Source organism: Populus alba, chromosome 17 (assembly GCF_005239225.2).
Source record: "Populus alba chromosome 17, ASM523922v2, whole genome shotgun sequence".
Taxonomy (NCBI): domain Eukaryota; kingdom Viridiplantae; phylum Streptophyta; class Magnoliopsida; order Malpighiales; family Salicaceae; genus Populus; species Populus alba.
This window is the reverse complement of record NC_133300.1, coordinates 10,177,738-10,249,826: the sequence shown is the minus strand read 5'-3', so window position 1 is coordinate 10,249,826 and position 72,089 is coordinate 10,177,738. Positions and strand designations below refer to the sequence as shown.

General features: G+C 31.6%; 5 protein-coding genes and 1 long non-coding RNA gene across 10 annotated transcripts; 3 read left to right on the top strand and 3 right to left on the bottom strand.

The window, feature by feature from the left end:
* Positions 1-117: 117 nt before the first annotated feature.
* Positions 118-3,475, bottom strand: LOC118058248 (proteasome subunit beta type-7-B). Its single transcript, XM_035070957.2, has 8 exons — positions 3,176-3,475; positions 2,379-2,520; positions 2,137-2,233; positions 1,978-2,047; positions 1,777-1,881; positions 1,412-1,510; positions 1,229-1,316; positions 118-418 (listed from the first exon to the last, which is right to left on the bottom strand). The coding sequence occupies exons 1-8, from the start codon at positions 3,317-3,319 to the stop codon at positions 339-341; spliced, it is 825 nt and encodes a 274-aa protein (XP_034926848.1). The 5' UTR covers positions 3,320-3,475; the 3' UTR covers positions 118-338.
* Positions 3,476-8,541: 5,066 nt separating this feature from the next.
* Positions 8,542-9,240, top strand: LOC140954762 (uncharacterized). The gene is made up of 2 exons (XR_012168268.1): positions 8,542-8,759; positions 8,945-9,240. It is a non-coding gene; the product is annotated as an uncharacterized lncRNA (long non-coding RNA).
* Positions 9,241-16,607: 7,367 nt separating this feature from the next.
* LOC118058243 (protein SIEVE ELEMENT OCCLUSION B-like) lies at positions 16,608-19,696 on the top strand. Its single transcript, XM_035070952.2, has 7 exons — positions 16,608-16,906; positions 17,070-17,171; positions 17,266-17,708; positions 17,791-17,900; positions 18,014-18,156; positions 18,250-18,741; positions 18,836-19,696. Exons 1-7 carry the CDS (start codon positions 16,676-16,678, stop codon positions 19,463-19,465), a joined length of 2,151 nt encoding a protein of 716 aa, XP_034926843.1. The 5' UTR covers positions 16,608-16,675; the 3' UTR covers positions 19,466-19,696.
* A 10,912-nt stretch (positions 19,697-30,608) lies between these two features.
* Positions 30,609-33,852, bottom strand: LOC118058276 (glycerol-3-phosphate dehydrogenase [NAD(+)]). Of its 3 annotated transcripts, none has more exons than XM_035070995.2 (12): positions 33,785-33,852; positions 33,508-33,743; positions 33,137-33,213; positions 32,973-33,045; positions 32,658-32,875; positions 32,462-32,569; positions 32,215-32,278; positions 32,099-32,136; positions 31,897-32,017; positions 31,765-31,819; positions 31,635-31,683; positions 30,609-31,159 (listed from the first exon to the last, which is right to left on the bottom strand). In XM_035070995.2, the coding sequence occupies exons 1-12, from the start codon at positions 33,835-33,837 to the stop codon at positions 30,977-30,979; spliced, it is 1,275 nt and encodes a 424-aa protein (XP_034926886.1). In that variant the 5' UTR covers positions 33,838-33,852; the 3' UTR covers positions 30,609-30,976. The 3 variants fall into 3 exon arrangements, with proteins under 3 accessions (XP_034926886.1, XP_034926885.1, XP_034926884.1); XM_035070994.2 differs by having other exon boundaries at positions 30,609-30,936; positions 31,004-31,159; positions 33,508-33,833; XM_035070993.2 differs by having other exon boundaries at positions 33,508-33,833.
* A 10,073-nt stretch (positions 33,853-43,925) lies between these two features.
* LOC118058284 (protein LOW PHOTOSYNTHETIC EFFICIENCY 1, chloroplastic) lies at positions 43,926-46,726 on the top strand. Its single transcript, XM_035071000.2, has one exon. The coding sequence runs from the start codon at positions 44,247-44,249 to the stop codon at positions 46,527-46,529; it is 2,283 nt and encodes a 760-aa protein (XP_034926891.1). The 5' UTR covers positions 43,926-44,246; the 3' UTR covers positions 46,530-46,726.
* Positions 46,727-52,822: 6,096 nt separating this feature from the next.
* LOC118058285 (uncharacterized) lies at positions 52,823-55,834 on the bottom strand. 3 transcript variants are annotated; one of them, XR_012168362.1, is made up of 2 exons: positions 54,442-55,834; positions 52,823-54,170 (listed from the first exon to the last, which is right to left on the bottom strand). XR_012168362.1 is itself a non-coding variant. In XM_073405671.1 (2 exons), exons 1-2 carry the CDS (start codon positions 54,706-54,708, stop codon positions 53,376-53,378), a joined length of 1,038 nt encoding a protein of 345 aa, XP_073261772.1. In that variant the 5' UTR covers positions 54,709-55,834; the 3' UTR covers positions 52,823-53,375. The 3 variants fall into 3 exon arrangements, 2 of the variants coding, with proteins under 2 accessions (XP_073261772.1, XP_073261773.1); XM_073405671.1 differs by having other exon boundaries at positions 54,466-55,834; XM_073405672.1 differs by having other exon boundaries at positions 52,823-54,155; positions 54,466-55,834.
* Positions 55,835-72,089: the final 16,255 nt, after the last annotated feature.

Here is a 72,089-nt window from a genome sequence, read left to right as displayed (position 1 = left end):
CTCCTGCGCTGCTTCCTTCCCTTCTCCGTGAAATCATCACACAGTCCAAGCGACTACAAGACAACCCTTCAGTCCTCCAGCAACTTCAAAGAATGAGAAGAGCGAAGGAGGTTGCAATTGCATCCAAAGAGTTAAAGCAATAATTAAAAAAAAAAATACGTAAATTACAAAACAGCAACTCTCCAGGAGTGTAGCATGAAGCCAAGCCCAGAAACATTTCAATATAAAGTCAATGAGGTTTCGAAACTGGACATTATCAAGAACATCCATCCCAGCGGCCACAAAGACCATACCGGAGTTGGAAAAATCTCTACTGTCCTCTTGATTGCTATGATCATTTACTCTTCTTCCATTGCATCACCTCCTTCAATCACTTCAACCCTCTCCCTCAGGGAAGTAATCTTTGTCATGAGAACCTCTGTAACAAGACAATAGCAAAATTAACCAACAAATTACAAACTTCCAAAACAATCAAACATTATTTGCTTGGGAAGACAAACAGGGGTAATTACAGGACTCAACTACACGTTTTTACTGACAAGACAATATTTGAAGTCTAGAACACTATTCTGAGGATTAGATAATTCACATTTTATTTTCTTTCAGTGGCAACCACAGAGTTTGATGCACTGTACTAAAGGCATGTCCAACCTCTAATACTTAGAAACATGCTAAGCTATGGTACTTTGTTTCAACTCTTTTGGAAAGTAAGAAATAGCAAGCACCGGGCAAGTCTTAAGTAACAGGGATTCTTCTTTTCCCTCTTTTTTGGGGATCTATAGTATTTTATTAGAAAAATAAAGCACTGACTGGTGGGTGAATCCTAGTACACCAGTTTGATAAAGGAGAACCATCACAAAGGAAGCAATAGAACATAAAATGGTAATCAACATGGTCAATATCTAAAAATTCAGGTATTGGTAATTGATGAACTCCAGAAAAGAAACATAGGACGAGAACATGAGACAATTGAAAAGCTACAGGTCTTGAATTTAACTTTCTTGATAGAGAGAAAGAGAGCAGATAAGATTTTGAGAAAATGAAAATAAGCTATGGCTCTAGTGTTTAACATTTCAGAGAGAATGGTCAAAGCATTTAAAGGCTATAGCTATTCCTCTATAAGCATAGGTTTTATTGCAAGTATGATGGTAGTCTTGAATAGTACACTGCCGGTCTGGTTAAAAATGGAGACATATTTACAAAAGGCAAGAGAATGCATAATACTAACCGGTCTTCTTTGGAAAAGAGTACCCTCGTTCAGTGACATAGGTACGAGGATTTGGCAACATGTGGTTCCTCAAGTATTCCTTGTGCCCCTGTGAGATCAAGAATTTCGATGGAGAACTTTCATCAATTTGAGCTCAAGACATCTTTCAACAAATAGTGATGGGGACTGATAGAAATAACATACCTTTGTTATAACACAAACATCAACATTGCTTCCACTTCCCAAGTCATTGAATATGCCAGAGCATATAGCCTCACTCACAAGCTTAATTCCTTCATCTCTCTACAAGGATAAATTAATGTTTGGACTCAATGGGAAGCAATGATGTAAAAGAATATATGGGATAGACTAATTTTTCCTTGTTCTTTGATCCTTTCTACAGTATTTTTAGTCTTAACAATCTCATGTTGTCAATCATAAACATATTCTGTGGAATTCAAACATTAAACTAACACTATTTATGGATGATTATGAAGAGTAATACTGTATTAAAAAATTTAGTTCTTCACACCCAGGCATCTAAACCTTCCATAGAAAATCTAACTTACACTAAGGCCTTCTTTGTACTTTGATTCAAAAACAGCCATTGCAGCAAGAGAACCAGAACCCATTGTAGCAAATGGCAAAGTGTCAGTTGACCCATGGGGATATATCTGTAAAATAAGCCATTGCATTGGCAGGATATCAAAGAATAGTCCAGGCCAAAAGAATAGTTCCAGCACAAATGCCTCTTAAGTAGTGGAACTCACAGTGTGTAAATGAGGCCCAGTGCAGTCAACCCCGCCAAGAACCAAAGCAGCCGAGACATGACCTTGGTAGCTAGAAAAAGCATTAAGCTGTCAGGAATATACACTCACTATAAAGAGATACATGGCAAATCACATAAGTTTGAAACAAGAGAACTCAACTTGAAAAGATGCTTCTTAAGAAGAGTCAGTGCTGTAACAACCCTCGACTCTCGACCAGTATGGTAACGATGTAATTGCAGCTGTGAGCTGACCATGTCTACACAAATGCAAGCAGCATTGCATTGCATTAGCTTTAGTAACATTAGAAAAGGAGAAAAGATGTAACCAGTTATGCATCCAGCACTTCTAGTACAAAGTTCTACATGGAACCAGAACTACACCTAATTTTTTTCTAAAAGTACCTGTTACTGCTTCTGTATCAGCAGCAGTTCCTGCTCCACAACAATATATGTTGGGTGCCATGTAGTGTATTTTTTCGCAATTCTTATCACAAACTATGGGTCCCTCTGTCGCTCTTGTATCTGCTCCAAGAATGACACCATCCTATATAGAAATTGTGAAATAAAGAAAAAGATTATATACATAAATCAATTGTGCAACAAATTTAAATTTCTATCTTTTGCTAAGGTTTCAACATCCACCCAAAGATGTCAAGTCTTTTCCCAAAACATGGACCATCCAACAAAGCAGTCCCAAAACTCAAGCAAAGGTGACCACAAACGATCCTAAACTTTAAGAGAATAGAAAGCAGCATGCTTTTTTGAACAAGTTACAAATTACACAACAGCTAGCCACGAACACATTGATACAGCAGAGAACTCGTTCAAGAATTTGCAAAAGATATGCTAATCAATATATAATCTATGTAAGAAAAATACGGGTGAATCTTCTTTAACAGCATTGCAACCCTTTTTATTCGAACATTAAATAAAATTATTAGCAAAAAATCAATTAATAACCAAATCAACAATCTCAATTGGCGAAAACAAACACAACATCACTAACCCTAAAACAAATTCCTTTAAAAAGAAAAAGGGGTCAGTCCCAGACTAACCTGAAAAAACCCCTAACTCAATAACTCAGCCAATCAAGTAGACTGAAGATTTTTTAAAAAAAAAAGAGGCGATAACCCAGAAAATAAAGTAGTGACTGGGTTGAGCTTCACAATTGTCTATAAAAAAATAATAAAAGATGTTACCTGAAAAACTAAACCCACAATGGTAGTTCCAGTTTTTCTAAAAGGAGGAAGCTTGAGACCCTTGTCTGATAACATAGCGTTTCTTTTGCAAAGATCGAAACTGAAACCACCTTTAGCAGGTAAATCTACACAAGATTCCGCCATTTTTTCGAGCTTGATCGGATCGGAGATTCTCACTGTCACGCTTAATTGGGTGTCGTCACTATTTATTGTATCCGAGAGAGAGAGAGAGGTTTTTTTTTTTGGAGTGATCTTTTTTCAGTTGGGTTTGGGTTTTCAATGAGTCATCGAATTCTAACCTAGGCTTCAAGAAACGTCTTTCTTTTTCTTTTTCTTTTTCTTTTTCTTTTTCTATTTCTTTTTTTCTTTTCTTTATCTGTATTTTTTTTTTTTAAGATCGTATGGGGTCGTAAGTGGATGTGAGGAAACGGGTTAGAGAGGGGAAAAAATGTTTTTTTAATTGAAAATGTTTTAAAAACAATTAGGTTTTTTATTTTATTTCTTATATTAGCACAATAAAATCATAAATTAAAATATATAAAAATATTAATTATATTTTTTATAGATAAAAACAGTTTGAGAATTAATTTTAAAGACAATGTAAGCCAATAAACAAACACTTAATTACTTAGAAATGTTAATAGATAAACAAGATTTGTTCATCGCCTACCCGGTTTCTAGTGAATTTTTCTTGGTGTAAGAAATATAGTGTTTTTTATTATTTAATAAAAAAAATCAAAAAATATTAATTAATAAAAAAAAATAAACTACATCACTATAAATTGGAGTAAAAAAAAATATTTATTTTTTTATTAATCATATTATTTATTGAAATGATGGCATTAGAAGAAAGCTATTAATTGGTTATTATTTTTATTTTAAGAAATTTATTTTTTCAAAACGTAAAGAGCATTTAAAATGTAATACTTTTATAATTTTACAAAAATATTATATTTTTTTATTAAAGTTTGTTAAAATTAAATTAATATATTTTTTTTAATTTATAAATTGTTTTTCAACTATTTAGATAATGCGAGCACATGTGAATGTATGTCATATTGAAGAGAAATTTTATTTTGTTCACGGAATACTTCATATGTCTATTTTAAAGAAAAAAATAAAGATAAGTAGGATAAAAAAAAATAGGAGATATTATTATTACTTTGATGAGTTATGAATTTTATTTTATTTGTTATCTTTATGTTTATTTTTTCTTTAAGGTGATTTCAAAAAATAACTAATAGAGTATTACTAGTTATTCCATAAACACCATAAAAGTTTTACATATTGACAAGTTATACTAAAAATGATACCCAAAGGGGTATTTCATAATCAAATAAAAAAAAACTCTTATATTTAATAATAGTAGCAAGATGAATTTCTTAAAAAAATCTTTCAATCTATAAAATTAGGGGTGTTCATGGATATAATGGGTTGAATTTTGATCCATTATCGTATTCAACCTAACTTTTTTATATTTAATATAATATAAACCCACATTCAATTCTTTTGACAAAATGATTTCATATTTAATGAAGGAAAAAATACAAAAAAAAAATTGTTAATCAATAATAAAAAAAAGACAATACATCCCTAAAAATTCAAGTAAAAAATGATTTATTCATTCATTATTATTATTCTTATTATTTTTTGAAGTGATGGCAAGCTATTAATGGGTTATTATTTATAATTTATTATTTTTATTTTAAGGAATTTGTTTTTTTAAAAAGCATATAGAGCATTTACAATGTATTATGTTTATAGTTTTAAAATTATATTATATTTTATTTATTAACATTTGTTAAAATTAAATTAATATTTTCTTCTTTTATTTATAAAGTATTTCTCAACTATTTAGATAATAAGATAATGTGTGAATATACTTTCATATTGAGGAGAAATTTTATGGTATTCATGAAAATACTCCCTATGTCCATTTTAAAGGGAAAAATTGAGATATATAGGAGAGAAAAAATTTAGGTGTAGATTTCTTGTCATTTTTTATGAGTTATGAATTTTATTTTTTATCTCATCTTTATGTTTGTTCTTTCTTTAAGATGGTCCCAATAAATAAATTATAAGATGTCAATAGTTATTTTCTAAGCACCATAAAATGTTTTTATATTGACTAGCTATACTAAAAATGATACCCAAAGTGGGTATTTCATAATCAAATAAAAAAACTCTTATATTTAATAATAGTAGCAATATAATTTGTTTTTTTTTTTAATCTTTTAATCTATAAAATTATGGATGTTCATGGATATAATAGGTCGAGTTTTGACCTATTATTATATCCAACCTAGATTTTTTTATATTTTACAAAATATAAACTCAACCTAACCCATTCACTTTTTTTTTTGACAAAATGATTTAATATTTAATGTAGGAAAAAACTAAAAAAAATAATCAATAAAAAAATAGACAATACATCACTAAAAATTTGAGTGAAAAATGATTTATTTAATTTTTTATTATTATTTATTCATTGAATTGATGGCATATCAAGAAAGCTATTAATTGATTATTGTTGCACGTGGATGCGGCGTAACAAAACTTTGGGATCAAGGAGTTGCCACCTAATTGTTTGGTTTAGAGTCATTAGAAAATTCATATGTACTAGTCTTATAAAAAATTCTAAAGGTAAAGGATCAGTTGTGGCTATAGAAAGTATTAGCACCTAAGCGCATCTTCCCTGAGGTAAGCTGCATTGTGTAGTCTAGATATGGTTTAAAGATTTTGATGAGTTCTTAATCAATGGTCTGTTTATGGTTCAAAATAAAGATTTACTCCTATAAATAAATCTAGCATTTAAAATTTATTATAAGCTCGTATGCTTAGATAAATTCTTATGAGAATGGTTCATGTAGGTTTCCTAACATGGTTCACCTATCTTGGAAAGCAAAAGGCTTCTCCACACCTCATATATTATGGTAAAAAAAAAAAAAAACACTCTCAATTAAAATTAGTGAATATCTAAAATAATCCTAAAAATTTTTTAGTCAACTTCTGATATATAAATATTAGTCTACTTATAAGTCTAACATTTATACTAGGATTTTGACCATTAATTTCCATGAATTAAATTTTTAGAATTATTTAAATATTGGTCATATCCTTAAGGAATTTTACAAACTTGGTGTATATTCCAAAAAATACAAAGAAAAATTAACACATGTATTTTTCTAAAACCATGTTAATTTTTCTCTCTCTTTTTATTATAATACAAATGTAATTTTTATAAGAATTGGGCAATATGCAATAAACAAAAATCAATTTGTTTAATTTTTTTATGGTAATGTATGGCAAAACAATATTTTTGTTTAAAACAAAATTGTTAAAACAAGCCTAAAGACATGTTTTCCAAACACGCTTTTAAGCTAGAGTTCATTTTATCAAAACAGTGACAATCCAAATAAAGCCTTTAAGTATTTGACTAGTTTTGACCTGATTGGGTTAACCCAAAACACTAATTCAACCATGAACCGAACCAAAAAAATAAGGTTTAACCAAAACTAAACCATAACAAAGATTTAAATCAAAACAAAATTAAAAAAAAAACTTGAAGTTTTCTAATAAAAACATATCAAACACCAAGGAAAATGAAGAACAATAAAAAAATATTCAAACTCAAACCCAACAATGTAATTATCAAACTAGACCAAATTTCAAGCAATAAAAGGTAAAGTTTTGTACTCAAACATTACGAATTTTTGTCAAAATAGATTTCGGTTTAAAATCAAAACTCTAAGATTAAAACCCATAAAAAAATATTATTGATGCATGGAAACCCTAGATTATTTACTAATGATGATGTACGAACTTTCAAAAACCAAAATCAAATCAAAATGAAACATAAAACTAGCACTCAAGACAATGTTCTGTGGTTGAACATGAAAAACATGAACCCAAGTTGCCCTAAAACCTCAGCATACACTTTCAAATCTAAAAAATACATTTTAGACCTCTATACCAAGCTCTTTTAGCCTTAACAAATCACATTAGCATAAACAAACAGATTTGAATAACAAACACTAACAAATAACCTCAAATCATTAAGAACATATATAAGATTTTAACTTTTAAAACCACAACCCTATTATTAAAGGTGGGTGGGGGGAACACACACACATACATATCAAAACTCAATCCAAAATTGACTTTTTAAATATTTTGGGACCCAAACTAAACTTAAAAACCAATAACATGCATTAGCAACCTAAAAAAACAGCGGCTTCGGTTCTTCCCTCTGTTCAGTGATTCAGTCTGTTGATCCATCATCCATCGGTTCTTCCCTCTGTTGACCTATCGATTGACCCGTCAGTTCTTCCTTGTTCCCACAGTATGTATCTCGGCCTTTCTATTCTTTTTTTTTTTTTTTTTTTTTTTTTTCTGCGAATTCAAATGGCCTCTCTGTTCTTTTATCTCTGTTGAATATTGATGCGATTCATGTGAATATTGCTGTGAAATGTGAATATTTTATTCGTTAATTGTTGGTTGTCCCTGTTAATTTTTGTCGCGAATTCAAATGTGTTTTTTTTTTTTATAGGTTTTTTTGGGTTGACCCGAGTTAACCCAGGTCAACCCATCTAACCTGTGACTCGGAGGGTCGACCGGATCAATGACCGGGCCGGGTTTCAAAACTATGAAAAAAACCCATCAAAACTACTATATTTCATCAAAACCAAACATGCAAACACCTTTTAAAAATCCTAGTAACATTAACAACAACTTCAAAATAGGATTAATAAATCAAAATAACATTTTTATTCATCAATCCACATAAATATTAAAATATAAAGTAATGCCAAAAAGATTCAAAAACATTAATAAACTTTGAAAAAGCATGAATGGGCAGACTATATGAACTCCACTCTTGAGTTTTCACATTGTTATATATTCTCCAAGCTTACTAGCTATATGTTGTTACTTCCCTTCTCTTTTTCTTTCTTATTTTCCTTTGACTTACTATTCTTTTCAAAGCCTACTAGACCTTCAATATCAAGTCTTTAAACCTTTACAATAAAGTCTCTTAATAGAGAATATCTTTTTAATGTGAGATAAAAAAAATTTTGAAATAATTTTTTAAACTTTATTATTTAAACATGTATAACTTATATCTACACGGATTGATTCTTAATTTTTTTTTATATGAAATATTAAAATTTTAATTTTTTTTTTAATTTTTTCAAGTTGATTTGGATCAACCCATGTAACCCAAAACTTGATTTCTTGATCAAATCAATCCCTATAAGATGACAACTCTTGGAGTATAAAGCTATCTTAGATTTATTTTTAATGACGATAAGATCAGTGATCAATAATCTTTGGGTTTGTTTTGAATATAACCAAAGAAGATGGGCCAAGGCTCTATTACCCATTACTCCATCTTCTTATCATAATATCTTAATTCTCCCAGGAGTACATATCACTGTTTCATTTTCTTTTTGTGTTGTCATAGTGGGTTTTCATCCAAATTTCTTTCTCGTCCTTTCTAGTTGGTGTTGTGGTCTTCTGTGGGTTTCCATTCGCACATTCATGTTCTGGGAATCGGAGGATTTTGGGGTTTCATTTTTCAATTCAGGTGAACTCTTGCTCCTGTTGACCTAATTGCGTGTTTCTATCAACTTACCTCAGTACTGTATGTTCTCCAAGTTCATTAATTGTCTGTGTTTTAATTTCTTTTCTGTCATTGTTTTTTTCTGTTGATTTTGATTTCTTCTTTTTTCTTTGAATGGACACCTGGTGTAATAATTTCTGGGAGCCTAGACGTCTCTTCATCAACTTCTTCGAAGACAGGCGGTCGTAATTCACTGTTCATCTTTTCTGATTCAAACTGCTCAACCCCTTCCTCACCTTTTCTTGAATGTCTCGTCGCAAAGGATAATTCTCTCCTGCTTCCACTCGCTCAAGTGGGTTTGGTTAATGTCACTCTTCTCTTACGTTTTTTGTTATTTTTTATTTTTTGCTTTGTAAGCATTTTTGTAGGCAGCTGTGGAATAATTATTCAAAATGTTTCTGGAATCCCATAATAAATCAAACAAAAAAAAGAGTTGAAATCGGACTCTGAAAAATAGTTTAGAACTTGCTTTGTTTTTAAAAATGCTTTGCAAGAACTCACATGTCTGTCATAATAATAATATATATTATTGGGTAACATCATATTATATTTCTGAATCTTCTTGTTATCTTACCATTTGATAAATGAGAATTTTTTGACTCGTTAAAGAGGAAAAGCAAGATGGTGCGCATGGAAGTGCTCAAGTCATAGTAGGTGGTCAATATGCCTTGCTCCAGGCAGTCATAAGCCTATTTAATCCCAATTCTGCTCCTTTCCCTCGCTTCTTCGTGCCATTTTTGATGCAGGATATGCCTTTGAACTATGAGCATTGGCATGCAATATTTCTATGTCCAAGTTTATAGTCTACAAGGCATAAATGAGGACAAAATACATAAAAATAGCTCTCTCTCTCTCTCTCTCAATCATTTTTATCTTTGCAAAATAAGTATTATTATTGTTATTATTATTATTATAATCCCGTCTTTTTCACCTCACAGGTTTTGTAAGTCTATTTGAAATTTTAATAGTAGTTATGATTTAAAATATTTTTTACTTATAAATACATTAAAATAATATTTTTTATTTTTTAAAAATTATTTTTGATATCAACACGTAAAAATAATCTAAATAAATAAATTCAATTTCAAATACATGGAGATATGACATAGATAGGGGATAACATGGTAATGAAAAAAAGTAAGGGGTACAATTAACGATAAGTTTTGATGATAAATTTGTGATTTATTAAAAAAAATAAAACCAAATATAATCTTAAGTCTCATGAGTTAAGAAAAAAAAATAAAAAATTAACTAAACATCACCTTACTTCAATATTTCAAACAGTTATTTATCATTTATAAACTGTAATAATCATAATGAAAATAAATTCAATATTAGGATCAATGATATAATATTTAACTTTCCAAATACATTTTTTTATAATACATAAATTTTTTTTAAAAAAATCAATTTGATCTATCTCTGATCTCATATATGTATCGTAAATGTTTTAGAATTGAGACTAGTTATGGACTCGAGTTGTCTGGTAAGCTCAAATTGTATTTTTTGCATAAAAATGATGTTTAAGTGTTTCCATTATGTTTTAAAAAAGAAAGAACAACTCAAGTCGTAGACTTAATTAGATTAATTAAGTTGGTTTTATTTTAATTAGATGATAAAAAAAAATGATAGCAAATGGACCAAACTAAAAAAAAAAAAAAGTGATCACCATAACCTATGGGAAAAGTCATTTTTTTCAAAAAAGAAAATGTGACTAAATTCTCATCACATTAAATACGAATGAAGGAAATTCGATTAAGAAAAGAACCTAAAAAAACAAATTCGAGTCAACCCGAGTTAGTACGATAAACCTATAACCTTGGTAATCATTATTGAGCCAACTCGAGATATTTTGCCAAACCCACGATCTAAGCTATGAGATCAAGATAAACTGATAGAAAAGAAAATAATGAAAATCATAAAGCTCATTTGAAAAACAAACCAATTTCAATCCTTGTTAACTTTTGAAACACATGACCTGAGTCATTAAACCAAAACTATCCTATTTGAAAAAACCATGAAACTCAAATCCCTATAAATAAAATGATGAAGGATGAAATTGAAAAAATAAATTTTAATCGTACAAAAGGATTCAAAATAAAAAAAATGCAATTAAAAAATAAGGATTAAAATTGAAACACTAGATAAATTTAATCTTTGATTGAAGGGTGAAATTGAAAAGAAAAATTAGTTAAACAAAAGGACAAAAAAAATCAAAAGAATAAGGATTGAAATTGAAATAAGAAATACAAACAATTGTTTTTTTAATTTAAGGGTGAAATTGAAAAGAAAAATGAATTCAACAAAAGACCTAAAAAAATAAAAAGAATAAGGACAAATTGGGATTGAAGGATAAAATTGAAAACATATATATATATATATATATATATATATATATATATATATATTCTACAAAAGATTCAAAACTAGAAAACAATTGAATTCGAAAGAATATAGATTAAAGTTAAATTAGCAACAACAAAGAGGGATAAGCTAAGATTTTTTTAGGAAGAGAGAGAAAAAAAAGACCCACTAATAACAAACCTTACCACAATTGGATTTACTGCATCATCAGGAAGTAAATATGATAATTCTTCTACTGACATGGTAAAAAGGCATTTTTGGTGGTTGGAAAGCACCTCTTATGTGCCAATACTTTGGCAGCATGCGACTTCACTTTTTCTAATTTAAATATATTTAATCTATAAAAAAAATATCACGTTGCCCTTCATGAAACTAGTAATAACAAAAACCAAATGGTGAAAAGACCCTTTAAAGCATTTTTTTTTTTAAGGGGTGAAGTTTTCACTTAACTACATTTCAAAACGTGAAAGGACTTGGATACCCTTCCCTGTTAGTTTTAAATTTTTTGACTTAGAGGGTAATTATATCATTTTACCGTGTTACAGAAAAAGACACATATACCTCTAATGACAAATGGTTCATGTAAAAAGATATAAATACCCCAAATGCCAAGGCTTTTGATTTTTTTTTTTAAGAAGGGTGAAAATGATGATGTTAAAAAATCTAAAATGCTTAAGAATAGATTCTTTAGTAGTTGGATTATGAGTTAACCATAAATTCTAGCAAGATAATAGATCCTCTATTATTTATGAAACATGTATCTTGTTATAAAAAGCTCGTCACCTGCAAAGAAGTCATATTTGGTGGGATTTGGGGACCATTGAATGATAAAGTTTGTAACTTTTAAACAAATAGTTACAATAAATGAGTGAAAGAATACAAAGTGTTTGTTTTTAGTTTTGATATGATAAATGATCTAAAATTAAGAAAATATTTTTTTATATAGAAAATAAAGATTGTGAACCCTTTACCTGTGTGATTTTGAGTGTATTTATAATTTATGAGTCTTTTTTTTTGTGAATAGGAGGGGATGGATTGTAATTTTATTCTAATAGCATTAATGAATGACAAATATCATTTACAATGCATTAATGAGAGATAAATATCCCTTGCATTAGCATTAATATGAGATGGGATATCCTTAACATTAATATTAACAGGACGAGAGAAAAATATTCATGACATTAATATTTTTATGTTAAAATCATAAAAATAAACAGACAGAGCCTTTTGACCTAACATAGGGCTTATAAAGATCTCCTGGACTTTAGCTTTTGTGCTTGATACACTGCCAAGCCTATAGTCAAATGGGTATGGCAGCGAGCCAGACTCAAGCCCATTTGAAATTAACGTGCAGCCAAACCCAAAGATTTTGGGTGTGTGATTAATATTTAAAAGTGCATATTTATCAAGGTTTTATATTATCATTTTGCACTTAAAGTATCAATAACTCCTTAACTAAAGCATGTTTTATAATAACAAGTCTAATACTATAAAATACCTTAACATATGGTAAATGTTCATCTTAAATGCAGGCCTATCACATAAATCAAAGGATTGATTGATGAGTTCAAGTATGGAAATTGAAAGGACAAAGAGAGGGCTAAACTTAAAAAAGAGATGTTGGTGCAGTCCAAACTGGAACACTGTTTGGTAATTGGGTCATATCTCGAGTTATAGATGTCCAAATGACCTCAACTTTTTACACATATTCAGTAAGACATAGGCCTACAACTTTCATGTTTTCATCAAGATCTAAGAAGGTCGTTTTCAAGTCCAAATTATAGCAACAACAGAGAAGTCCGAATATGTCCTGCAGCCCGAACATTGTTCAGTGTTTGGCCCATATCTGGAGTTCTAGAAGTCCAAATGACCTCAAATGTTTACACAAATTTGTTAAGACAATTTCCTGCAACTTTCATGTTTTCAAGTGGACCCAGTTCTGATGCTAGCATTTTTCTTTTATTCAGACAAGAAGATAAGGATTTTCACAAAGTCAAGAGTTGGCCATCCACTCAGCAATTAGTCATCAAATCAATAATTCTGAATTTTGGCCTATAAAAGGAGGCATTTGCCATGTATTTAGGAGCTTGGTTGTTCAAATCAAGTTCATGCTCTTTATTTCTCTCTTTATATTTTTTTGTAATTTTTAAGTTTTGCTTTTATTAATATCTTGTTTATGTTTTTCATTTCCTTTCATTTCCTTAGTTAACTTGTATTTTATTTATGTTCTTGTTTTGTTTATTTATGTTTCTCTTTTTCATTATGTTTAGCTAAGTTTATTATGTCAAGGTGAAAAGGTTACACTAATGGTGTAAGAATAAGTATAGTGTAAACTCAACATGGACCTTAATGTTTAATATTAACATGTCTTATCTTTTTATCTTACTAATTCTTAATATCTTGCTTGTTAAATGGTTAATCTAGATTTGTGTTGTATAACACTTGCTTGTTAAATGGTTAATCTATCTTATTTATGTTTCTCTTTTTCATTATGTTTAGCTAAGTTTATTATGTCAAGGTGAAAAGGTTACACTAATGGTGTAAGAATAAGTATAGTGTAAACTCAACATGGACCTTAATGTTTAATATTAACATGTCTTATCTTTTTATCTTACTAATTCTTAATACCTTGCTTGTTAAATGGTTAATCTAGATTTGTGTTGTATAACACTTGGTACAACAAATGCTTGGCACTCTCATAGCTCAACCTTATGGTATTACCTACACCTAGGCTATGAAAGGAACTTGATTTGTTGTTAACATCAGTTAACATCATGAATTCCTGATAATATTTAAAATTTTGGTGTTATGTAAATAAGATAATTAATATGATCATGTTAATAATTTATAATGAGCTATTAATGATAAATCATCCGATTGGAACCTCCTTCGTGTGTGGTTTTCAAATTGAGTAATAAGAATTTATACTATACTTGTTTGAAATACCATTGGTGGATCCTCTAACCTTGACATTTGTTTTTATCATTGTCTAATCCTTACATTAATTTTTCATCTCAAAGTTCTCATTAATTTCTTCATCTTTTTCTACTACTACTACTACTACTACTACTACTATTACTACTACTACTACTAGTATTATTATTATTATTACTATTAATATTATTACTATTATTAGTATTATTATTATTATTATTTACATTCTGTTTATATTATATAATATATCTCTTTGATTTTTTTATAAACTCAGTATATAGGCTGGAAACCTGTGACCCGATCTTTTAGATCATTCTTAGGTATAACAACGCCACGTACTGAGTATTATTACTATTACTATTACTGTTACTGTTATTGTTGTTGTTGTTGTTGTTGTTGTTGTTGTCTTATTATTTATAATTTATACAATTAACCTCTCTGTGGTTCGACCCCGGTCTTGCCGGGTTATTTATTACTTTGACACTCCTGCACTTGAGAGAAGATATCAATCTTTTGGTCATGTCAGTGTGGTAATATGCTAAACCCATGTCCAATTAGGCCTGGCATGCATCCAAGCCCAAGGACAGTGGGTATGACTACTTGCCAGATCCTTGTTCGTTTGAGCTCGACACATAGCTGAGCTAAAGGACATTAAATGTGGTAGCTTACTAAATCTATTAATATTTGAGCATGACTTGCAGGCACAATCAATAATGATGAGTTTGATAGCTTGCGAGATTTATGTTTATTTGGGCTTAACTGTAGCTTTGAACCTTCTTATAAAACATAGGCTCATATTTATTTTTTATAATGCCAAAAAAATATTGATCCATCGGTTAATATCAACACATCCATATCCGAGGTTGAGATGCCGGAAAAGTAATCTCCAGTCCTTTGATTGGATCTGAACAGAAAGCATTCTAATATATGAATCAACAAAGCTTAGTCTTTCATGGATTAAAGTCGTCTGCAATGATGATGAACACTTATACCAAGCATATTTTGTGCTAGATTTGCTTTTCTTCTAAACTAGATTTATAGTTCAGCACCTGAAGAAAGCAAAGAATAATATCCAACTCTTTTTATGTTCACTCTTTGTCTCATTAAAAAAACAGTCATTAGCACCCCTAAAGAAAAGAAGGTATTAATTATTATTGTCAAAAGTGATGACAGCATCTAAATTACTCTTTAATTAGTCTCAACACGGATTTAATCTTATCTTTATTCTTTATGAGTTTTATATAATTAGTCTTTGTATTCAATAATAATTTTTAATATGATATTTTCATTCCTTTTGTTTATTTTACTGTATTTCTTGAGATGAAGGATCACACAAAAAACAAAATTAAAATCTATTATATCCTCAAACATATTTGTGTGTGTGTGTGTGTATATATATATATTGAATAAATTAAAGTCTACCGTGATATTTGACCCTTGAAATTATCAGTCAAATAATTGATCTAAATGCTATATATGACACCATTTTAAAAGAAAGCGATTTTATTTCTTAAGAAGTAAAAATGAAGATAAATATAAAAAATAGAAAGAAGAAAAAGTCGCCTCATTTGATGTTATTCTCTTAACAATTAGAAGAACTTTAGAAGAAAATTCTTGAATAGATGCTCCCTCCCTCCCTCTTCAAATTAATAAAAGGACAAACATTGAATGATGCATCGTTCAATGTTTGTTGTTTCTAGGTTTTTTTTTTAATAAAAAAAAAATTAAATTGTTTTAAAATGACATGGTTTCTTACTTTCAATTTTAACCATAGTTTTAAAACTTAACTTGACCCAACAAGTCAACTCGGGGCCCGACAGATCTAGAACTGGAATCAAACCTAATTTAATAAGAAAAAATAAGGAAAGTTAAAACACAAGGTGACTTGACGACCAGGTCAAAAACCTGGTTGCAACCTGTTGACTTTTGTTTTTTATTTTTTTATTAAAATAACGTTGTTTTAATTTTTTTAAAAAAATTAAAATTGACCCGAACAATCTGGTAACTTAATTAAAATTTAGAACCTGAGTCTTGAATATGATCGAGTTTAAAAATTTTGATCTTAACTGCAGGCCATAATTTATTCAATAAATAATAGATTGAAGAAACAATAATTCAAATTTGGAGTCCATGCTTTCCTTTGCCACAACCCCAACAATTTAGGGGGTTAAATATATATGCCATTAAAGCCACCAAGAAAGCTTCAACCCTACTAGATTGTGTTGGTTAACAATTCACGTGGAGGAAATTTAGAATCGAGGTCCCAAATTGCTAGAAAATACAGAAGAAAGAAAAGGGTTTCATTAATGTAGCGTATTGCAGAATCAGATTTGTACGGTAAAATCCATGTTCTATAAAGCAAGGAGGAAGTGGGGCAGGCAGAGGGGCCACAAAAGCATAGCCTTCCTTCTCTTTAACGTTCACAAGATCTTGACTACCATGGAAGCAAGGAAGTTGATTCAAGTGAGCTTTATTCGATTTTGCGATGGTATAAATGGGCTGCCAAATATGCAGCAAAGACACACAAGCCAATCTTCTCTACTTCTGAGCCTTTATCCTTAGCTTACTATCAGGTCACCATGGCATCCGGTCTCCCGTTCAGGCTCCCTGCCCCCTCAGCTTCTAACATGAACCAGCAACTGATCAGGAGTGACCGCAGCATGATTACGATGTCTGATGACAATGTGATGATGAAGCAAATTGTAGAAACTCATGCTCCTGATGGCCGAGAGGTTGACGTTAAACCTCTTCTTCACCTTGTCGAAGACATCCTCAAACGAGCCACCCTGCAAACCGATACCTCTCTAACGGTATATCCTCGGAAACCTGTTCATACACTGTCAGTTTTAACAAAATATAAAGTCTGAATCATCTAACAAATTTAATTTGATGCAAACTAGAAATGTATATTAACTTAACTCTGTTTTTTTTTTTTTTAATATATCTGTAATCACTGTGATATAATTAATGCAGACCTCCCAAGCCCATGCTGAATCGGAGGACAAGACCAACCATGCCAATTTCGCTGTCATGCTCGATTCGCTTTCGTATACTATTGACAGAATTTCCTGCGAGGTTATTCAATATGCTTCAATTTTGATATGATATTATAGGCACTAATAGCCTAACGGATTTGTGGAAGTTTTAATTATTTTCCAACTCTTTGCAGATTGCCTATAAGGGTGGGGCAGACGGGCACGCAACAACTGTCGAGCTTTTCAACATGCTAGCAAGCTATTCCTGGGATGCCAAACTGGTTCTGACCTTGGCAGCTTTTGCTTTGAATTATGGAGAGTTTTGGCTGCTTGCCCAGATTTACTCTTCAAATCAACTTGCCAAATCCATGGCAATTCTCAAGCAATTGCCTAACATCCTGGAACACTCAGGGCCCTTGAAACCTCGTTTCGATGCCCTTAACAATCTGATCAAGGTTATGATGGACGTGACTAGATGCGTGGTTGAGTTCAAGGATTTACCACCAACTTACATTTCCCATGAAGTGTCAGCGTTGTCCGCAGCCATGGCCCATGTCCCTACTGCTGTCTACTGGACCGTAAGGAGTGTTCTGGCTTGTGCGGCTCAGATTACCAGCCTCACTACCATGGGATATGAGTATGCTTTTCTACTCACTATCTTTATCAAGCCACGTTTTACTTCTTGTATTCCTTGTAATAATCTCTTTCACCTGTTTAAGGTTTTCAATATCAACCACTAAGGCATGGGAGCTATCCACCTTGGCTCACAAACTCAGCAACATACTTGAGCATCTGAGGAAGCAATTGGCTACTTGCTACCAATACATAGGTCTGAACCGTAGCAACCTTTGTATTAAACTCTGTTGGATTGGTAATAAGAAAACAGGAAATTGATGTTCAAATAATCGAGTATGCTTATAAATTTATTGGTGTTTGATGCAGATGAAAAGAGGAACGTCGAAGCCTATCAAATGCTTCTGAATCTCTTTGAAATGACTCACATTGACAACATGAAGGTCCTCAAGGCCCTGATTTACGCCAAGGATGATATCCAACCACTGATAGATGGCTCTAATAAGAGAAGGGTTTGCTCCTTTACCATCTCAACTAATTATATATGTAGTACTAAAATGTTATCAAGCTAATGCAAAATATTTCTGTACTTTGAAATTTAACAGGTCAATCTTGATGTATTGAGAAGGAAGAACGTGCTATTGCTCATTTCTGGCCTTGACATTTCGAATGATGAGCTTTCGATTCTTGAACAGATATACAATGAATCCAGGCACCACGGAGCTAGGCTGGATAGTCAGTATGACCTGGTCTGGATCCCAATTGCAGACCATTCAGTTCAGTGGACTGATCCACTGAAAGAAAAATTTGAGAGCTTGCAGAATTCAATGCCATGGTACACAGTGTACCAGCCTTCATTGATTGATAAGGCAGCCATTAGGTTCATTAAGGAGGTGTGGCACTTCAGGAACAAGCCTATTCTTGTGGTGCTTGACCCTCAAGGAAAGGTGGTTAGCCCAAATGCACTCCACATGATGTGGATTTGGGGAAGCAATGCCTTCCCTTTCACCAGCTTGAGAGAGGAATCTTTGTGGAGGGAAGAGACATGGAGGCTGGAGCTTCTGGTTGATGGCATTGACCCAGTGATCAGTAATTGGGTAAATTCTTTATAAAAATAAATAAAACATACATACATTGTAGGTATTTATAATATGCTCTTTACAATTGCTGCAACATTCTTATGACAATCAGATTAAGGAAGAGAAGTACATTTTCTTGTACGGAGGGGACGATGTTGAATGGGTGAGGAAGTTCACGAACACAGCCCGTGCTGTTGCTCAGGCATCCCGCATTCCCCTTGAGATGGTTTATGTGGGGAAGAGCAGAAAGAGGGAGCAAATCCGGCGAGTCATGGGGACAATTAATGTGGAGAAGCTCAGTTCCGCCTGGCAAGACCTTACCATGATATGGTTCTTTTGGACCAGGCTAGAGAGCATGTTCTTCTCCAAGATTCAGCTAGGCAAGGTTGACGACCATGATCCTGTGATGCAAGGAATCAAGAAGTTACTTAGCTACGACAGAGAAGGTGGATGGGCTGTGCTTAGCAAGGGGTCTAGTGTTGTCGTCAATGGCCATGGCACCACAGTTTTGCCAACATTAGTCGAGTATGACTTATGGAAGGAGCAAGTGCCAGTTAAGGGTTTTGATTTGGCCTTCCAAGAACACCATGAAAATCTTCATGACATTGTTCATCCTTGCTCCCGCTTTGAGTTCCCAATGACTGCTGGTAGGATCCCCGAGACCTTGAAATGCCCCGAGTGCCACCGCTCCATGGAGAAATTCACCACTTTCCTTTGCTGCCATGACGTGCTGCTCCAGTAGATGAGCAGCAGCTCCGCCTCCTTGTCGCTCCTGTTGCCGCTGAATCATGTTGTGCGTGCTCTTCTTTCTTTTCCATTTTCATGTACTCTGAGACGTGATGCCTAGCTTTGGCGCTCAATACGTGGGTGGGTTGGGCATTTGAAATTCCATACCATGAAAATAAATTTGAGTGTGTTGCAGTCCCACCATGCTTAATTAATTTGTTTTTATTAATATTTTTTCATTTTGATATCTTTTATGTTTTTTAAATTATCATTTTAGATTTAGTATATATAATCAAGATCATTTAGCAAGAGAGATCAATGCATAATATTAAGCATATATTAAGACTTACAATAAAAATAAATAAATAAAATTCTTATACCAAGCTTATAATTAAATATTACATTTAAACTAAAATACTATAAAGTACTTACTTGTTCAGATACTTAAAATTTGATTGAGCTGAAAACTTGTTGTTGTCAAGGATTAATCATTTATCTTTAAACTTTTATTACTCATATCGTGTTAAAAAAAAATAAATTGATATAATAAGTCTTTTAAGATTCCAAAAATATTATATTATTTAGTTACATCTTTAAACAAAATACATGGACTTTAGAAAACATAACTCAAGATCTTTCAACTATAACAAAACCTAAGCTCTAGAATAATAATAAAAAATAAAAATAAAAAATAGATAACTTGAAATTATAGAGAATAGCTTGAAAAACTGTGGTTTAGAAGAGTATGAAAGTCTATTCCTTCTGCCACCATTTTATAATGGATTTTAGAATCAAAATTGATATATAATTATTTCTGTTCTAGAATTACCATAATTAATTTTTATCATTTATCAGTCTTCATTACCTTCCAAAAAAAAAAAAAAAACTTGATACTTTTTTGCTTTGAAATCTAACTTTTTTTTGTTAAATAAAAGATTATTTACATTAAAGAAGAAACCTATTGAAATTTTTTGTTCATAAGTTGATAGAATAAGTTTTTTACATGCCAAATAATTATTTTATAATAAACTCAAATCAAAATAAAAGGTTTAGGGCTTGACCTTGAACCAATTGAGCACGAGTGTGGGTTAAGCATAATTTCATTTTGTTCAAGCTCACTTATGACTTCAACTTCTTACTATATAAACTACAAAAAATTAATGTATTTATTGAATATGATATAAAAGATTTTAGGTTTCACAAAAATATATGAACCAAATATTTTTTTACATTAATTTATCATTCATTTATATATTTTTTTTAATTATGTTAATGTTTTATGTCAAATAAATTTTGTTGGAGAATAATTTGCAATAAAATTTTAATCTTAAAAGTGAGTAGAATCCACTTTTAATTTGATCTCAAATGTGTTCATTAACCATGAAAGTTGATTCAACAATTTCACTAGCCATTGTAACTATTACAAATGATATCCTCCTTGTTAATACTCAATTGTTTTAGTTTCCAAACTCTTTAATAGAGATTTAAGAGATTCCTATTGAACAAACTTTTAGAGAGACTTTTAATTACTGGTGCGGGATTGCTTTTCAAACTATAATTTACAAATTAAGAGAATGATCATTTTTCTTTTGTCCTGGGATCTTCAATCAACTATGTAGGATTATCATCATTACTTTTTTTTTTTTTTTTATCTTTAAATAATTTATGCCCATTTTTCTTAATGGTGTATACACATTTTTTCTCACTTGCAACATTTTCCTTTGACTTTAAACAATCAATATAAATAATCTTTTTTAAAAGAAAATATTTAATGATATTATGTTTATGATGTATATGTTTAGACTTGCTATTATATATATCACTTTGTATTTTTCCATTGCTAACGAATTGTTATCACACATGGATGAGCGGTGTCGGGGGGTTGTGGGAGTTGCCACTTAGTTGTTTGGTTCAAGGTCGCAAAGAAACTCGAGTGTACTAATTTTATTAGAGATTATAAGGGTAAGAGACTGGTTATGACTAGGGAAGATAGTAGCACTTTTAGTGCATCCTATCTGAGGTAAGCTGCATTGTGTGGTTTGAATGTAGTTTATGAGTTTTGAAGGGTTTCTAACTAGTGACTTGTCTATGGCATAGGCTGAGGATTTATTCATGTGAATAAATCTGACTTTTTTGAATTTATTATGGATTTGTGTGCCCAAATGTATTTTTATGGAAAGGATCCATATATGTGCTTCGAGAGGGTTCACCTATCCTAGAAGGTAGAAGAGTTTTTTTTACAACTCGTGTGTTGTGGTGAAAAATACTTCCAATTAAAATGGATGAATAATCAGAATAACTCTGAAAATTTTCTGGTCAACTCTTGATATTTAAATATCAGCCTACTTGTAGGTCCAACATTTATACCAGAACATTTACCATTAATTCTCATGAATTAAATTTTTATTGGTTATTGAAATATTGACTAGATTATCATGGATTTAATAAATTGGTTATTAAACCCAGAATACATGCTAAAAAAGAACATACCATGTATTTTTTTTTTGAACGAGATGTGATTCTTTTTATTTTTGAGAAACTTGGTCGTAATGTAGTTAAAACACTTTATTAATTATATTTTATTATCATTTTATCTTTCCCCTTTTTTATCATTTATTTAACACGAAGTAAGAAAAAAAGTAATAAAAAGAAAATGAACACACAACCACATTCTCTTTTTTACTATGTTTTACTCACACCCCTAAAAATTACACATGTTTATCTCATATGTTTTGTCATAACCCAATTTTGATTTTATTTTTCAAAAATTCAAAATAAATCCAAAAAATATATTTTTTTAATGTATTCGTGCCATTTTAATGGTTTTCAATGTCCTTAAAAAAATATTATCCAAAATATACTTTCAATATGTTAAGATATTAACATATTCGTTATAAAATTCTCAATAAATATTTTTTCATTAATTAATATTGACATTGTCTTTTTTCAAACAAAATATTAAAATAAAAAAATAAAAAAAATAAGAAAAGTAGTAAAATGGAAAAAGGGACCAAAAATAAAAATGAAGAAAATAAGGGACCAAAGTGAAAAGAAGTTGCTTGGGGACTAAGCAATTGGAGGGAAGAGACAGCAACCTTGGCCTATAAATACTAGAGGAATCTTTCATGAAAAGGGCGGAGGCCACCATTTGATAAAGAAGACCCAACCTCCATTTGATAAAGAAGACCCAACCTCCATTTTATTTCATCCTTATAAAAGAACACACACAACAAAAGAAAACCCTAACTACCGTTATATCCCATGGTTTTCTTAACTAGCCGCCACTCTCACATAAAAAAACCATAACCAATTAACTTGTCAATTCCTCTCTCTCTCTCAACTACGTAGTTGTTCATCTTCTATCAGCAACCTCCTCTCCACTGACCACCAACCATTAATAAAATCACCTCGAACCTTTAACACATTAAAAAAAAAAAACACCTTTCTCCTCCATCTCCTTTAAACCCAAGACCACAGTCTTCACTCGATTGAGGTTGAACCACACAAAACCACCATTGCTTAATGCTTTCTCTTTTACTATCAACCAAACTTGAACCTTGTCTATAAAAACCCACTAGCCTCAACCTTTCTCTAGTTACTCCTTAGGCCAAACCCATTCCACATAAAAAGTCCAGTTGACCTAATCTTTTCTTAGCCGATAACCTAACCTTCACTTAAGACGAAACCCACTACAAACAACTTATTTAACTTTCCTCCTCAATACCAATAGTGGGAAAACACCATCATAACCATCAACATAGTCCATCACTGAGAAAAAAAACCTTTGTTCTAGTGGTAACAATAGTGGTAAGGACATATTTAAAAGAGAGAGAAAAAAGAAAGGGAAGAAGGTGGATATATTTAAAAAACTCTTCAAATCAACTTGTCAAGATTGTGAAGTACTTGAAACAGTTAGGCAAGATAATAAGAATCAACCTTAAGAATAAATATTTCAAAGATTTTTTCTCATAGAAACTCTATCCATTTAACACTCTTACTTGATCTTTATCCATAATTAATTCCATATCTTTTATTCTATCAAAGACAATATAATCTTTCTTTTAAAATTTTGGTTTTCTGTCTTTCCTGGAATACCCCTAATTCGGTGTCCCAACAGGACGCCTATAATTAATTTTTGGTTATTCTTTCATCCTAAATAACCTTTAATCTGGTTGTTCCAACTAGACACCCAAAAATATATTTATGATTATTCTTCCATCCTAAATAACCTTAATTTGATTGTCCCAACTAAACACCCATCATTTTTACAAACTTACTTAACCTTCCAATCAACAATCTTCTTAAATTCTATCTTACTTAGTAAATCCTTTAAATGTCCTCTAATCCAGCAATTCAAGTTTGTTCCCCATGGTTCTGGCTTTCTCTTTGAAAACCATATTATTCTAAGAATCACATTTACAAATAATCATTTATTGGATATCTCATATAGATATCCAACACTCTAGAAATTTCATTCTAGTGCCAATCAATCCAATTATTTTTCTCAAGTTGTAACTATTAATACATGGATCTCAAATTTAGATTTGATAATGTAATAACTTCAATTTGTAAAATTAAAACTTAATAGGGATGCTCACCACCTACCCGGGGCCTATTATCATATGCCTACGCCCATATGCTAGACCATTTCAGCTCCCTCTAATGTACCATAATATCAAAGCTCCATCTTATTCATTTATCTCAAGATTCCTCATGCTTAAACTTATGCATATTCATTCATTTTTTCATATGCTTTTCATTCCCATCATCGAAATCCTTTTATTTAGTGTTCTACTTTAAAGTTAACTTCTTAAACAAGGGGATTATCATTTATTCACAATATTCATGAAGGAACATATATCAAAATTTATCAATATCAAATCTTAAAACTAATTAGAAGTCCTTTTATTTAGTGATTGTCATTTAATTATTGGACAACAATTTTGTCCAATAATTTCGAGTCTGGTCATCCTTTAGTATTGTGTTCATATCTAAGGTTCCATAACTCCAAATAAAGGGAAACTTGTTACAATTTGACTTTAACACATTTATTCACAATATACATAAAGGAACATATATCAAAATTTATCAATATCAAATCTCAAACCTAATTATAAGTTAAACAAAAATTTTGTTCAGTAGTTTATGGTCTGGTCACCCTTTAGTATTTTGTTCATATCCGAGGTTCCATAACTCCAAATAATAGGAAAAGTATTCCAATTGACCTTTAACACATTTATTCACAATACATATGAAGGAACATATATCAAAATTTATCAATATCAAATCTTAAAGCTAATTATAAGTTGGATAATAATTTTGTTCAGTAGTTTCCAGTCTGGTGAGCCTTTAGTATTTTGTTCATATTTGAGGTTCCATAACTCCAAATAAAGGGACAGTTGTCCTAATTTAAAGTTAAAACTTTTATTCACAATACCCAAAAAGGAATATATATATATAAAATCTCAAACCTAACTAGAAGTCGAACAACAACTTTGTCTAGTAGTTTTCAGTCTGGTTACCCTTTAGTATTTTGTTCATATCTGGATTATCATAAATCCAAATAAAAGAAAGGAAACTTCTTCCAATTGAGCATTAACACATTTATTCACAATATGCATGAAGGAATATATATTAAAATTTGTCAACACCAAATGCCAAACCTAATTAGAAGTCGAATGACAATTTTGCCAAGTAGTTCCTAATATGTCACCTTTTAGTATTTTGTTCATAACTAGTGTCCCATAATCCCAAATAATAGGAGACTTGTTCCAATTAAAATTTAACATAATTATTCATAATATTCATGGGGAACATATATCAAAATTTATCAACATCAAATCTCAAACCTAATTAGAATTGGAACACTAATTTTGTCTAGTAGTTTTCAATCTGGTCACCCTTTAGTACTTTATTTATATTCAGGGTTTCATAAATCCAAATAAAAGGAAACTTGTTCCAATTCAACTTTAACACATTTATTCATAATACACATGAAGGAACATATATCAAAATGTATCAATACCAAATCGCAAACCTAATTAGAAGTTGAGTAATAATTATATCTGGTAGTTTCCGGTCTGGTCATCCTTTAGTATTTCGTTCATATCGGGAGTTTCATAACTCCAAATAAAGAAAAATTTATTTTAGTTGAAAGGCAACACTTTTACCAACAATTGGTACTTCAAATTCTATTGTTTCCTATCTTAATATTAAGTGGAATCAAAATGTTAAAATTGTCCATACTTGAATTCATAGGTTTTGAAATTAAAGAAATAACTTCCATGCATTCTTCCAAACATTAAATCATTTATTCCCATCTAATATATCTTCTACTTATTTCATTAGGTTTTAATAATCAATACATACGAAACCCTAGGGCTTCATGTATGGGGTTTTATTCATTTTAATAATATATTCATTCAAGATAAGGATATTGAAAACAATAGAATTTTCCTTACCTCATGAATTTGAACACGATTTGAGAGTGCTCCTTAATAATTTCTTCTTCTTTTTCTTCTTAGCTTAGTTCTCTTTCAAATTACTTTTTCCTTAATCGAATCTCTCCCTCTCTTCCTACGCCTTTAAATTGTTGTTTCCACCCTCATACTCATTTATAACTCATTCAAACATCATTTTTGAGTGACATGTAAGAGTTTTAGTGGAGAAAAATTCATGAAGATAGATGGTTTGATGTTGAGTTCTGGTCAACCCTAATAGGAAAGGGGAAGGGGAAGGGTCATGCTCTTTTGACTCAAGGTATTTATACACCTTCCTAATTAAGCCTAGAACATGTTTGTTTGTATCCCAACTGTACTTCAATGTTTTTGCGTACTGTTATAGGGATAAATTCTTTATGTTTCCATACTAACATTCAATACAATTTTTGGATATTTCTTTCTTTCTAGAAATAGTATTTTCACTTACATTATTTTTATTTATTTATTTTAACTTAATTCATATTAATCTCTACTTATTTCTTAATGTTTTTTTTTTCTTTTCTTCCTTATTAACCCAAAGTTTACAATTTTTATATTGCTACCTATAATGAATGGTAACCAATGATTTGTTGCTTCCATTGTTGAATTGAAGTCACTGTTTGTTATTTTCATTGTGGAATAGAAACCGTTGTTATGTTGATACTATGATGAATAGTAACTAATGATTTGTTGCTTTTATTTTTTAAAGGAAACAATTGCTTGTTGTTTCCATTGTTAAATGGAATCCCCTATCATTAATGGAACTTTGCATGAGTGAGTAATGGTGAAGATGGAATTTAATAAATTGTTAGTAATATAATTGTTAATTCTAGAAACCCTAAATAATTGTCATATAAGAATTAATGATATTTTGAGTTGTTTGAATTGTTTACATACGATGGAGTCACTTTATAACTTATACTACTAAATTATTTATTCCTTGATGTATAACTGTGTAGGGCCATCATACATAGTAGGACAAGGCTGCCATAACTATTACGATTAGACTTTTATAATATGTATAATGTTGTAATACGTAATGAGATATTTTACTTTCTGTAATTAATCTTTTGTAACCTTATGGACATTAGCATTTTGCATCTAATGTACTTGCAATATGTATTATTTATTTCTTTTTATACTTCTCGTATGCTTTATAAATTACTTCTTATACTTGTATGTCTTATTGTATTTGTATTATTTCTTTCTTGTATTAATGAATGTTAATGTGGGATAAAGTTTGGGATGGTTGGACAAATGCTATGGAGGAGTGGATTGTATTATGTTTGAAGTGGTCAATAACTTGGTATGGTTCCTATACAAAAGAAACTCTGCTGAAATTTTAGTAGAATAAATAACATAAATAGAAAAAATAAAATGACCCTAATTTCATTGTATGTGTATGGTTAAAATTTACACTATAAGTTAGGATGTTATAAGAAATGCCTATAACTAATATACAAGTGCTTGTCAGATGATATGTACACTAAACTGAGTGTCGCAAGATAATTCTATATAGAAAGATCACATATTTCTATGGAAAGACTCGCGTGATAGTTGTGTAAGCAATCCTTAGACTTGAGATCACTAAGTTGTCCTATATAGGGAGTGTTATACTTTTATCTTGACCACACATTATTCTAATCAAAGGTAAAAAATAGAAAGATATTGGGTATAACATAAATTATATGAAAGTAATTAAGAGAAGATTCATCTCCCTAGGTGAGTTAAGAAAAATGTTTTATTTGTCCTTAAATAGATTGTGAAATCTTTTAGCTATTATGGAATGATATTTGAAAAGAGTTTCAAATGATATTCAAGAATCAATGACTATATTATTGAGAACTAAAATGATTTAACAAAGTAGATATACTTTATGCTATAATGTCTAAATTAGAACATTCTTGATGAAGGAATACCAATATTTAAGTGATCATGTAGGTTGCTAGACATTGTACTTGATTTTCAAATATAAATCAATCAATTATTGAAATGATAATAAATTAAATTGTTTAATTTATTTAATCCTATTTTATTGAAGATTATGATTTGTTTTGGGTCAACTTATTAAGGAACCTAACGGGTCACACACATAAGAGTTATTGGTTAGACATTAAAATGGAATGATTAATCAAGTATGACTTGATTGAAAATAAGTTTTAGAAATTAACTATTAGAATGTAATTAATATAGGGGATTACAATTTTAGACCTATAAACAATCAAGTAAGGACTTCGTTGAATAAATTTCAAAACTAACAAATAATATGATTGCATTAGTATTTGTTGTTCTACAAAAAGAATGTTTATATGCTAATTTGAAAAGGTGTGACTTTTGCATGGAAAAAATTATATTTCTTGGATATGTTGTTAATGTAAAATGTATTGAAATGGATGAGAGAAAAATTTTAGGGTTATCTAAGAATTGCCTACACCTATGTTAAACACTTAGGTAGAAAGTTTTCACGGTTTGGATAGTTCATATAGGAGGTTTGTTAAATATTTTAGTACTTTAGCGACACCTTTAACTGAGATAATTTGGCTCCGAGGGGGTACCTAAGAGCATTGTGTCTGACCATGATGTTACATTTCTTAGTTATTTTTGAAAGATTTTGTGGGACAAATTAGAAATAAAATTATTATTTTCTACTACTTGTCATTTATAAATAGATGGTCAAGCTGGAGTAGATAATAGAACTTCAATTACATTGTTAAAAACTATCATTCAAAAGAGTTTGAAAAATCAAGAAGATTGTCTGTCATTTATTGAATTTGCTTATAATAAGAGTGTATATTTTACTTTTGATTATTTTTCTTTATAAATTGCTTATCTTTAATCATTTGACTCATTTGGATTTGTTTTCTTTATCTATTGATGAAATAATTAGTCTTGATGGCAATAGAAATGCATAAATAGTAAAGGCTCTCCAAGAGAATATGAGGGATAAAATACAAAAAAAAAAGAAAAAAAAAAAAAACGAATGAAAATATGCATTCAAAGCTAATAAAGAGCAAAAGAGGGTTATTTTTTTAACTAAGTGATCGGGATTGTGTGCTTATGCGAAAAGAGAGATTTCCTAAACAAAATAGTTAATCTTTGTGTAAAGAAAGAAAGTTATGGTTAAGAAGCTTGTGTCAATAGAGAGATTTCAATCACCAAAATAGTTTATCTTTGTGTCAGCAGTTTCGTTGATTAGGGAAGCTCCAAGCATTTATACCATTAAAGATTGTAGATATGAGCTAGATAACATTTTTGAATTTGGATTGACTTTGGGTTTTTGAACCAATTTTAGGGTTATTTGAGGTTATATATCGCTACTTGCAACTCGAGCATGAAGCTTTGGGGTGGTCTTTGAGGAAAAATATAAAATATCATATCAAAGTTGCCACCTAGTTCATTTAGGAGACTAAAAATTCTAAAATATGCATTGGTTTTAAATATTTGAGTAAGAGATTGATTATATTTAAAGAAAGATAGAAATCACCCTTGTCGTATCCTTTAAAATAAAAGGTTACCTTAACTATGTATTTTTGCTAAATTTATTTTGTACATGCCATTAATTATCCAAATATTATTTTCTAAGCTTATTCATGAGTCATTTATTTATCAATCAACATTTGTGTGAGTTAACATTGGATCCTAAATCAAGACTTTCATAACATAATGATTTTTTTTTATATATTTTTATATTTTAATAAAAAAATCATTATGATGGGCTTATTTTAATCCTTAAAACTAGAAGAACTCATCAACCTAGTCATTAAAACCAAGTTCAACTAAAATGTTTTAGCCTTCTTTTGTTGTTGTTTATTTATACAAGTGGAAAAGCTTTTAGAACCTCCCCTGGTTGGTGGCTTGATATGTCCTTCGGGATGAATCCCAGTCATAAATATCAAAACTTGCATGTTTGTGGGCAAGGATTTGTTTGTTTTTTTTCTATTCATGTCTTACACTAAAATTTGTTTTTGTCACAGCCCATTTTTTTCTCTAATTTATATGGTTTTATGGCTGTGTAGTTGGCTTGCTTTGTCTGTATAACAACGATGGCATGAAATGAGAAAGGGTTTGGTGTTATAGTGATTTTACTATAAATGGCCATAGCAATGTCTTTAATATTTAATTTCAAAGGTATACATGACGACATATATGATTTTCCATGTTGGACAAGAAGAATGAAAGATTGTCCTGTGAGATGCTCGTCAATTCTCAATATCACTTCAAGTTGATATCTCCTCAGTTGTTACGTTCATTTTATGGATTGGATACGGGCAAGTGCAACAACAGCAGTTTTCACCAGCGGACTCATCTGTAGAGAACTCGCGCTTGGAAAGAAAGATTTTTCATTTAGTGGGTTCGTTAGCAAGGTATCAATGGATGAAGCAAGGTCTCTCTTGGGTTTGCTGGAGCAAAACTAGAAAGCATATCTCATCTTGGTGATATGAATCTCGTTTTCTCCCGTAGGGGTTGCAGAGAGAATTCTATTCACTTCCCTGCAAGAAAAGATAACCTCAACAGTCTGGACGGCTGTCGTCCTGAAGGTATTGAATTCTGAAGGACTGTATTGGAACCATTCGTTTGCGCTGCTGCTGCTGCTTCTTGATTTGAGACCTCAGATGAGGTTCAAGAGACACGATTCATTTCATTCATCATTTTTTAGTTTGAACAAAAAGAATTGAGTCATAAGCGAAAGTCCTCCTTTATTGAACTTCAAACATTTGGATTTATTATAGGTATCTACTAAACAACACATGAAAACACTTTCAATGCTGGATTCATGGGTAAAAACGACACTACTTGTATCATCAGCTTCTCGAATAAGTGTTATTTTTAACAGCCTTCAACTTGAACACTGATACTTCATGCCATGCAGCAATTTAGCCCTGCAAAGCATCTTGTCGTGATAAAATGCAAATTTTGCATGAACTAGCAAACCAAACTTCAAATTCCACCTGGCCTTCTCGTACTGTGCATGATGCACAATTTAGTAAAGCACCTATGACTTTTACACCTGAAACAGTAAAATACATTAGTCTCGTGCTCAGAAAGAGTTAAAAGTATTGAGCAGAGCCTTCTACCAGGGAGCAGTTAGGCTTGTGCTCGCTATATTCTACTATAGCTGATGGTGGAAGACGTCCAGCGGAGATCTCATGTACTGTTGCAAAAAGTGGAAAGAGCTCTAGCCATCCACGGTGCCTCAAAACTTCATAAACTTCTCTTGCAGTTGAGACACCCTTCACTCAAGAGAAGAAAATTTGTTAGATGTTTGGCAACGCAATCACAATCACCATAATACTGGGCTGTGATAACTTTGATTTTCAAAGTGTCCGAAAAACTACACAACTACAATTTTTTGCTCAGTACTAGGAATACATATGCCTTTCAAGCAATCAAATATGAGAGTAAGCCATTTCCATTTGAGTTGTCGAATGTGCTCAAGAACTTAAAAGAATTCTCATATTTTGCAATTCAGTGCGTGTATAAAAAATGGGCCATTATGCAGTTGATTCTAATCACAAATTACAGGATTAAAAGGTGTTTATTTGATCTACTGTATTGTTGGCAGATCTGTGTGGTAACAGATGGGGAAGGTTGAGACGGATCCTAAAGCCCCCGTCTCTATATAAATGAACACTTTCAGCTTATTTCCACATATTTACTAAGAAAATGATCTTGCAGCCATTTCTAATAACTATCTTTGTTATCTACCTGTAACTTTTGGCCCTGCAACATCTCTGCTTCAAGCTCATCAAAAGACCTGCAGATGAGAATCAGCATGATTAAGATTAAATACCTTAACATTCCACCAATTTTTATGCACCAAGTAGCAAACATTAACCTTTTTCCTCCATTCTTAGCAAAAGCGTCTGCAACTCTCCTGTTTCTTCCTCCCACTGCCACAGATGGTACAATTATTATCAGAGATAAATTATACTAGAAAATAATTGAATAAATCAATATGCTTGCTTACAGCATGTTGTGATGAGATCAGCTACACCGCAGCTTTCAAAGAATGTGCTGTCCTTAACAGAGGAAAACAGTAATTTGGAAAAGGCTCTCATCTCCCTTAGACCAATTCTCATTATCGCAGCCTAGTTTAGGTATGAACAGTCAAGGTGAAAAGGAAGACAAAATTATGTAAGTTTAACCTTAAGAAAATTGTTTGGACGTACCTTTGTGTTATTTCCCATTTCCAGACCGTCCACAAAACCTATTGTATCATTCATAAATTAAAAAATGAATAAATTAAACACAGATTAAACAGAAAAAAGGAATATGTTCAACAAACCTGCTGCTAAAGCCACAACATTCTTCAAAGTCCCACACAGTTCAACTCCCTCCACATCTTGAACCTACACATTCATATAGCACCAAAAGAAGAGAAGTGATTTTCAATTTCAGTTTTATGTATCAAATAATCCCTACATGTGCTAGGATAGTTTGGTGACCATGCTGATTAATAGTCCTAGCAGGATTTACTATAGCAATAACCTGCCTCTATAAAACTGGAAGAAATCACAAAATGAATTACTCACAGGTGTGACCACGAAATAAAGGGTACTAAATAACCGAACCCATTTTTTTGCAACTTCTCTGTTTTCTCTGTATCCAACTGTTGCTTCACTGAACTTCTCGACAGCAATCTGTACCAAGCAGTCTCAAATTATTTAGAAAATAAACAGTGAAAGCACATCGAATCCTCTGAAAAGGTTCAAAAAATTGATAAATAACCTCATTTGCAATGTTTGCTCCCATCAGCACACAACAGTTAACCCTGAGCTGCTCAGAGATGAGAGTGGAAATCATGTGTGGACCATCCATCTTGACCTCCATGCCTTTGATGAGTGAAATAGCCACCACATCTTCCTTTAGCTTTCCGACAAGTCTCTTGCATATGCCCTCCATGAATTGATGTGGGGTCACAAATACCAACATGTTTGCATCCCGCACTGTATAATTCCTCCATTGATTAAATCTTAAAAAATGGTGAACAAATATCCAACAACAACATGTATACAAACCTGAGGAAAGCAATAAATTGATTACCTGCATTATCAAGGTCAGGGTCCGCAACTACGTTTTTGCCAAGCTTTATGCCAGGGAGATATTTTACGTTTTCCTATTCAAGAAAACACAAGGATTACAATGGAGAATATGGGGCACAACTGCACATAGTCAAAATGCAGCGGAGGCGATCATCAGATTCTTACATTGGTTTGATTGATGACCTCGGTGAGCTTCTGACCAGTTGGCAATGTCTCCTCAAACACCCACATCCTCACTTCATCTGAGTTCCAATAAGAAAAAAAAAAATCATATTGAAATCATTTAAAATCATAACCTACCAATCCTTCCTCCTAGTCTCTTAACAACCAATTAAATACATTGTTGTTATGTATTAATTACAAGAAAAATGAATTTCATGATCATTGACACAAATAAACTAAGTAACTAAAAAAAATTAATGGCTAACTTATGGTGCATAACAATCCACAAACAAACAAAGAAAAAAGCAGTATTTCTTTCCATCAAACAGACCAACCATATATGAGAACAATGTATATAAAAGTCTATGCCATACCATGAAATGAAGCAAGCTTGAGGGTGTTAGAAGCAATGAGCTTAGCGGCAACACTACCCCAATTGCCACTGCCAACAATAGTGACTCTAGATATTTGTGAAGCAGCATTATTACCATCATTAATATTGGAGAGAAGGTTAATAGTTGGTGCAGTTTCTTCCATGGCAGCAGGAGGAGCCATGAAGAAAGAAGAAGAAGAGACAAAAAAAGAAAAGAGTAAGAGTGGGAGAGAAGTAGTGAAGCAGGAGAAGAGATATTGATCGTGATCGTGATGGGTAGAAGAGAAAAGTAGGAGTGGAGGGGATGATATAGAGGAAACCGAAGGCACATCCGGGCGGAGAAGCCAGACACTTATCGGCACTACCTATGTTTGCTTGGCGATCTACTATCTGTTCTCTTTTTATGATTTTGTGTTCGTGTTGTTTTTTCCCCTTTATGAGGGCCGGGGACCGCTACTACTTGTTGCCACTTGGCACCTAATAAAATTAAATTTAATTCCCATTACAATCTTCGGAATAATAATACTCATGATTATTAAACTTGATGCGGAGTTGATCCAGTTTTATGTTCTCAAGTTTTATGGATTGATCATAATTAACTCAGATTTTAATTAAAAAAAATAAAAAAATAAAAATTAATACTTTTTATAAAATTTTTTTAAAAAAATCCATATAAATATAAGTTATACATATTGTAAATAATAAAATTTAAAAAAATATTTTATTTTTTTTAAAAAGATATTATATTAAACTTTTAAGTTAAAGTATTTAAATCAAAAAAATTTCTTATCTCACATTAAAAGAACATTGTTTTTTTTTTTTTTTGTAAATATATATATTAATATGTTTCAAATTTCATATTGAAAAACATAGTTTTTTTATTTTGAATATAGAATATATATATTAATGTGTTTCAAATCCCACATTAAAAAAAAATAATTTTTTTAGAACATAAAATATATATGCTAATGAGTTTTTAATCCCACATTGAAAAAAAATAACTTTTTTCTTTGAAACATAGATTATATATACTAATGGGTTTCAAATTTCAAATTAAGAAAACATAGTTTTTTTTCTTGTGAATATTGAGTATATATACTTTTTAAATCCCACATTAAAAAAATATTATGTTATCCTTTTAAATTCAAGTATTTAAACCAAAAATTTTTCCATCCCACATTGAAAAAACATAATTTTTTTTCTTGAAACATAAAGTATATATACTAATTGGTTTTAAATCTCATATTTGAAAAAAAAAAAAAACATTGGGTCTTGATTGGGTCTCGCCTGAGTCGCTCAGGTCACGGGTTGACCCGGCGGGTTGACTGGGTTTGGCCAGGTTGTTGCACCGGCCAGTCTTTTGATAAATTTAAACCGGTCTAACTCTTGGATTGATTGGGTCAACCTGTCGGGTTGGTCCTGGTTTAATAACTAAACTTTAGACAGCTGTGATGCTGATTTGTTAAAAAGCGCCCATGAGGTCCAGGTGGTGTTTTTGTTCCAGCCAGGATACTAGGAGGGGATTGCAAGGAAGTCTGTTAATATTTAATTCGAGGACCAGTTTTGCTGGATGTTTTCTAGAATTTGGGTTTCTTTTTGTTTCTGTTTGGCCAGATAGACAGTGAGGATGCTTGTCGTTAATTTGATTCTTTTCTAGGAGAGGTTTTTTTTTTTTTTTTTTTTTTTTTTTCAAGTTGCTTAGCGGTATTTATATTCTACCAAAAGAACCTAAATATTCTAAAGAGCTAATGGTATGCACATAGACCAATTAAAAATACAAAAGTCTAAAATTATCAAAACCCAAATTAAGCTGAATAAGTTGCTGGAATTAAGGAGTTTACCACCTATGTGCTTTTTGTTGTTGTCTTCTATGCACTCTAAAGCTCAAGGAAACTCTTGTGATTGTTATCGTAAGTCATAAAAACACAACTTAAAGAAGTCTTGTGCTGCTGCTCCATTGCTACTGGATATACTTGCATCATTTCAAACAAAATGTCCGCAGGTCAAAAGGATCCAGATAACAGAACTCAAATAGCAGCTTCTGGTCTGTGTGGGAGTGTATTTTTTAACACTGAAATTTTAATCCAATATAGAATAATATATCTGAAAATTCTTAGAAAATTTTTAACCCTATCCAACAATTAGATTGAAAGTTACATTTTTTACCGTAAACTTGAACAGTACACACAATAACAATAAAATCCAAATCTGATTGTTTATCCATTGTCCGGATCGTATTATAATTGCAAGGCACGCTGTTTTTTTTCGTTATTAATTGCTAGTGGCATTAGTGTAGAGTTTTTTTGTGTTTCTTTAATGGTTCTGGTCCATTGGAATTTTAACTTCGCATTAGACGTTATTAGAGTTTGCAGGCAAGTATGGAGTTTGGTGATCCAAGTCATTCTGGATTGCATCGAAATATTGCTGTTTTGAGGGAGAAAAGAAGAAAGGGCTCGTCAATTATTCAAGGAATTCTCGACCAAGAATTTCGAGAAAGAGGAGACTACCTGCTGCTCATGTTATTAGTACTAGTGGTTCCCAGGAGGTTGGTTCTTTGTTTCCCCTTACATGTTGCATTTTAAGAGCTTGTTTGTTTTTGTGTTTTAAAATTATTTTTAAAAAAAATTAATTTTTTTTTTATTTTTTATTAATTTTAAATTAATATGTTTTTAGTGTTTTTCAAATTATTTTTGATGTGTTGATGTAAAAATAATTTTTTAAACAATAAAAAAATATTATTAATATATATTTTAACATGAAAAATTATTTGAAAATCAACTATAACCACACTGCGAAATAAGCTTTAAAAGCGACAAAAGATCAGTACTGGTTGGTGATGACTTCCTTGTCTGTGCAATGAAATCGACAATGAAACATAAGCTTTTCTGGTTAGTTCTAGCTGATTGATTGGCTGTATAGGACTGAGTTCCCTGTCCTAACTCTGCTCAAATTTATTTGTTTTTTTCTCCTGAAGAAACATATGACTTGCTTTGTAATGTGACTGCCACATAAGCTTAATTTTATTAAGATTTTCTGAATTTAGGATCATGCCTTACTTTTTAAACCTGTCTTGATTAGTCGAGCTTCCTAAATAAACTTGGGACGATCTGTCTTTAAACTTAAGCATGTCTGTATCACTTTGCTTTATTGAACTCCATGGTTGAAAACGTGTTGGCAGAAATGAGATCACCAACAGAAGGTTTTGGTTGATAATCCTGTATTTTCTGTTTTCCTTGCTGCTTCAGAACCTAAGGCGCTCGACTGTTTACACTTTCTCCATGGAAAAGGACAATGAAGCTATGAAAAATGTGGAATATCAACTTTGGTTCTGCGATGAACGAATTCAGACCGCTAAATTCACATTGCAGGTGGGTAATAAAGAATATTACTGAAATTGTTTTTCTTTATTATTGAAACTCCTTTTTACAAGGAATGTACAAGGATGTAGTTAATACAATTACATAGACCGGATAAGTTAGTTTTAACAAGGGATAAGTCTAGAGTAAATCTACAAGAGATAAGATCAACAGAGTTATTATCTTTTGAACTCTAGATAACCCTTAATATGCTCCCTCAAGATAGACGTGGTGGTAGTTAAGCCTATCTTGTTGACCATTGTCTGAAATTTAACACGAGGAAGAGGTTTAGTTAGAAAATCTGCAAGCTGATCATGTGTACTACCATGGAAGACTTCTAAAAAACCTTTCGAGACAAGATCATGAACAAAATGCAGGTCAATAGCAATGTGTTTCATTTGGGATTGCATGACAGGATTGAGACTTAATTGAGTAGCACCAATGTTATCACAGTATAAACTTGGACGCTTGGACATCTTAATTCCCAGTTCTTTGAGCAAATAACTAATCCATATGATTTCTGAAGTAACCAAAGTGAGGGCCCTATATTCGGCTTTTGTTGAAGATCTTGCGACAGAACGTTATTTCCTTGTGCTCCATGAGATTGGACAGTTCCCAAAAAACATTAGATAGGCAAATGTTAAATGTCTGTTATCTGGATCAGCTCCCCAATCTGCATTTGAGTATCCAGAGAGATGAAGATTGTTAGAGGGAGTAAAGGAAATCCCATAATCGAGTGTGCCTTCAAGATAACGAAGCACACGTTTTGCTGAAGTCCAATGAAGTTGACTAGGTTGATGCATGAACTAAGCAAAGCTTGTTTACTGCAAAAGCGATACCTGACCGAGTAATAGCAACGTACTGTAGAGCTCTTATGACCCTTCTGTATTGTTTCTGGTCTGCAGGGGAGTGACCAGCGTTGAGTTGAAGTGTTGGTTTGGTGGCAAGAGGAGTGTGTACAGGTCTGCCCCCTTCCATATCAGTCCGCCTTAGAAGGTCCCTGATGTATTTCTGTTGAGATAAAAGGAGACCCTTACGGGGGGTTTGGTGAGCTTCTACACCAAGAAAGTAATGCAAGGAGCCAAGATCCTTCAAGGAAAATTGGTTGCCAAGTTGTTGTAGTATGTTCGAAATGGCCGCTGATTCATTGCCTGTGATGAGAACATCATCGACGTAGACTAACAGAAATAATGTTATGCCATTCTTGGAGTAGATGAACAGAGATGGGTCTAACTTGGATTGCTGAAATCCCAATGTCAGAAGAAAAGAGCTAAGCTCTTCATACAAAGCACGTGGTGCTTGTTTGAAGCCATATATATATATATGAACTTGTTTAATTTGCAGATGTATGAAGGCAATATGGAATCTACAAATCCTGGAGGTTGAATCATGAACATCTTTTAGTGATCCATATAGGAATGCGATGTTGACATCTAGTTGTCGAATGCACCAACGATGTTGAACAATAATGGAAAGGACAGTTCTGATGGTTACTGGTTTGACAACTGGACTGAATGTCGTCGTGACGTTGATGATATCCTTTGGCAACCAGGCATGCCTTATACCTTTATATTGTGAAGTCAACATTGTGCTTGACTCGAAAAATCCACTTACAGCTGACTGGAATGATGGATGGATTTGGTGGAACCAGCTCCCAAGTTCCGTGTTTAACTAAAGCGATAAACTCTTCAGACATAGCATATCGCCATTTATGATCTTTCAAGGCTTGAGCCACAGAAAACACTGACATCCAAAATGTGAAGTTTTTTGTAATTTGGTTGACGACCAAATAGACATTCAAAAGGACTTTTGTTTTGTAAAACAAGTGCTAGCATATGGTTGATGAAATAAACCGCGGTTTGAAAGGGATATGCCTGATATGATAATGGAAAATATGCTTGATGTAACAAGGTGAGGCCTGTCTCGACAATTTGACAATATCTACATTCACTTGTTCCATTTTGTTGTGGTGTGCAAGGAGCAGTAGTGAGCATATTTTTGGAATGAGAGAATAGGAATTGACAGAGACCCTAATACTCACCACATTATTGGAGTACAAATTTTTAATTTGAAATCCAAATTGTTTTTCAAGAAGTCCTTCTAACTAAATAAAGATGGAATGAACATCATTTTTACGATGAATTGGAAACAACCAACAATACTTTGTAAAATCATCCACAAATAAAGCATGGTAACGAAAAGCATCAAGAGAACTTGTTGCTGCTAGTCCCCATATATCTATAGATATATTCTAGAGGATGAGTACTGATAAGAGATGTTTTTGAAAATGATAACTTATGACTTTTATTAGAACAAATTGATGATAAAGGTTTTCTAGAACTAAAAACAGGACGAGAAATATGATTAATTATGAAATTATAGGTTTTATTAGAGGGATAACCAAGACATTTATACCAGAGATCAGTTGAAGTTCGTTCACTAATAAGTGCTAATACTGATGGTTTGTTAATTGGTGATAGCTTTGGTAATGGCTAGACACCATCTCGGCATTCACCGCAAAGAAGTGTTGTCCCCATGTTTCGATCCTTCACAAAACAATAAAAGGGATGAAATTCAATGTAAAACATTGTTGGAACGAGTAAAGTGATGAACAGAAAGTAAGTTTTTTATGAATGCCAGGGACACAAAGAGTATTATGCAGGAAAAAGGATTTTGACAGTGAATTCCAAGACATAAAGTCAACATGTGTTACTCGCAAAGCTGAGCCACCACCAATGACGACTCATTAGTTCCATCATACTCGGAGTGGACTGATCATAGGTTGGCGGTAATGTGATGAGAGGCAGCAGAATCCATTAGCCATATTTTGTGATTTGATCTACCCATAGCTGCACAGTTTGCAAATTTTGGCTTAAGGAACTTGCAACATGTCTTGTCCGAGTGCCGTTTTGCGTCATAGAGTTGACAAATCAATGGAGACTGAGTTGATTTTTCTCTAGGAACATAACGTCTTTGGTTGGATCTGGAATAACCTGCAGAAGAAGTTGTAGGACGTGTTGATTTGGAGTAGCTGTGTTGAGCAGCATTTACAGTGGCAGTCAGTCTTGAGTTTAAAGTAATTTTCATGGCTTATTAATAAGGCATGAAGTTCTTCAAACGTAAGAGAAGTATCACGAACCCTTATTGTAGTTGCTATGTCATGAAAATCAACTCCGATGCCATTTATTAGTATATATAGAGTTACATCATCTATAAAGATAAAATCAATAATGACAAGTTCATCAACTAATTTTTTTGATAATATTAAGATATTATGAAACTGAATTGAGTCTTTTAGTGAATAAGAGTTAATTCTTTATTAGGTTGAATGACATGAGCACGTGAACGATTGACATGAGCTTGTTTGATAGTGTGGTTACAGTTGTTTTTCAAATAATTTTTCGTGTCAAAATACATGTCAATAATTTTTTTTTATTTTTTAAAAATTATTTTTGATATTAATACATCAAAATGATTTGAAAACACTAAAAACATATTAATTTGAAGTAAATAAAAAAATAAAATAAAATTTAAATTTTTTTAAAAATATTTTTAAAACGCAGAAATAAATAGACTTAATATATTCGTTGTAATTTTAACCACGCATTGTAAGCAGTTGAGGAAGTGGCAATAAATGGCAGAACTAGTTCAAAAACAGATGCAAGAATTGCATAAAAAATCAAATTATCTTGCCGAAACCAACACCAAAATGCAGGATTTGAAGCACCTAAAGAGGATGATCCAATAAGTGTTTGTGATGGACAAACAATGGTTCCATCAAGAAATCCTTGGAGGTTATATAACCTATAAAGCATCAATTAAGCACGCCATGAAGAAAAATTTGAGGGTGTTAATTTCAAAGGAAGTTGAGAACTGGCATTGAAGGCAATAAGATAAGTGTCATCATTGCCATGAAGATTAGTGTTAACAATAATAGAAATGTCGAGGGATTCTCTCATTTGTTTACACTAAAAATAAATATTCACATATTAAATCGTATGAGAGCAATAAACTGAAATTAATTGAGTATACTAGAATCAACTGGAAGAGTCATCAATAATTAAAAAGATTTAAAGAAGTAGTTGACTAATAACTAAGACAATCAAGAGCCACGAAGAAGAGTTTGAAAGCTTAGTTTTATTCAAAGCAGTAGTTTTCCATAAAATAACTAATTAGAAGTCAAAAGATTAACTTAAGATTCAAGTGGCATCAATAAAGAAAGAGTTTAGTTGTATTACTATTCAATAAAGTCTCCTTGATATCAATAGTTGTATAGGATTTTAGGATTTATATTTTTAAATAATATTTACACTCTATATCATTATATAAAGGGTCACATGATCACTCTAAAAGATGGTGATGTGAAGCCAAGATTAAATATAACTCAAAATAACTAAAACAAGTTGAAAAGAACATGAACTAGTGATTGTTTCAACCAAAGAACTGTAATAATTGGATGAAAACTTAACTTGTTGATTATAAAGAATCAAGAACTAGGAGTATAAAGATGAATGCCATAAAAAAATAATCTTTTATAAGTTCTAAAGAGTTTAATAAAGAACGAATAATATAAGTAACCTTGTATACATAATATTATTTATGAAATAAAAAATATAAAAATAATAATAAATACAAGTTAAATAACCCTATTTATACTAAATAAAACTTTATAAACAAGGCTATAAAAATAACAAAAGATTTCTCAATAAAATAGAAAAAAAAATCTTAAATCAACTATAAAATATTGCAAATCCTGAACAATAATTTCTAGACTTTGTCGCAAAGCCTTCCTGATGTTTGATTGCTATGAAATTTTAACCATATAGAAAAAATAACATTTAAAATATTCTAACGAATTTTATATCTGATTCAATTGTCAAATCAAAAGTTATATCCATTAATATAAAAATACATATTAGAAAATAAACTCAATTTGCATGCCTTAAGCTCAAGAATTGACACCTTCATTTGCATGGATTATATTAATTAAAGTCAAATTATCCTTTGCTGTAATCTTGATGCTCGACTTGACCTAAATATCTTGAAATAACTCATTGTCAATGACCCAATTGACACTTTTAATGGCTCATTTTAAGATGCTTGTTGATTTTCATCATCCTCTCATTTCCTCAAAATGATTCAATCTCGAATCATCATTTACTTCAAACATAGAAAAATTAGAAACATTAAAAGTATTCTCTTTATATAAAAATTAGAAACATTAAAAGTATCACTAGTGATAAACTCATTTGTAATATTCTCTTTATATGTATTGGGGTTGATTCATTCAAGAACTTGGAATAAGCCATCTCTTTTAGGATGCAACTTAGATCTCATATAAGCTGAGAATTTTTCTCTCATTGTTATAATCAAATTTTTGACCCCTTATTTTTCTAGATATTTTCAACACACCAAAAAAAATTATTATTGATGTATTTGTGTTATTTTCAGTATTTTCAACCTCGTCTCAAAAGGTTTCAAATGTTAATTTTTTTCAACATATTTAAATTTTAAATTAATTTTTTTTTAATTTTATCATTCAACATTTATTTGATTGAGAATTAAGCTTTATATATTTTTTCAATTTACTTTTTATTAGGGTTATCATGATCTTATTATTATGATTGTAGATCTAACAAGTTAGCCAAGATTGATAGAATATATTTACGTCTCAATATTTTTTTTAAAAAAATTTTGTATTGAATTTTTTTTTAATTAAACTATATTTTTATTATTTGTTTGAATTATTTTTAAACTTATTAAGTCAACTAGATTATATAAGATCGACCTTCACTTGATTTTTTTTATATAAAAAAAACTTTAGCAGCATATACATATATTTAAAAAATATATATAATTTTACCATCAACGTATTATGGGTCAAGGAGAATATATTCCGTGTAATTTTGATTTTTCCATGCAAACAACATTAAAACATTGTCTGTTTTGATTTACACCATCTAAAAAAAATATTTTGATAGTTGAATTATTGTACTTCTTGACTAATTAAGGCAATGTTTGTTTTTCAAAAAGTAATTTTTAGAAAATTATTTTTCAAACTTTTCTGTGTTTGTTTGCTATTAGAAAAGTTGGTCAACGGAAAACACTTTTAGGTCAATAGAAAACACTTTTCAGTCAAAGAAAAATTTGGTTTGGTTTTCAGGAAAGTGTTTTTCCTTTTGGTTGTGTTTGTTTTCCAGAAAGTGGTTTCCGGAAAATTACTTTCCAAACTTTCTTGTGTTTGTTGACATTAAGAAAGTTGGTAAACAGAAAACACTTTCCAGTTAAAGGAAAATTTGGCTTGGTTTTTCAGGAAAGTGTTTTTCTGAAATATTTGGGTGGAAAACACTTTCCGGAAGTTGTGAAAAATTTAGAAATGTCATTATTTACTGATTATATCATATTTGATCCTCAAACTTTTGATTGCTATATATATTTTGTTTTAAATATTTATTTTTCAATTTCATCTCTTAAAATTTAATTTTTATATTAACTTTGGTCTTTATTTTTATAATTGTTATTTGCTTTTTTCTTATCATTTTTTAATTGAAATTTTTTATCTATCAAAGTTGGTTCTCATTCTTTTAATTGTTACTTGTTTTATTTGAAATAGCTTATGAAATATTGATTATTATTATTTTAATTTCTTCATCTTTCATTTTTTTTTAATTTTTTAGATTTGATCTCTATTATTTTGATTATTATTTATTTTATTTGAGATAATTTATGAAATTATATTTATTTTTCAATTTCATTCTTATTCAACTTTTTAATTTGTAAGATTCGTTTCTTATTATTTTAATAAACTTGAGAAAAATAAAATATAAATAAGTTATTTTCTTACTCATTTTTCATGACATAACCAAACACTAAAAAATATTTTCCAACTTATTTTTAAATACACTATCAAATATCAGAAAATAATTCAGTTTTTTAAATTCACTTTAAAAAAAAAACTGATTTCCAGCCAAAAACGGGCTAAGTTATTTTTTAAATCTTTAGGTTTTTTTCATTTTCTCGTTTTATAGTATCTCTGATATTTTAGCTGACCGCCCTCTAGTTAATACAATTGAATGGCTGTGAGGACATCACAGAGAAGCACTAACCTCAAATCCTGAGCTATAACCTCAGGCTAACTGTTCTACTCCCAAAAGAAACAACTACAGGAAGCAATTCGGGTATGTTTTAATCCCTTGCTGTTCATAAAATTTTGTAAATTCTAAACCAAGAGTCAATAGCTATAGTTCTCCGATTATTTCTCTTGTAAGTAGCATGAAAACCATAGGAGAAAGTCTCTCGTGATAAGTGGATATCATGTTTTCTTGTTCTTTAACTGGATTTTGCTTTCTGGGTTTTTCTGTTTATTGCTGAATTATCTCTCAAAATGCAAACTTTGAGTGTTTGGCCGTTGAGTGGTGGCTCATGTGCGGTGCCCCATTTGGAGTTTGAGGAGGATTCTTCTTCTTTTTTAAGTACTAGAAGAGGGAGAAAGAGATGGGGTCATGTTGACAATGTTTTTCAAGGTGCAAGTTCTGGTTTTCCTATGGTTTCTGGCAATTTGAGGTATGATAGAAGTGGGACTTCTTGTGGGAGCTTAAAATTTGGTGTGGAATGTAGGTTTCTCTCCAATTATTCAAAGATTAAATATGTGTCTTTTCGTGAACCGAAGGAGGGCTCATTTGGTTCATCATTGGCTTTGGCATCGGCTTTGGAGCAACAAAAAATTGGTAATGAATTTCGTAGAGTAGAATCAAGTTTGGATGATCGGTCATTAGTGAAACATGAGAGAGATAAAGTTGATTTTGATTTCGATAGAAACGATGATAATAGTGATGAAGAACGAAAATGTGAAGTAGATGTTGGAAGTGAGGGAGAAGCTGGGAAAGGACAGGATGGAAAGATTGATGTCCCTGCGCTCTCTCAGAGCTTATATTTTGCAAAAACAGTGGATGATATAGAAGAGGTTCTTAAGGACAAGGGTGAATTGCCAGTTCAAGTTTACTTATCTATGATTAAGGTTTTTGGATGGGACAAGAAAATGGAGCCTGCAATGGCTCTTGTTGAATGGCTCAAGATAAAGAAAGAAACAGATGGTACTATTGTTCCAAATCTTTTCATATATAATAGTCTATTAAGTGCAGTGAAACAGTCTGAACAATATGAAGAAACGGAAAAAATCTTGGAAAGAATGACTCAAGAGGGGGTTGCTCCCAATGTGGTGACTTACAACATTTTGATGGTTATTTATGTCAAGCAAGGACAGGCTAAAAAGGCCCTTGATATTCTTGAAGAGATGCGTAGGAATGGTTTTACCCCATCTGCTGCATCCTATTCTTCTGCTCTGTTGGCTTATAGAAAAATGGAAGACGGAGATGGAGCTCTCAAGTTCTTTGTAGAAATAAAAGACAAGTATCTGAAAGGGGAAATAGGAAAGGATGCCGATGAAGATTGGGAAAGGGAATATGTTAAGCTTGAAAATTTCACAATTCGTGTTTGCTACCAGGTTATGAGGCGGTGGCTTGTGAGGCTTGAAAACTTGAACACCAATGTGTTAAAGCTTCTGACAGATATGGATAAGGCCGAACTACAACCTGGTCGGTCAGATTATGAGCGCCTTGTGTGGGCTTGTACCCGTGAAGAACATTATGTTGTTGCAAAAGAATTGTACATTAGGATTAGAGAAAGGTGCTCTGATATAAGCTTATCAGTCTGCAACCATGTGATTTGGTTGATGGGAAAGGCTAAGAAGTGGTGGGCTGCCTTGGAGGTTTACGAGGATTTGTTAGACAAGGGTCCAAAGCCAAATAACCTTTCATACGAATTGATTGTTTCATACTTTAATGTCCTACTTACTGCAGCTAAGAAGAGAGGAATTTGGAGATGGGGTGTCAGGTTGCTAAACAAGATGGAAGAGAAAGGCCTGAAGCCAGGAAGTAAGGAATGGAATGCAGTTCTTGTCGCTTGTTCCAAGGCTTCAGAAACAGCTGCTGCTGTTCAGATATTTAGAAGAATGGTTGAACAAGGTGAAAAGCCTACAGTTATCTCCTATGGAGCACTGCTTAGTGCCCTTGAAAAGGGTAGACTGTATGATGAGGCTGTCCGTGTATGGGAGCATATGCTTAAGGTGGGCGTCAAGCCCAACGTGTATGCATACACTATTATGGCTTCGGTTTTCACTAGACAAGGGAATTTTAGACTGGTTGATGCAATAATCAATGAAATGGTTTCAACTGGTATTGGGCCAACTGTTGTTACATATAATGCAATAATCAGTGGATGTGCTCGTAATAATTTGAGCAGTGCAGCATGTGAATGGTTTCACCGCATGAAAGTCCAGAACATCTCACCAAACGAAATTACATATGGCATGCTGATTGAGGCTCTTGCAAAGAGTGGCAAACCGAGACTTGCATATGAGTTGTATTTGAGGGCTCAAAATGAAGACCTTCAACTCTCTCCGAAGGCTTATGATGCAGTTATGCATTCCTCTGAAGCTTATGGGGCTACTATTGACACAAGCGTTTTAGGGCCTCGGCCACCAGATAAAAAGAAAGTTCAAATCAGGAAAACTTTGACCGAATTCTGTAATTTGGCTGATGTTCCACGGAGAAGCAAACCATTTAACAAGAAGGAAATTTATGCCTCCCAAGCAGAAGGAAAACAATGAGTGCAACTCCAAATGTTATTATGTTGATACTGTATTCTTTCCATACCTTTGTAGATGTGGCTTCATAGGCGACTATGATACTCCAATGTTTTAGGTTCAGTTCTTTATAAACTAGATGAAGTGGTATTTCTAGTATGTAAAATTATGCTGAACTGCTGATTGAATGATGAGCTTGATGAGAGAAAAATCTCATAGAAGTCCAATGAGCCTTCTGTATATAAAAACAAGAATCTCGTCTGGTTGCTGGTTTGAGATTCTGACTGATCATATGGGATTTAATGAACTAGATGGTAAAATGTTGGATTATACGCACCAGTTTCCCGTTGTCTGCGATTGGAGCATGAGAAGAATTACTCTTCTAAGCTGCCTGTGTAGGTGTAAAACAAGGATAACAACTGTTGACAAGAACATGCTAACTCAAGTGTTTTGTTTTTAATTTGAAAGTTTTACAGGGAAAGCTCCGTAAAAGTGGAAGCTCTATTACTGCTTATTAACCTCCACCTCCCTCAAAACTAGTGGTAGAATACAGTGCACTGCAAAAATAGGGAACTCAAAACGGTGAAAAGTGGGCATTATTTAAACTAATACACCTTTATATATTTCATATTGAACGATATTTTAAGGGAAATCCATTTTATTATATAACACTTTATGTTACATGACATCTTTATTTAGAACTGCGTCCGCATAACAGTAGAGTCAATGCATGAAAAATCCAAGAGATATGTCAAAATGGGTGAATTTAACTCAGCTTTAGATCTTGTTTGTTTTTGCATTTTAAAAATGTTTTTAAAAGAAATTAAATTTTTTAAAATTTTTTTTTCTTTGCTTCAAATTCATGTTTTTGTGTGTTTTTAGATCATTTTGATGCGCTGATGTCAAAAATAATTTTTTAAAAATAAAAAAATATTATTAATCTCCTATCACGACGTGATTTGGTTTATTATTGTGCTGTTGACCCGCACTATGTGGTTGGTAAGCTTAATTTTTATAATATAAAAAAATATTCATACGTTGTTAATGTTTGTGCCTGTAAAAAAATATAAATCACTTAGAGGTTGATCCGATATGATCTACTTTCTTGGCGTGTCTAAAGATAATTTAGATAACTGATAAAAATATAGTTCAATTAAAAAAAAACTTAAAATATCTTTTTTATAAAAAAATTTGAGACAAAAATTTATTGAATCGACCAGGGTTAACCCGAGTTAACTTGACAAATCCATAACTCTAACTATAAGATCATGATAACAAAAAAAAAAAAGTAAATTGAATATAAAATCTAATTCCTAATTAACACGATGGTAAATGATGAAATTAAAAAAAAAAATTATTCATCCATATAATTGAATATCAATCCAAATTATACTAAGATAAAATTTCCAAATATGTATATCAACACCTCTCTAGCTCATCTGATCATCTCATATTTGACACATACCCCCACACCTATGGCTAGTATCTTAATTTAATGATCAAGTCCACATTCTCTATGGCTAACCCATAATATCCATTTAAAGCCCCACATATGTCTTTGACTTCCAATTCCATATATATATATATATCATGTCCTTCAAATACCACAAATTTAGACTCACTCATATCACAGGCTTCGTAGCTCAAATACATTTTTAACAGGGACAAATAAAGCTAGCCCCACTCATATGGCAAGCTTTCATGAACACATTTCATTCATGCCCGTTTCCAACACAAGTGCACCTGCTAAGTTTCCCACCATGAGGTTGGTTTTCACATAATAAAATAGTCACATGATAATTTTTATAGTTCATCATTCCAAGCCTCACTCATTTGGCCGACTTCCATACACATATACAAATTTAAAGCATCTTAACAAGACTTCACTAGTCTTTTAATTGGACACTTTAGATTTTCTACGATTTTAAATGTTTTTCAAGAGCATTTTATTGGCTTAAGATTAAAAAAAGATATGCAAAGAATTTGCAATAGATGCATAACATGTAGACAAGCTAAGCAAAAACTTTTACCTTATGGTTTGTATACTTCTTTACTGGTACCTAAGGAACCTTATGTTGATATATATATGGATTTTGTATTAGGTTTATCTAAGTCAAAAAGGGGGTATGAATTCTATTTTTATGGTTGCAGATAGGTTTTCTAAGATAACATATTTTATATCTTGTTATAAAACCAATGATACAACTAACATAGGAGATCTATTCTCTAGGAAGATAGTTTTTAGCTACTTTTTAAAAGTTTTTATAAGGATAAGTTGGGAACAAAATTGTTATTTTTTACTAATTGTCATTCATAGATAGATGGTCAAATTGAAGTAGTTAATATGACTTTAACTATATTGTTAAGAACTATCATTCAAAAAAAAGTTGAAGATTTGGAAACATTGCCTGTTGTTTTTTGAATTTGCATATAACAGAAGTGTGTATTTTATTATTGATTATTTACCTTTTAAGATTATTTATGATTTTAATCCTTTAACTTTTTTGGATATGATTTTTTTACCTGTAGATGAAAGAGTTAGTCTAAGCATAAACAATGAAGGCTCTTCATGATAGTGTACAATGACAAATACAAAAAAAGAATGAGTAATATGCATTCAAAGCTAATAAAGGACAAAAAAGGTTATCTTTAAAATAAATAATTAGGTTTGATGCATATACGCAAGGAGAGGTTTTCTGAATGTAAGAGATCCAAGTTGATGCCGATAGGAAATGTTCCATTTCAAATCCTTGAAAGAATTAATAACAATGCTTCCAAAGTAGATCTACTTGGTGAATATAGTGTTATTGCTATTTTTAATATTTATGATTTGTCTTTGTTTGATGTAAGTGATGACTCATAGTCGAATTTTTTTAAGATAGAGGGGATGATGTGATCCAAACTACATCAAAAAATTCACTAGAAGTTCCAGATATGTCAATTATAAGATCAATACCAAAAAATCTCAAAGACACATTCAATATGTATAATTCAGAGTATTTAGGTCAAGGTAAATTTTAAGAAAGTCACAACTTCAACAAGTGATGGTCAGATCTTAGTTAACTTAATCTATGTATAAGAGGCGCCTAATACCTTTACTTTTTGGGTTTAATTAATTGAAGCATCATGGGTTATGTAATATTCTTGAATTTTACCATCCAAATATAGCTTATTTTACAAGACCCGTAAATTTCACAAGGATTTTTTTATTTACACTAGTTTATCACACCATGATGATAGTTATTTTATAAAAAAAAATTGACAAAGTTTCTTTTGCATGTCATGTACCAAGTTATCAACATTTTCACTTCCATCCATCATTTCAAATTATCCAATCTCAATTTTGATCCAACCATCCCAGATCATATCCCATATAAACTCAACTATAATTTTCCATTATCTTAACAATTCAATCATACATTTAAATATGAATTTAAAATACAACTTACCATTGAAACATAAACAATAAAACATATATTACATGCAAAATGTTTACTCTACACAATATATTATTATCTCTAATAATAAATATGATTTCATAATTAATTAACTTTTAAGATTAATTACAATCCCCAAAATTATAGTATAAGCATTACATGTTTCAAAATGTTATCCTAGTAATATTTAGTTATACATTCAAAAGATTTTGAACATGTAATTCATGTATAATAAGTATACTATAGTATGATATACAAATCACTACTACTCCAGTAGGGAATGTGAATGATTTGTAATTGAACATTTAATTCATCTTATTAAATTACAATATTCAATATAAAATAAGTTAATATCCATAATATTTGCTATTCCTCTCCAATATGTCCCTAGTACCAGCATTATTAATTCATCTTATTAAAAATACGATTATGGAATAAATTCTAAAATTCAAATGAGATGAAAACACTTATCCTCTACTCGCGATAGTCTCACTTCTCTTAACTAAGATCCTTCCTTAACAACCTCCTCTATAATAATAGGATTTCCATTCATTATAAACTTATCCAAAAGCTCAATGTGCCTAATTTCAAGACACAATACATTGTTTAATAAAATTATCAAATCAAATAATCCAATTAGTTGCAAACAATATCTCTAAAAATACCAAAAATTCCATTTCATTATAAATCAATATATACTAATTCACTCAAAATTCTAGTTAATGTCAAACACAATCAACATGTTTACACTAACATGATTTCACTATATTCAAGTAAATTTGCCATAGTTACTTCATCATTCATCATCTCATAACTAAACAACAAGTATTCAATTATAAATACATTAACTATGTACACCTACCTATGTAAGTTTTCATTTCTTTTTCCTTTGGTTAACCTACATTTTCATTAGTAACAATAAGGTTCTTTTTTCTTAATCATATTATGTAAACTTTTTCATTCACTCACAATTTCCTCACATATAAATTTATATCAAATGTTTCCTATTTTCACCTACCATGATCGGCTCCTTCTCTCTTCCGATCCCCATAATTCCTTCTTCATTTTTTCCTTGATTTACATATATAGACATTCAAAAACAAACTGTTTTAATTCACTTTTAAATTTCTTCTTCCATGGTCGATCATACACCATAACACAAACATAAGTTTTGTCAATGTTTTCTATAATTTCACCAGCATCACAACTAAATACAAACAAATAATACTAATTCAAACTAATTTTCCAAAAAACCTCAGTTCATTCATATCAAATTCTAATTACAACTTTAAAATTTCAACTCAAATAATCTAATTCTCTTATTTTTTAAGTTGTAATACATTATTGTCACATATTGTGTGCGCACGTGTGTGTGTGTTTGTGTTGAGAGAGGATTCTTTTTTTTTTTTTTGGTTTTTTATTAAACTACTCTAACTTATTGAAAAATTAATCAAGCTTCGTGGCTACTTCCATATTATTCATTTGTGTCTCTTTATAGGAGTTGAATGATTGTTTGTTTTCTATATTAATCTTGGTGTCTTGGTACATGCTATTGTTATGTTAAGCTCAATCACAAGTTTAAATTTAGCTTTCTTGAGAATGATCGATTTGATTATGAATTTCTAAATTTTTATATCCATGGGATTCACATTAGTGTGACATTATGATGGAATTACCAATGAAATAATCAATTTCATCAGTATTTTCAATGGAAATGTTAGGTGAAGTTTTCATAAAAAAGTTACAAAAGGTTTTGGAATTTCAAACAGAATTATTGATGACATATTTTGTCAAAACATCTTGATGGAGATTTCGTTGAAAATGGTCGCTCACTTTCTAATGGAATAGACGATGAAATATTCCAATGACATTTAAGGTGTATTTCTGATGGAATATACGATGAATTATTCTGTCAACAATTAATGTTGTCGATGGAGTTCCCAACATAAAATGGATGGTAAAATTTATATTTCTTAGCATGAATATTCCATCAATTATCCTGTCAGAAAAACAAGTCGCTGACAAAATTGACAATGCAGATTGACGACATAAGTTTTTTCTTAACATCGACAAAATACTCAGTTTTTTTCCAATTTTTTTGGTTGTGTTTCCCCTCAAATGTCCTTGTAAAGAGGTTTTGACTTGAAATTCCTTTGGCTAATAGACTTACGAGAGAGATTTTATCCTTTTCAAGTAGTGTTGTTAGAATTTTAGGAGGTTAGTCGTATACATTCCTTTGCACCAAGAGATAATAAAATCTCAAAGACAAAGTGACATATTACTTTTTGCTTTTGATTTTCAAGATTTCAACAAGAAAGTATATTACATCTACATTTAATTTAGAATAATCTAAATTGTTTTTATATGCGATATTGTGATAATATGCATGTTAGAATCTTTAATGATTCAAATTAAATTCTATGCCGTCTTTGATATGCTTAGAATACATACTAGTTTTCTATTTTGATTCTTATTGCAAGTTTATTTGACTATATAAATTACATGGTGTGTATATATAAACTAAACAATTTTAATCTCTAGTCTAATTTATAGTTCGCTTCGTTGAGAGGTAAAACTACTTGGAAAAGAGAGATTGGCATGCTTCAATGTGTTACATCACCTAGTCTTTTTAGATGCATTTTTTTTTTCTTTCTAGTTTTAATTAATTCCATTTTTCTTATTTTTAAATATGAAAATATTTTCCTTCATTTATTTCAACTACCAACATTTTTTTGACAAAATAGACCCACAAAACTATACCATGTGATTAGAAATATATTAAATCTTGCTCACTTAAATAGTAAAATAAAATTTGATATACTCATAAAAAATTGAAAGATTCGCACATCAAAATATAATTAACTCAATCAAGAAAAAGAATGAAAATAACAAAAATAAATAAATAAAGTAGAGGATTATATAGAAATTTTTCACTCTATTTTTCCAGTCAACTAGAAAACAATGAAGTGCTAAGCCTACCTTATCAAACTCTAATATCAAAGCAGCTGATTTCACACCACAAGGAAGCTTCAGAACCATCACCATCATACCAGGTGATATCTTGTCTTTGGAAGGAAAAACATGCATCTTTTTCATAAAAGCTCCGACTATCTTTGGTTGATCATCCACAAACAACTGGAGAGAATGATAATATACCTTAATATATCAAGGGACGACTTGGAAAATATTAACATGCAACTCACATCCATCACTAGCACTTTTAGCATCCAGGGGACTGCATCCAGTTCATCAGTAGATTTCAATAAGATAGCAATTGCACCTCTTTCATTCTCACTTCCCATAAAAAACCTACTAGCATGTAATGGTGCTTGTCGAGATGACCACATTATAGGAGATTTCCATGTTAGGCCTAGATCAAATGGTTTAGAGCTGTTGTACTTCTCAACTGAAAATTCATAAAGAAAAGAGGAGTCTATTCCGTGCCTCCTCTTTTCTTCTTTAAGTACCCTATCAGGATTAACTGACAAGTCAAAGCTGGATTCAGCATCAAACCCTCAGAGGCAATATAGTCAGCCCCATAATTAACATTTTTTTTCAATTCAGCAACTAGGCCTCTCTCAAGCTGAAGATATACTTTACCAGACTTAGCAAGAACACTTCTTCCATTGACTTTCCTTCCAAAAATTGAACTCAAAGACCAGCTTGGTTGAAGATATGATTCACTAGCATGAGTCGAGCTAGCTCTTTGACTACTAGGGCGAAGAACGACAGTAAGTGTCTGTTCTAAAACAATGCCTGAATTCATCCCCACGGGATCATATGCATTTGAAGTCAAATGCAATCGCTGAGAATGATAAAAACTTTTATAAATTGATGGCCGGTCCATTAAGGCAGAAAGCCCAACCTTATCTCGACAAGGAAGGAGCTTCAACCATGGAGTTAGGTTCTCCGTGCATACAGCCTCACGGGGCAGTATACCATAACTCAGACTGCCAGAAGCTTGCCTAAAGCTCCAGCCAGGAGCTGAATACATGGTAGGGGACTTGAGGAAATTAATTGAAGCACAGAAAAGACCTGAAAGAGTATGGGTTAAATTCTTCCAAGAAGCATCAACTTCCTCTTTGGGAACATTAAAGACAGCCAACAACTCAACTCCAGGAAGGTTAGCATTGTTGCTTGATATGGTGTCAAACCCACCCCAGCGTTCATAGCTCCACCGACCTTGTGTGAAAGATAATTCCATTTCCTTAATCTGAAATTTTTGGACCTGTCAATATCGAACTTTCCACAAATTATACACTCCCTTCAATCCAGGAAAATATTTTTACTAATATACACTAATCAAATTTAATGGTTGAAAAAAAAATATTGTTTTCACAACTTAAATAAGAAGAAAAAAATCTTTTGAAAAAAGACACAGAATTGAAGAGGTGATAATCCCCCCCAAAAAACTCAAATTATCGTTAAACTACATTACAATAAACACTAAAATTAACATCCAACATTTTCAATAAAAAAAAAATGAATGAAAGAAATACCAGTCAGCGAAATAGAATGATTACCAGCTGAGAAATGGTTTTGGGGAAGAGATGATGGTGGTGTCCATTAGAAGTAGAAGAAGGAGCTCTGGTTTGAAAGTGGAAATGGGCCAACACTTTCCGATCAGGCAAGGGCTTCAACAACAATTCCTCATGGAATTCCTTTTCTTCTTTATCTAACGCCAACCCATAGGCTTTTATTGAAGATGATAATAAAAGTATCGCTAGTACAGGGAGTAAGAAAATCCATCTAGGTGGAACTGCCATTGATTAAGACAGAGCTGACTCAGTGAGTCAGTGTGAGATGGGCGTGGATTTGAGACTATCATCCACTCCGTTTGGTCACTAACAAGAAATGAACACTTACGCTTTATGAACATCACTGAATAATCCTCTCCCGATCAACTTCAATGAGCTAAATCTTGCCCCAGTGGCCTCCACTAACTCAGATGCATCAGCCATATCTATGGAAGCAAATAAAAAGCTCTTCCTTTACACCCTCTCAAGCACACAAAATTAAAGCAAATGCCTCCACATTCTCTAAAACAACAGAAAGCCCACTTCCAATTCTCCACTCCAAAATCAGATTCCGTCAAAAGGGTCCTTATAAATCCGAATCTTAGCCTCAACAACCAACTCTGCAACACAATTCACAGTAAACCCATAACAAAACCATCGTAATTCAAGATCTAAGAAAAAAAAACACCCAAAATGCAAAACTCTTTAAAAAAATGCAATAAACCTAAAAAATACACTCAAACCCGTATAAAAAAAATTCAAAGTAACATATGATTTGTTTCTCTTTCTTTCTTTTCTGTTAGGTATAAGAGAGTGAACAACTGAGTGAGATTTTTCTAAAGTGACAGCCCAACTTAAGGAATTTTGCCAGCAGCAAAATTCTAGTAATGATAAAGAAATAACAACACCCAAAAGGTTGCCCTCAAATTGATTTTGGGGTTTGGTGGTTTCACCGCTTTCTTTATTTCTCGCACGTTTGGTGTTTGGAAAAAAGTTTGAAAGAAGGTTTTCTCTCTGTTTTTTAAGATGTTTTCTCGATTCCTTTTACTCGTACTATTTTTTTTTCTTCTAAATTTTTCAGAATAAGTTAGTGGAACTTAGAACTTGAGAAGTTTGGTTTTGCTTGGCTTTGAGTGAGGTTAATGGTTCTCCTGGATTGTCTGCTGGGAATTCCCTACCCCCAGGGTCATGGCCCCTCTGTTCTCCAAACCCTTTAACCGTGTGCTCTCTGGCGCAGGTGTTGTCCCTGGGTGGAGGGGAAGAGCAAAGGTAGCGCATTGCATGAACCCAGGAATCAACACGTGCTAAAGAGCAAAAGAAGAATGAGCAATACCCATTAAGAGAATGAAGAAGAATGATATTAACATTAACATTATTAACAAAGAAACTAAAATAACATAGTGTTTAACAATTCAAGGTTTCTTTTATTCATCCTCTCATTAATCACTATTCATAGTTAGTCCCCTAAATTGTCTTTCTTCATTTTAATCATCCAACTTTAGTTTCTTTCAATATGATCCTAAAAGTTCCTTTGTTTTTGTTCTAGGTTTTCTAATTTTCTTTGGATTTCTTTTATGGGCTTTCTTTGGGTTTTTAGAATTATTTGGGATTGGATGGCATGCCAATTTTAGATGAGAGTATTTTGAAAAACAAATATTAAAATAACAAGAATCAAAATACACATTACAAAAAATAACTTCTTGTTGTGTGTAATTTTCAAGAGATGTATAAATCTACACTTTAATCCTTTAATTTTTAATTTATTTTCAATTTGGTCCTTTCTAGTTTTCTTTTTTCATTTTGATGCTAAACTTCATTTTGAAAATAAAATTAAATCCACTCCAAGTTAAATGGATCTTTCTGTTAAATTTTATTTCTAAAATATAGGTATTTAAGGTTCAAACATTGGATTGTAATTTTCACTCTCTATTTTTTTCCCCCATTTTCACCTTTCTTTTTTCTATTTTTATAATTTTTACATTGGTACTTTTTTTTTTTTTTAATATACCATTAGTAATGAGATAAAAGACATATCAACACCCATGCATAAAGTAAGAATGCACAAATAAAAATAATAAAAAAATTTTATATCTAAAAAAAAGTAAAACTAAAGAAAAGAAACTCAAATATAAAAATAATAAAAGATTTAGGCATCAAATATGTTTTTTTATAATTTATAATTTATAATTTTTTATCGAGACCCATTTTTAGTGAACGATACAAGATGAGTAAGTGAACGATACAAGATGAGTAACACATTAGTATTTAAGGACATAAATTAAATGTGAGCATTGAAATAAAGAAAAAAAAAAAGTAACTCAAATATATAATAAAACATAATACACTTAGATAAAAAAAAATAAAAATTAGGTACTAAATATATAATTTTCTCCTCCCAAACTAATACATTTAGTTATATCGTTTTAAAAACTTTGAAAGCATTCAACTCAATCCTACAAAACATTTCAAGAAAAATAAAGGACTAATTTGTTTTTATATATTTGAAATAAAATATTCTAAATTAAACAGGTGAATTTACGAATGAAATAACGAGTCTTATATTTTTCCCAAAAATGAAAAAGAAAACCCTAAATGGAACTAATTAGTCTTAATTTTTTTTATGAAGGTAAACTGTATAAAAAAAGAAATATTATACAAAATATAAAAAACATGCCCCCAAGAAGCATATAGTTTTGTTACCTAGATCAAAGACCTTAAGGTAACATAAAAACAGATCAAAAGTTAAGAAGAAGCTAAAAAATTAGAAAAACAAAAGGGCTAAAAAACTCGTGAACCGGTTGATTGTTTTTGCAAGCAAAAACTAACCAGCAGTTGGAACTAGTCATCTTGGGAGCCTCCAAATGGCCATGAGTTGAGTTGGAACCTAAATTCTAGGATACAAGTCTATAAGTTAGTATCTGTAACAACCCGGCTTTTCAAGCCCAAAACAATAGTAATTTTTTTTTTTTTGGTACTTGACACACATCGTGTTGGTAATCAGCGAACATGTTCCCTTCACATCATGAATATATAATCCATACATAAAAAACAATCAACATTTCATTTAAAAGTGAATCTTACATAAACTCATAATATTATGTTTGCATGATTAGAAGTTCACATTTAAAATATACATGCATAGTTATGAGTTTGTAATTCTATCCTACAAATAGTCATCACGAATTTAATCTAAAAGGATCTAATAATAGTTATACATTTAGTACATTAATTCATATAAAATACATCATGATTTAGAATGCAACTACATAATTCTTTGCAAAAGTAGGTTTCCATGTATCGGGTTTCCTAGGCACCTTGTTGGTATGACATCCCTAATGCAGTACAAAACATTTACAAGAATGCAATTACTTAATAATAATAATAATAATAATAATAATAATAATACCAATAAGAAAATGGTCTGGCAGTTTAATGAAGCATTAACATTATTTCATGTTTGAAGCGTGACATTTGCAGTTTCTTCATGTTCTTGGTATACACAACTTGTAGTACATATATATGCACCAATTCTTACAATCAACCATAATCTTAAATCCGACCATTCTTTTAAGACATCATTTGTCGTGGTTAACTGTTCACTCACCCCGACCATCCCCTTCGAAATGGCATCAGCCAAACTAATCAACCATTTATCCCGGTCATCCCTTCGAATGCCATCAACCAAAACTAATCAACCGCTTGTCCCGGTCATCCCTTCGGATTCCATTAGCCGAAGCTAATCATTTGTTTGTCCCTGTCATCCCTTCGGGTACCATTAGCTAAAACTAATCAACCGTTTGTCCTGGTCATCCCTTTAGATGCCATTAGCCAAAACTAATCATTCATTTATTCCGGTTATCCATTCGGATGCTATTATCTGAAGCTAATCAATCGTTTGTTCCGGTCATCCCTTCAGATGCCATTAGCTGAAGCTAATCATTTGTTTGTCCCTGTCATCCTTTCGGGTACCATTAGCTAAAACTAATCAACCGTTTGTCCTGGTCATCCCTTTAGATGCCATTAGCCAAAACTAATCATTCATTTATTCCGGTTATCCATTCGGATGCTATTAGCCGAAGCTAATCAATCGTTTGTCTTGGTCATCCCTTCGGATGCCATTAGCCGAAGCTAATCATTTGTTTGTTTCGGTCATCCCTTCGGATATCATTAGCTGAAGCTAATCAATCATTTGTCAACATTTAAGCATTTGGCAATCTGATATCTGAATTAACACAATACGACAATGATAAGGTATTTCATTGTTCAAGGTCATCTCTTCAGATGCCATTAGTCGAAGCTAATCAACCATTTGTCAACATTTAAGCGTTTGGCAATCTTATATCTAAATTAACACAATACAAAAATGATAAGGTATTTCATTGTTCAAGGTCATCTCTTCAGATGCCATTAGTCGAAGCTAATCAACCATTTGTCAACATTTAAGCTTTGACAATCTGGTATCTAAATTAACACAATACATTAACATTCATGATAAAGTATTTTCATTATTCAACATTATTTAAAAGGAAGGTGAAAGTCACCTACCTGCAGTAGAAGCTCTACTCGTGCTCCCCTGTTGCTGTTGTTGCACCACACTAGTGGTCCCTCTTGCAGTCACAGACTCATCTCATAAATTTTTTCTCATTCAAGGATATGTTTTATAATAATCATATCAATAGCTAATAAATCTTTCTTTCAATCATTTCTTTCTTTATATCTTACATTTTTCTCATTACACCCATTAATGTTGTCATCCTTTATCCAACCATAGTTATCATTCCTTCATGCCGATATTATAGAGAATCCATATTCATCCATTACTCATATGTTACTTTCTATGCATGTTCATTTCTTCATAATAACATACATACATATATCATGTATATTTTCAGAGTTAGTATCTCAATGTGCAAGTGTTCGTATGACTCAATTCTTTTATATAATATTCACGTGAAAGTCTACTGTTACTGTCTAACTTTGAACTGTTACTGTCCAATTTCCAACTGTTACTGTCTCACTTTGAACCGTTACTGTCTGATTTTGAACCGTTACTGTCTAACTTCCAACTGTTACTGTCTGACTTTGAATCGTTACTGTCTAGACATTGGAACTGTTACTATCTAACTTTGAACTGTTATTGTTTAGACATTTGAACTGTTACTGTCTAACTTTGAACTGTTATTGTCTAGACATTTGAACCGTTACTGTCTGAACACTCATCAAATTTTTAACTATATCTAGAGTTATAAAACTCTGTTTCAAGCGAGATTAGTCTCGTTGGAAAGTGAACACACAAGGCTACAAGTTCTCTAAAGGAAGGAGAACCCAGTTCTGCCTTTGAGATAATCAAAATTGCTCATCAACAAACACTACCCTATAGGGTCTGTCAAGACTTAATCTCGGTTGATGACCCATAGCTGGGGTTCTACAGCTCCATATTGAGCAAGACCAATTTTCTTAGTTAGATATAAAGAAAATTGATCCTAATTCTCTCATCCTCCTACTCGGATTCTCTCCAAAAGTCAGGAGACGAATCTGTCCAGATTCATCAACCTTTCCATTTACACATAACATCCATAATTTAACTTTTCTCTTTTATCTCAACCCTTAGCCATATCACATATCATTTAAGAGTGTAAAAAAATATCTTTATAAGAGCCAATTTTTCTTATTTATTTCAATCTTCCCTCTTATTGTCAAAATAAAACATTTTTATATTTTACAAACTTTCTGAACAATATTCTTCTAAACACAATCCTTGACAACAATTTCAATCAACCATAAATAACAAAGGAATAATATTCCAAACAAGCTGTACTGTCAAGTTATAAAGCATTATTATGAGTATAACATATCCAAATATGAACTTCATCAAATGGTGAAATTCCAAAAAATATAGGTTTAACTAAGCTTACCTCAAACTTGTAAACCTGCTGTGCGAGATACACAACTTCTATACCGAATGTTTGTTTCAGATCTCCACCGTTCAGAATATAGATAGAATCAGGAAGAACAACATATCCGAATATCGTGTTGATCCAACGGTGGAAAATGGAGTTATAGCTGTCGTTTGATTTTCCATCAATATATCTTCTCTCCAGCCTCTCTCTAAACTCTCTCTTACTATTGCCAGTCCTTCCAATAGAGAAAATAGAATGATATTTATAGTTTTAACATCTTGTTAATTGCACATTTATCCCCACCCCTTTTTATCATTTATACATAAACTCCCAACCTTTTGTTATTTGAATATTGACCTCTCTTGATCTTACGTATTCATTTTGTCCTCACAAATGTTTTTCTTTTCAATGATTTAGTACTATACTCACTTTTCATTTCATTAATTTCACTATTTTTATCTTGATTTAGGTTTCTTTAATTTAATTTAACCCATTTTACTATTGGTTAAATTTCTCATCTTTTAAATACCTAGAAAATTATAACCGAGGGTTTACAGTATCTAACTAACTCAAAAATCTATGAGCAAACATCTCAATGAATCTAGAAAATTTGAGAAAATACTTTATTATTCCTCTCATATTAGAGTAAGTAGTAGACTATGGCTGAGAGGACTAACGGGCTAGAATATGTGTGAACTTCTTCTTCTTTTGGAGGTGTAAGGATGCTTACTAAAGAAGAGGTTTCCATGTCATAGATGGCTATAAAATGAGAGTCATGCCCAATACATCTCCCCAAATCGAGGTTGAGAAGGGGCACTTAAAGAATAAATGGTCATGAGTCTCTACATGCAAACCAAACAAGATACATACCGAGAATGGAATGATGTGAAGTGTATGCAATCTGTCCATAGTATAAAGCCAACCCAGGGAAGAAAGCCAGAAGATGAAAGAATGTTGTTGGGTATGGCCCAAGAACTAGAGTAAATGGTGCATAATGTCTTTAAGTCTGGTATCTCTAAAAGTCTTCTAAGCCCAGTCAATCATGAATTTTCCTAAAAAGTGACCTTTCCATATATAATGCACTGGAGAGCTGATCCAGGGATGAATGTGAATTGAGTCCCATATTGGCTAGAGGGTGGTTACCAAGAGGAAAGGCCCAAAAACCTAAAAAATATCTGACACTTTTGCATCTTAGATCATCGCGGAAGAGTATAGCACCTTGAAAAGGAATGGGTCACATAATTATTGCCCATCTAACAATAAATAGTCTAATCACAAAGAGGTAATAGCTCCATCATCAATACATGAAATAAATATCTCTTTACACTAATCTTTATTGAGAAAAATCTTTCTCCAGGACAAAGAAGATACTAAAATCTTTAACAACCCTTAAGCAAAATATTATGCACTCAATTTGACAAAACTAATAACATGTCTGAAAGTAGTCTCCAAACATGCTTGAGAATAGATGATGTATTCCAAATCTTAATCCTTTTAATGCCAAGATCACTCTCCTTAAAACGATAACATACAGAAATCCAAGCTACCTTAGCCCTAGAATAAAATAAAAAAAGAAAAAGAAAATACCCTTATAGAAAAAAACAACTAAAATGCCCTCAATTCTCATGATAACAGAACAAGGTAGAATAAACATAAAATACCAGTATACCTGGATAAAAAAGAGAATGAATTTGATTAATTGGAGATGTATAACATAAGTAAGAGAATTTGAAGTCCACAACGTAATCCTTAAGAGAATTCGCTTAACCAAAGACATGCAATCATTATGTTTTAGTTTAGTAGAGATCAAAGAGACGCTTAGATTAAAAACCAAAAGAATCTGCAAAGAAGCTCCAAGCTCATCATCAACATCTAGTAAGAAAGCTTGGCTTTTTGCCAGATTTATGACCAGCCTAGACAACCTAGCAAAATCATCTAAGACCTTCCTCACAATCCCTACCAAATCCATAACTACCCGACATAAAATCTATGGTCATCAACAAAATATAAATGAATAATGGCATTTTGCTGACACCATTAAGGTTGTCCAAAATGTTTTTCCATGTATTTTAAAAAATATAAAAATATTAAAAATAGTATATATTTTTTATAAAATTTAGTCAATTTCCATCATTTAATAACTTTATCCACTTTTATTATTTTTTTTTGGGTGGCGAGATTGAAAAATAAAATAAAATAATAATAGATAATAATGAAAATAAAATTTAGGCAATAAAGAAAAAGAGGACTAAGATGACTGTGAACTAAAAAAATATAATGGAAGATCATGCAAAATAGAAAAAAAAATAAGAATCAAGCAAAAATAAATAAATAAAAAATTGTAGAGAACTCCTCGTTCAAGAAGGAAATAATATAAAGGTTTAATATCATTTTTTAAGTTTGGGCCTTTTTTTTTTTGTTTTGAGAGAAGTAAGACAATATAAATAAAGACAAAGAAAAAAACACAGAGAAAATAAACCCTAAAAAAAGAAAAAAAGCAAAAGCAAAGAAACAAAGACTAACTATCGGCAACCGTACCACCGACAACCTCTCTTTTACTTAGCATTGTTGGATTCCGACCAAAACTAGCCACCATGTCAGTAGCAACAACCCCTACCACTTCCAATCAGATGCATCTCTAGCAACGCCACCAAATCAGTCCCACAAACTTAAATTGACATCTTTCTTCTTCCTCTTATCCACCATAGTGTCATAACCATAAATCCAATAGATCAAACCTAATAAACCTACCTAAATCATTTTCCTTATCCCTTGAATCCGATTGAACCTACCTAAAAAATCTAGCCCTTCAACCTAGATCAAACAATACACCTATGAAAAGCCCTAAATACACCCAATAGTAGCCACAATTTGAAACCCCTCTTTATTCATGGATCTCATAGTTTTTTTTTTTATCGTTTTTGTTGTTGTTTTGTATAAATCTAAACACGAGTGACACCACGTGTCGTCATCTCACAACTCTAGTCTTGCTTCTGCAAGTGACCACTATGAGCTATCGTTGCCTCCTTTCGTTCCAACATCTTTAGTCCATCCATTCCCAAAAGTCAAATTAGAACCTCAATGCATTAATTCACTTGTTTAGATGAGTTTGCGATGTTTGATTGTTTTATATGTGTATATGTTACATTTGTCCTAATTAATTTATTTGTATTGAATAATTTGTAATATGTGATTGATTTTATATGTATGGATATATTAGTTTGTATATTATAAGAATTATGCTTCAATTTTCCTAAAATGATTTTATAATTTTTTTTCTTTCTCTTGGATGATTTTTGTTGGTTGTCGTCACTCAAGGATGGTAAAATCCTTAAAAGTATTCTATCCTCGAGAAATTTAAATGGTGTCCTAATGTGTTTCTACTCCAAGCTTATAAAATCCTTTGACTTTCTGATGTGGATTCTTCTGGTCTATACTCTTTGCACCTTATAGGCCTTGAGATGAACTTCATTTTCCTAAGCGATAAAGGATCTTTTTAAAACCAATAGGTTAATCATCCTACCTAACCATAATGGCTAGAACCATCTTTAGGATATCCTTGTAAAATCATGAATTAAATGGTAACTTACGTTACAACTATCAACTAAACCAATAATTACAAATAAATAAATAAATAAATTGTGAGAAAAAGACACCAAAACCCTTGTTTCAATGGCATAATATTTTTGTCCTTAAAGACATTCACAATCTTACTATATTCTAAAAAAGAAAAAAGACCACCAAATCCCTGAGGTATTTTAGTTCTTTTACTATTCATAAATATATTGAATAGACATAAATACCCCCAAATAAATCCATAATGACTAATTATTGTATGAAAAGACAAAAATACCCCTGGTTTAAAGGCAAGCAATTTTTCTTGAGAACTGCACACACACACACACACTTCAATTATATGTATTCCAATTTTTTGTTGAATATTAAATAATAGTCGAATAATGGATGCCCAAAACCCGATGAATTGGGTATGGATATCTAAAGTCCTTACCCAATGAATAATAAATAAGATATGGCTATAGAGAAACCTTATCCGTGAATATCTATTATCATCCCTATTTTCAGGCTCAAATTACACAGTTTCGAATTGAGCTTTAATAGGTGAGAAATTGAGCTTGATCTTAATTTCCTAATCACATGGGTTAGAAAGGGCATAATATATACTTTACAATACTAGGATAAAAGCATGGACACTAATCAGACTAAGATTAAAAAGAGGAAGGTAACACTATAGGGACTAGGGTTTTAAAGCTCGAACAACCAATTCTCAACTAAATGGGAAATTTGCTCTGATATATGGGACTACAAAGGGAAACCTGGTAGCTTAAGTAGAGTTTCAAGTAACTTATTATGGTTGAACTTGAGCCCACAATAAAAACCTATTATTGATGAAGTTATATTAGCTAGATTACCCTTTCACATATAGATGAAATTAGAACCTATCCTTAGGTTACCTTTAGAACATAAGGGCATACAACCATGTTTTTGTTTTCTTCTTTTCTACGATGTTAAAGTTGACAAAGACCATTCTTGATGTTTTCAAATAGGATAGTGCCAGCTCCTAACAAGGCTACCATCATAAAAATGCCCATTGTGGATTTCCTAGTTGAAAAATGCATTAAAGATCAATGAAGTCACTAAGCTAAGGGCTGTTTTGAGAGATTAAGCATGAAAGACCAAAATTTATTTAGTGAATGTTATAGGAGGTTAGCTAATAAGTTAAGGGTCCTTGTACAAGATGGTGCTATCAAAACCAAGGTTTTGTATTGGAAAATGAATTTGTGGTACTTTAGATAGATGTAACTCCTATATGGAGAAATATCAAGCCTTTCTAGAATTTTCAAAGTAACTATACTGAAATTATACATATATCCAACTGATGAAACACCACATCTCCTAGAAGTTCAATCAGGCTTGCAAGCTACTAAGTTAAAGGCTAAAATTAGAGACAAAGCTAAGGGATGGCTTTGGTCATAATGGAAACCAAGATTTTATACACCCATACACAAACACACTCAAACTTAAAGCGCATGAGGATACTTACTTTAAATATTTTTTGTTTGGACTTATTCTCAGCGTTGAAACAAACAACGCTTTTTTTTTTTAATTTGAAACTCAAGTTGTTAATTCCATATTATTAGTTATTTCAAAAACCATTCAAATCTTTAAACCACATCATAACAAATGGGACTGGTATGCTCAAATGTTATACTAAGCTCTTACATATCTTGATCGTAAGCCATTTAAGGGCCATAATGCTAGCATTTTCCCTATATGGGATATAAAAGAGGAATAACATCAATGACTTTCATTGTCATCAATGGACTAACATGACCTTTGAGAAATAAAAGAGCATGTATCATGAGTTGTAAATATTGGGTTAAAATTCCAGGTCAATCATAGAGTTCAATAGATGCAATATGGATTTTGTTAGTTGTTGTCTTTTATCCTGTAGACTTTTTATTTGAAGAAGATTCTTTTTCTAATAATGTAAGAATATTTAACAATTGATTTTGAGAGATTTCTTAATTATACAAGGACTCTTAATGGTAGAATTAAAGGTTTCATTGTGTGGTAGGGATTATTTAATAAAATCCTAGCTACAAAAGAAAATCTTATAGGCGGGTAATAAAGGGAAATCAACCTCATTATTATTTGCCCATTTTTTTCAAGGATTTCCTAACATACAAGGTTTATTATGGGCAGCTACTTAAAGGAAACAAATCAGTAATTAAATTCAAAAGTTTTCATGCTTGGAAAGGATGTTATTTGTTATTTTTTGTGTTTTGTCTTGTAGACTTGCTATTTGAACAAGATTCTTGTATAATAATCCAAAGTGTTTTGTAGTTTTTTTTTTTTAATGTTTTGGCCTTTTTTCTCGGTTATTGATTTTTTTATTTCTAATTTAGTCCTTACATATTGTGTTTATTGGGATTTAGAGTTGATAATTTATTTTAATTTGCCTTTTATTTAGTTATCTTAGTATAAAAAAAATCTCAACATTGAGTTGGTACTCGATTTTGTATGATATTGTTCCAATTCTTTTTTTTTTTTCTTCTAAAGATTGAGAGTCAAGTAAAAAGATCCAGGGTTGTATGTTTGTGCATTATTGTTATCACTCTTCCAACTGAAATTTGGGTGATTTCTCCAACTTATGTTAACAACAAATCAAGTTCCTTTCATAGCATAGGTGTAGGTTATACCATGCGGTTGGCTATGAAAGTGCCAAGCATTTGCTGTACCAAGTGTTACACAACACAAAAAATAGATTAACCATTTAACAATCAAGGTATTAAGAATTAGTAAGATAAAAAGATAAGACATGTTAATAACAAATTTTCTTAGATATAAACATTGAAGTTCATGATGAGTTTATATTATACATATTCTAACACCATTAGTGAAACCTTTTCACCTTGACATAATAAACTTAGCTAAACATAATGAAGAAGATAAACGTAAATAAACAACATAAGAACATAAGTATAGTAAAGGAAATGAAAAGCATAAACAAGACATTAAGGAAAATATAACATGAAATAAAACTTAAAACATTACAAAAACACAAAGAAAGAAATAAAGAGCATGATCTTGATTTGAACAACCAAGATGCCTAAATGCATGGCACCTTCTTTTATAGGCCAAAATTTAGAACTATTGATTTGATGACTAATTGTTGAGTGGGTGGGCACATCTTGACTTGATGACAATCCTTATCTTCTTGTCTGAACAAAACATCACTGATAACATCCGAATTTGAACCAACTTTACTCATGAAAGTTCTAGGAAATTGTCTCAGCTTTACAGGAAAAAACAATTGAGGTCATTTGGACTTCTAAAACTCGAGATATGAGTTGAATACGGAACAGTGTCTAGGCTGCAGGACAGATTCAGACTTGAAAACGACCTTTTTAAATCTTGGACTCCACATGAAAGTTTTAGGCCTATGTCTTATCTTTCCATATTTGTAAAGCAGACCTAAATTCGAGATCTATAGCTCTAAATATGACCTAATTACTGAACAATATTCTAGTTTGAACTGAACCATCATCTCTTTTCTAAGTTTGGCCCTCTCTTTGTCCTTTCAATTTTAGTACTTAAACTCATTAATCAATCCTTTCATTTATATGATAGGCCTGCATTTAAGATGAACATTTACCATAAATTAAAGGTATCTTATATTATTAGATATGTTATTATAAAACATGCTTTAGTTAAGGAGTTATTGATACTTTAAGTGCAAAATGATGATATAAAACCTTGATAAGAATGCACTTTTAAGAGCTAATCATAGGACATCCATCATTAGAAAAAAAAATTGCAGATTAAACCAAACAACAAATTGAACAAAAATGAAAAAAAAAAACCCATAAATGCTCTTCAACTGAATTCAGTCCCTTCAATTTCTGTGCAGATAAAATAAACGATTATTAGCCATAATGGATATCCAAAATCCATAAACTAAAGGCAAAACTATACCTTTTTGAAGATCATGCTATAGTGTAGTGACTTTTGCACGTAAAGATGTGAGCTCCTCCTAAATCGAGTTGAAAAGAAGATGAATTAGAAATGTATTGTCAAAATATGTTATGCCTTGAGGAAATCATTCCACAAATTGCAACAGCAAAAACAATAGCAACAATAAAATCTAACAAATTGCAAAACTTTTACAAGCATGAACAATTTAAAAACAAATCATTGAATTGATACATCTAAAGATGAAAAATCACCATTTTAGAAGTGCTCTTTGGGCATGCTATCCTATGTAATGAACATATATGTCATTCTAGATAGATTTATATTGAACACATTCCTACAACTCTTAAAATTAAGTTGTAGAGTAACAATTCAGTATGTATGACAAAAATTTCCAGTTGTAGTCTTTTAGTGGCCTTTGCACCCAAAGTATAATGGGTCTAGGCAACAAATTTAGTTCCTTACAATCAATTACAAAAATTTATCAATACAATAACGAAACTTGCCACCTAAAGATCCATGAGAACAATGATAAATGGCCTCTAACCCAAATTCAATTCAAGCATCATAGTAACATATTTTTGTGTGATTGAGTTGGAAAGAGAGCAATTAAGGCATCATGTTACATAATATGTCTTTTTTATTTCTATCTCCTTGTTTCTACAAAAAAATAAACACATATAACTGAGCGACAACATATTCATACCTTCATTTTCACAGTAACATATTTCCCTCCAAATTTGCTTTATGACGTCAAGCTTTCCCTCTAGATCAAAACAAAAGACTGCAACACAAGCTTACCAAAGGATTGAAGGAAAACAAAAACAAAAAATCACCTAACAACGAGTGAAGAAAAGAAGAAACCTAGAAATCCATAAGAAGCGTCCTTAAATCGACAAGGAAAGTAGAAGTGTTGATATCCGCATGATAAAAGAAACATGTGAAATTGTGAAAAATCACCCAACAACAAATGAAGGAATGAAAAAACCAAGAAATCCACAAGTAGCTTCCTTGAATCTACAAGGAAAGTAGAAGTGTTGATATCCATAAGAGAAAGGAAACACACAAATTTGCAAAAAAATAAAATACCCAAATAATTCATAAATAATTGTGTTCTCTAGACCATGTTTTATTATTGTCTGCCATGTCAACTATATGAATTACTTTAATGTGAGGGGAACTTTTAGTTGAAATCATAGTTGAGGTTGTAATATGTAGAAACTTTTAGTTAAGGAGATACCTCACATTTTAGCCTATTCTAAGTTACACCCCTATAGTATTCAAGAAGTGTGTTGACATTGTCTTTTTCACACCTAAATATACTAAAGAGTAACCTCATGAAATTTTAGCCTATTCTAAGGTACACCTCTATAGTATTCAATAAGTGTGTTGACATTGTCCATTTCACACCTAAATATACTAAAGAGTAACCTCTCAAAATTTGCATACCTATGAAGAAAAGAAAAGGCGAAAAAACACAAGTTGCCTACAATCCAATGAATGGAAACAAAATGAAGAAATTGAACAGATAATATGCTAGAGAGGTTAATCATTTCTTTAGATATAACTTTTGTTAAGTCCAATTTACTAAAAATACCTAAATAATTCAAAAAAAGAAAATAAAAATGAAAAACCCTCATGGAGTTATATGATAAGAGGGCTTAGTCCTTTCCTAATTAAATGATGAGTATGAGATAACAAAGTGCCACCTATACAAAGATTCTGACAACACCATCTTACATCTGCATTGATGTTAAAGTATCAGAATAGATTAATCTGAACTCTTGTCTAAGCCAAATTTGAAGAAAAAAGACGTTGTAAATCATCATTTTCCTTTTGCAGTCTTTGTTCATGAGTAACTTTGCTGGAAAATGAGTTGCCTGACCTTGTTTTTTGATAAAGGATGTTAAACTATTTTTCACACTCCATTATACTGCAAGTTGCCTAAACTGTTTATGAAAGAAAGATACTGCACTAAGCAAAAGTCCTTCTACCATATAAAAGTGCTATTTTGGCATAGACAGAACCATCAAGATAAGGAAAGAAAATACACTTTAAGGACTTTTGCAGGTCTTTCACATCATGCTCAAGCTCTTTCTGTTTTTTTTTTTTTTATCACATTATGTTTATCGTTTCTCTATTACCTCTTTCTCTATATTCAATGCTCAAACTTCTTTTGTAAGATCTTTGAGCACCTTCTCCAAGTCATTGGCTTCCTCATAGGCATTCAACAGCTCATCATCTATTTTGGCTAATTTTTTCAAAAACCTTGCTTGGAGCATCCCTCACTTGGAAGGGGACAAATAAATATATAAGGGCACTTACCTTGCCTCGAGAGAAAAAAAATGAAACAATACAATTTAGATCCTAGATAGTATTGAAATTGAATGTCAAATTAATTTAACATTACTTAAACACCACCTGATAATATAACTATAGCTAAGGATTTCCATTTTGTAACATTATTTTTAAGGAAGAAAAGCATATGTCATGCCAATGATAAACAGTCTAGAGAAATCTTAAAGGAAAAGAAAAAAAATAGCATAAAAAAATCATAGGTGATGCAACCATATTATTCGATAGTTTCACCCACATTTAACTAGTGTTTTGCCTATGTTTTATATATAAAATACCTTGATATTCTTTGTTTTATGTTTTGAAGGCACTTTTGGATGAAAGATGCAAAAAGGAGTAAATTGAAGGTAATTGGCAGATTTGACGTTCAGTCGATGTTTTGTGCAGAACGTGAGCTCTAAAGGTCGAAATGAAGTGATTCCAGTGGCATTAAAAAGCTAACATCCATACCTTTCTGGAAATCTAAGGCAAGACAATAAAATAAGGATGAGCATGGAAATTGCAGCTTTCAAAGTCAAATCTCGCAATCTGCCAATATTGACCTTCGGTCTGTCCGACTTGAATATCTAGAGCTACAAAAATCCAATTGATGCAAACTCATATTTTTTGGATTCCTAACTCAAAGGCCTATAAACTCTCCAAAATTCAGCCAAAAACAATGTCATATGAGGGAGATATGATTTTTCAAAGATGACAACTGAATTCTGCCAGTAAACAGGTTTCGTGAAGAAACGAGTCCAGATTACGTTCCGAAGCTTCTAAACCGACATCCAAGTTTTTATTTCAGCAATGTAGCTCCTCTAAGTCAAAGCTTGAAGATTTCATGCAAAGCTATTTCTCTTTTTTTAGGAAAATAGTTATTGAACTACTTAAATGTAAATTGTCTACTTAAGGGAGGACTATTTTGTAAAATAGAGATTAGGGTTTCCTAGCATATAAAAAGAATGAGAGAAGAGAAGGGGGGCAGCCACCCAAGAGGAGAAAAACGCCCCCCTACTCTAAGAAACCCTAAATCATGCATTCTTCCATCTTTTTGATTAGTTGTTCAATGAACATGCAAGGCTAAACTCATTTTCTTGGTTGCAAGGACACGGAAATCTTCAGATTTCAAGAACTGTGAGATCTATTTAACCTTTTCTTTTCAGTTTATATGATGAATATGTTTGTTCTCCTATGCTTATTTTTCCTATGATTGTTTATTTTAATTGCTAGAGCGGACTCTAAGTTATTATTGTAGACAATTTATTGCTCAGTTTGATATCAAAACAGGAGTTGTGGTATAAAAACTTGTGAAGCAACTGAGTTTAATAATTGTAGCGGATCTACGTTATTAATCTTAGGGAGAACATTCGATCAAAGCAACATAAGCAGACAACTTAGTTGTTAAGATTAATGAATTTATCTAGATCTTAAGGTTGCCATTGGATTAAATCATTAGTGCGGACACTGTGATTATTTGTTGGTTAGGGTTAGTTATACGGCGGATCCGTTAATTAACCAACGTTAAGAAAAGATAAAAATTTAGAATATAAACTGGAGTTTCGTTTCAAGGATCAGTTCTGATTTCTATAGGTGGATGTGTGCTTGTGATCAAGGTTTATTCTCTTAATAATTTTCTTATTTTATTAAATTCTGTTTGATAGTTTTCTGTTTTATTTTTCTTTAGCCTATATAACATCCAACCCCCCCAAATTGCATAACGTATAGCATAAAAATCTGAACTAAATCTTCCTCGTGGGATCGACCCCTTGCTTGCTCTATACTATCTTGTGTGTTGTGTTTGAAGCTAGGGTAAATAATTTGTGCGACCGCGACATCGCAACAAATTTTGGCGCCGTTGCCAGGGAAGTAATTTTAGTTGATTCTTGTGCTTTTACTGTT

Excerpts from the sequence above, each read along its gene's own strand:
- LOC118058248 (XM_035070957.2), bottom strand. The coding sequence starts at position 3,319 with ATGGCGGAATCTTGTGTAGATTTACCTGCTAAAGGTGGTTTCAGTTTC. Across the intron at positions 2,234-2,378 it reads TGATACAGAAGCAGTAACAG|ACATGGTCAGCTCACAGCTG; the intron begins GTACTTTTAGAA and ends GCATTTGTGTAG. Across the intron at positions 419-1,228 it reads CTCTTTTCCAAAGAAGACCG|AGGTTCTCATGACAAAGATT; the intron begins GTTAGTATTATG and ends GTCTTGTTACAG.
- LOC118058243 (XM_035070952.2), top strand. The coding sequence starts at position 16,676 with ATGGCATCCGGTCTCCCGTTCAGGCTCCCTGCCCCCTCAGCTTCTAAC. Across the intron at positions 18,157-18,249 it reads ATGGCTCTAATAAGAGAAGG|GTCAATCTTGATGTATTGAG; the intron begins GTTTGCTCCTTT and ends GAAATTTAACAG. Across the intron at positions 18,742-18,835 it reads ACCCAGTGATCAGTAATTGG|ATTAAGGAAGAGAAGTACAT; the intron begins GTAAATTCTTTA and ends TATGACAATCAG.
- LOC118058276 (XM_035070995.2), bottom strand. The coding sequence starts at position 33,837 with ATGTGCCTTCGGTTTCCTCTATATCATCCCCTCCACTCCTACTTTTCT. Across the intron at positions 32,570-32,657 it reads GAGCAAACATTGCAAATGAG|ATTGCTGTCGAGAAGTTCAG; the intron begins GTTATTTATCAA and ends TGCTTGGTACAG. Across the intron at positions 31,820-31,896 it reads TGATCTCATCACAACATGCT|TGGGAGGAAGAAACAGGAGA; the intron begins GTAAGCAAGCAT and ends CATCTGTGGCAG.
- LOC118058284 (XM_035071000.2), top strand. The coding sequence starts at position 44,247 with ATGCAAACTTTGAGTGTTTGGCCGTTGAGTGGTGGCTCATGTGCGGTG.
- LOC118058285 (XM_073405671.1), bottom strand. The coding sequence starts at position 54,708 with ATGGCAGTTCCACCTAGATGGATTTTCTTACTCCCTGTACTAGCGATA. Across the intron at positions 54,171-54,465 it reads CCAAAACCATTTCTCAGCTG|GTCCAAAAATTTCAGATTAA; the intron begins GTAATCATTCTA and ends CGATATTGACAG.